At 38.4% G+C, this 67,757-nt stretch overlaps 1 protein-coding gene across 1 annotated transcript; it reads left to right on the plus strand.

Moving 5' to 3' along the window:
• The first annotated feature begins 23,410 nt into the window (after positions 1-23,410).
• Positions 23,411-31,738, plus strand: LOC106169830 (galanin receptor type 3). The gene has a single exon (XM_013549456.2). It carries the CDS (start codon positions 28,843-28,845, stop codon positions 29,863-29,865), a length of 1,023 nt encoding a protein of 340 aa, XP_013404910.1. The 5' UTR covers positions 23,411-28,842; the 3' UTR covers positions 29,866-31,738.
• Positions 31,739-67,757: the final 36,019 nt, after the last annotated feature.

Consider the following 67,757-nt stretch of genomic DNA (forward strand, 5'->3'; position numbering starts at 1 on the left):
AAGGAAATCGACCAGGTAAATAACTCATCCTTACTGACACAAGTGGTCAGGCACTGTGAAGTATGATATCTTCGGACAAAGTCTGCCAACTTTTACATAGAAGTCAATGCGATCCGCCATGTTGCCCGATTTGTTTTACCCCAGATGCCGGTTGCTAAGGCGCGTGACGTCAGCCCGACTGTCCCTATGCTCCCTTATTGAACATGTGCATCAAGTAAGGCTGGATGCACCTGCTTTGTCACTTGTAAAGTCTGGACGTACCATACAAGTTTGTATTGTGTATGTGATACCTAATTTCAGTGTGCATCCCAGACAAATATTCAGAACGAATTCCAACCAATCGCATCTTTCCTTGCATGTGACCTAGGCATGTCCTCAGTGAAATTGAAGGCTTCATGTCCTTGTCGTGTTGTTATACCACAGTGCAGTGGATGGGGTTTCAAAGCGAAGCATATTAGACTGATGTTTTTGCTGCACTTGAGGCAAAAGGAAATTAATAAGTTATTTACGTTCATATTGTAATGCTTCTGGTAGGTTATTTTATTTCAATTATGTCAGCTTCAACAACTCTAAAAACCGCCTTGTCTCAATAAAACGTTGACAAAAGAAGTTAACTTCTAGACTGCTTTTTCCGCTGAGAAACCTTCAATACAATTACTTGAAAAACCAGAGTTTAATTCCCGATTGCTCTTTGTTCTTAAGTACGCAAGTTTAACTTTGGCATATCAGCTCCTTGCAATTAAATGTCGTATATTTGTGACCACATCAATGGCAGGGATTCCATCAAATTTGCTCAATACCTAGACCAACCCAAACTGTGTGCATGGAAGCGTTGTTAACAACCCCCCCCCCTTGCTGCCGCTGGAAGACCAAAATAAGCAGAGTTCCCAGCGGCATTTAATCGCACAATTTCTGCGATTCACCGCGTGCAGCTTTCCTCGCAATTTTAATTGTCATCTTTCCGAGATAATACTATAATAGGTACCAGTTTCCCCCTTTAGGAAATTAAAGGCATATTGGAAATGACATTTTTTGTTGGTTCTTTGATAGGACATCCAACTTACAATAGCGGAAGAAGGGTAACAATCTTTACAGACAGGAAAGTCACCTTATGGGATAATCCACGAAGGAAATTAAGTGCCTTCGTAAAAAAAAGGCGCATCCAGCACCAGCACCTTAACCTTATTTAATGACACAGCTGGGTATTTTCCGCTGCGTTCTTTTTTAACTGCTTACATTATGACATTAACGGTACGGAGCCAGCGGGGAGTTCCTGTTGTTAGAATGAGCTTAATGTTGGTCTTTGATGCACTATACAATTAAACGTTCGCCCTTTCCGTGGAGTTTTGATTTCTTTGTTTGTGGCAATAACGTGTACCGGTATTTCATGATCGAGAGTAGAATTAGTAGGATTGTTATTCCCAATTGGCATTTAAACCTAACGCATTCTGGTGTTAACTTTTTTTTCAAACTTGCTTAAGGCCATTTGCGTTGCTCATGTAAATATCAATTTGTGATTTATTATATTATTTGAATAAATCCCGATGTGACGACCCGATATGTCCGACAGGCCAGATATGTCCTACGACCAGAGAAGGCCAGATATGTTGTCGGACATATCTGGCCTGTCGGACACATCTGTCTCTTTTTTTTTTGGTCGGACATATCTGGCCTGCCGGACACATCTGGCTCTTTTCTGTCAGACATATCTGGCCTTCTCTGGTCGTAGGACATATCTGGCCTGTCGGACATATCGGGTCGTCACATCCCGGTCAAGCTCTCCCCTCTTTCAGTGATGGTCTGCTTACAGAGCATTGACTACTCTGATGAGACTAAATGTTCCCTTAATAAATGCAACTTTGCGCTTGGATAATTTTTTAATGATCTGATACGAAATTCGCTGATTCTAGATGTTGGTGAAGTTGGTTTTTATGATAAGCTTATAGCATTAGGGAAATCAGTACTGCACTTAGACTCCATCACCCTTGTTTTAAAAGAGTAAATTGTTTAGAACTTACAAAGTAGGATGCGTTTAAAAAGTAAATTTACCGACAGGAAATTGCCTACTAGCTAGTATTGTACGTGCTAAAGTGCAAGTATTTTGCGTGTTTGTTCAAAGATCTAGTTTACTGGGGTGACTTCAAAGTTAAGGGTTAAATCGTTTTTGTGCACCCGATGGGAAATTAACACCAATAGATGTGTCAGCTCTGTGTTATGCGGTAAGTGTGGGAAGCAACTGCATTATTGAGCTTGTTGCAGAGAATTACTAGCAGTGTCTCAAGCGTGCAGAATCTAACCGTTAGCAAAATCGAAATTTGTGTCGGTTAATTTAATTCTAAGGTATCTTCTTAAATTGAACTATTGCATTACGTATGTCTTTTAAATATAGATGAATGCAAACGAATACTCAGTGTGGTGTTAGTGTATTTTATTTTAAAATTTTATCCTGTTTAGTATGTTTGTCAATTTGAGTAAAGTGGGTTGCGTTATTTACACGTTAATGATAACATTTGGCCATACACTTAAACTAACAACATGATAACTTCATCAGGCAAGGAAGCTTTACTGGTTTTAAAGACATTGCTGATGTGTAAATTCAGCAGTTTATCTGTCTTAATGTCGACTCCAACTCCGGATTAAGGAACGACCCCAGATAATGGAACGAACACAGTGTTTCACCCTTTTTCCTAGCATGCAGTGTATAATCCCACCTTGCCATTGGATACGGTGAAGCAGATGCTTCACACGTCCATTGCAATGGTCAATGGGATAATAACTCTTCGTTTCGGTCAAAAAATGAATTTTCCTGGAGTAAACAACAATTTTCCCATACTTACCAATGGTTAATGAATCCATTTTTACATTCAAAGTTAGTCCCTGGTTTTTTTCTAAAAAGTTTGTTTTTTTGTTAAAATCTCTTAAAGGGATAATAACTCTTCGTATGAGATCTATATTTCACAATAAAAACCTTGTGAATAACTCATAGAAATATCATATATTCTGTTTTACCACAAAAACAGCAGTTATAGCTATTATTCTGATATCTGAGCTTGTCTTTAGACCACGTGACCTCCATTCATTCAATAACTGGAGTAGGAGTGTACGTTATGTAATGCCTCCCCCCAAAAAAAAAAAATAAAATAAATAAATAAATAAATAAATAAATAAATAAATTAATAAATAAATAAATAAATAAATAAATAAAATGAAAAAAATGATTGTGGTCAACGCTGGCATCTTACGAAACTTGTCATATCAGAACCCTAGACATTTTCACGTGCACGAGTTCCGCACGTGCACCAGCACCGTACAGAATATTCCACGCTATAAAACGAACTGCGTCTAAGGCGGAAGGAAGTCCCAAACGGAAACCAACCAGGGGTTTCTATCTCGTCCACATTGTCTTGAATTATTAAGACATGTTAATAGCTGACACTGCCAGCATCTTAAGTAAAAGATAGACAAGATAATGGATGATAATGGGTTTTTTTGTCATGAATTACACCCAAGCATAGGAGAATCTTCAAAAGAAACGGATGTCCTTTCCAGTTGCACCCTGCGGCAGTTGCTGACGTTCTTTACTTAGTACAAGAGGAAGGACGGCATGGCCTAAAACAACACACGCCGGTGATGAGGAATACTATCTTGTCCACATGAAAGTCTACGAATTGTTAAAACCTTGGGTTTTGTATCGGATAAAGTTAAGAGAGAGATTCAAATGTGAATGGGCCACATCTTTTCATTTATATCGCACGCACACTTTTAATTAGAACTGGATACATACATATGGCCCGGTGCTAAAGTTTTGATTTGTAGTCACGGGTGGCGAACCCTTCTACTGGTACTTACTTTTGTGACCAACCGAGGTAAAATACACGTGACTGTACTGTGACGAACTTATATAATATAATGGTAAAAATTGCATCGTTTTTTTGTGTGTTTTGTAGACTAAACATGATATTTCCCTATTAGACATGGCTTTTGATCTTTTCTCAAAGGGCCCTCATCATGTGACCGACTCGTTGATTCTGGTATCGTCATTACGCAAGAGGAAATGGAAAATCTATTTCACCGTCTGTAAATTAAGCTTTTAGTTTGCTGTGAGTAGAACAATCATAGCCTACTAAAATAGGCCTCCATGTACATATATGTAAATATAGCTGGTTGTTTGCCATGAATAGAAAAAAATAGTCTGCCAAAATTAGACCTACATGTCTGTAAACGCATGTCAAAATCGTTTCCGCAATTTTCCTTTGTCCAGACCGAACAACTCATAATTCCATTACGATCCGCCTCATTTGGAACCCAAATTAACGGTGCTTAAGCGTAATCTCATGAACCGGGATAGTGATTTCTTATTCATTTCATCTCTGAAATAGACACGTTCATCTTTGGGTAATTATGGAAAGCTTCTCAGTCAAAGAATTGTACAAAGACTGGATATCCTTTGTTCTACATGAATTTCACTTTCTAATTTGGCAATTTCCTTGCATCTTAGACTTCCATCACTGACGCAGCATGGTTTCTACTTGTATGTGTTTGGTAAGAAATGAATCTTTGATGTTTCTCTATTAATCGAACGGTATGGTTTCTTCATGTACGTGTTTAATAAAAATGAATCTTTGACGATTCTCATTTTTTGAACGTAGCTCATCATTTACAAACGAATGCGTTTATCAGCTGAGTAAATTCAGGTACATGCGCCGTGTATATGGCTTCCTCCATAACTCGGAGAGTAAGAAATACGCAATTTTGGAACGATCTATGGGGTTATTGAGCTGCATAATGCTCAGCTGCCGCTTGTCATGAACAAAATGTTCAACTGCATTATGATATGGTCATGAGCAAGGGACATTTAAGGAATTACAATTTTGCTTGTGCATGTATAGTGTCCACTCTTGTCACTAGTACATGGTTTGCTATCTCTTGACATTTGATCGGTTTGAGTTTAATCTCAACATTATACCAAACAAACAACTTCCGTTGAGCGTAGTGCTGTATATAATAATAATAATAATAATTTATTGGCACAATAAAGGAATTGCATTTATATACTAAATAAATACAGCATGTTATATAAAATATACTTGTGGAGAACACACATTTTAACACTTATTTGACATTTGTAATTTACTTTTTTGAAATTTGTTAAGAGTTTTGTATATTAATGTTGCCTTATTCACAATTTTTACTGTGGCACTCGCACCGTGCGTAGAGAGCATGGAAAGCTGCCTCCCATTGTCTGTTAGACAATGCAAATTTACCTCCAGTAAACAGTAATTCTCTCTCGACTTCATGCCCGCTGCACTGACGAAAGTAATGCATCTCATCATCCATCCTGTCACAGTGGGGACATTTCTGTTTGACGCTGGTTTCGCTTTCATGCGATCTGTAAGTCATTTACACTGTTCCTCATTTTTGCCAAAACCATTTGTGGGTTAGTAGGACATTGACTTTTAAATTTATTTCAGACTCACAATACTTTTTCAAAATGATTCTGTATGTTCTTTGAGTTCTGTATGAGTTTGTTATTTCATCTCTGTGCAATTCCTCCCAAAGACCTAGGGCTTGGTTTATTGTTTCTGTACATTGTGTTAATTGTCAATATGACAGCCATTTGTGTTGGAAGTTTTGTTGTCTCCAACAAAAAAGCAAACTTGGATGTTTCCCAAAACCAGTAATTCCCCCTTTCTGTTTTCTTCTCTGGTTTATTGTTGCATGTTTTCTTTACAGTCCTTTAGTCGGGCGATTATTCAACCTTGCACCGTATCTCAACAATAATGTACATGTAACGATGTCTGTGTATAAAGGGAAGTAATCAAGGTCTACATGGCAGGCATTACTGCTGGCTGGCTTTCTGACACCAAGTACACATTTGCACATCTGCACATGTAGGTGCATGTGTCAATAGATCATTTTGTTTATTTTCCTCATATATTCTTTTTCTCTTTAAAATTTTGTTGAGCCCAAATTTGGCATCCGTATAACAGCTGAATCAGAACCAAAACTTTACATGTACGCCAGACATCCGGTGTAAATTGCACTGAGACGCATAAGGAGTATGGTATACAAGAACCAAACCAATCTTCAGTTATATTATATTCTAAAGAAGAAACGGAAATGGGATCTTTGAAAAAAGTCTGGCTCCCGTTTCAACAAGAATCTTAAATCCATAGTTGACTAGGATATGTGCATGTGTTCACGTAACGTTGGTAACTAAGACGTTCGCCACGGAACTGATTTTAGTTTTTTGATCAATCTGGGCCTGCTTTTCAGGCAATTTAAGTCGAACAGCAAAGCATTTTTTATCATTTAAGCTGTATTGGTTTCATTCTTTTATATTTTATATATCTCATTTAATCCCTAGTATACCAGTGTGTAAAACAGGAGTAGAATTATGATTCCTTTTCTTATAGATACATACATTAAGGGGGTTATTTTCAATTTTTTAATCAAGGCAAAAGTACTCTTGTACTCTTATGAACATAACATGTAATACATAGCTTTCCTTTCTGGATCGGACACAAATGAATGAATAGATCGCATAGAAAGTCCTGAGGGCAGAGAAGTATGGTGTGGTGATAACTAACGGCGATATAGATACATAAATCAAAACAATTGTAATCAATATGTTGCCTCGATCACCATGGTTGTTAAGTGGTTTATTGTGCTGTTCATTAATACGATAATTAAAGTACTTTTTCCAATGTATCATTTCGAAGGAAATTAATACACACTCACGTATATCGGTGGTAGTGGAGTTTTATAGGAATGCTTCTTAGTGTCATTTTTACACCACAAAAGACAACGACATTCACATCCTAGATACTGCTATTGGTCACTTGGTAGAGGAAAAAGGTATATGATGATAGAAAAAGCAAAAAAAAAAAAAAAAAAAAAAAACGATGGACTTAACACTGATCAGTGTTCAGATTATCCCTGATAATCACATTTGAGATCAGTCAGTATTTGCATTCGTATAATAACTCACGTGGTGATGTGACCAACAATAGAAAGAAAAAAAAATTTTTCTTTCAGAATAAACTTCAGGGTCTGGAAAAGAGAAGCTTCTGGGTACTATTTTAATCAAGAAAAAATATATGTTCAGGTCCACAAAGCAAACTTGATTGGAAAGGATAATTGACAGTTGTAGTTTTTATCATTTGATAATCGCTGTCTTCAGTCCCATGTTAAGCCGATATGATTAGTCTGCCATTAAGATACCGCGTTCAAGCGGGATATATCATTCTACTTCAGTGAATCGTTTTGCCAATGTTAACTTAGCCCCTCATGGTCGTTTTTTTCCTTGTTCACGAACGCAGTGAAACGCGAGAGATAGTACGGTTCCTCAGTGAATCAACACTTCATTTCGTGCGTATATAATCGATTACTGTGAGTGGAATACCAACTGTAGAAAAAAGGGTGATCTTCCCGAGTAGTCATCGTTTTCTTTTATTGCCACAAGAATAAAAAAGCCTTTTTTGTGTGTAGAAAGGTTGTCTAAAGGGATGAAGTAATTGCACTTAGCATTTATTCAAATGATTCAAATCCACCGATAGTTAGGTCGGGAGAGGTCCTCATCCACAGAATCAGAACTTTGATCGAAATTTTATGCTTATGCCATTTTTCACGATGGAACAACTAAGAGGTCAAAAAGATGTATCTTTCTGCTGAAAAAAATGAGTCTCTCAAATCTGAACTCACCGTTTCCATGCCAGAACAACATGGGCGTTTTGCACACGGCACAGTCAATTCTTTCAAGCAGGTCCTCCGTGATAATAACGGCCTTTTAAAGATGTCTTATAAGTACGGATGGAAATAATGATTAAGAACAATACAAAATATTTGTATACCACACATGCACATCACACAAGCACCCTTTTCTTCCGCGATAGAAAGGGAATTCTAGTTAAGTTTCAAATTAGTATAACGGTTTTGATCTACAATAAAATTCCATCTTCTAATAAAGGCTAAGAAAAAAGTACGTGGAATTGCTTCAAACTGGACTCTCTCAGCCTGGCTTCATATTTGAACTTAAGCCCAAATATTGGTTTAACTGGCATTTTGTATTGTGGCGTACTTAAATGAAATTAAAGATGACTTGAAAGACGTCCACATAAATACAGAATTAGTCTGAAATAACCATGCAGTTTATACTTTGATATAAGGCGGAATATTTCACTTTATTTTGAACAAAGAAAATTAAATTCGGTCAAAAATTTTAGATCAATTTTTTTTTTCAGGCCAAAAGCTTCTGCTGATACCGTTTCTTGATTTTTTAAACGATTCATCGCAAAAAGTGCAAACAAGTGTTGAAGTGCAATTTTATACAGGCGCGACAGGAACAGAAGTCCTAGAAAGTGAAGATTGGACTCCCATATGATTAGTAGAGGCTAGGGTTAGTTGGAGTATAAGGGTTGGTAAGGGCCCCTTTACACTGGACGGCGTCCTCTCTGCGTCTCTACTGCGTTCAAAAATGTGGTCAGGACGCTCAACGGTCGTCAAAGCAATTAAATCGTGTCTCAGTGTAAAGGCGTCTGCGTCCCTTGTGCGTCCTTTGAACGGCCGAATCTTGATTTTACCTGTAAAACTGCGAGCAACCCGCCTGCCTCCACTGTACTTCCCCTGTGCAACCCATGCGATGTTTTCAAGAGCGACAACTGAGCATTCTTGCTGCGTTCTCTGTACCTTCATCGGTGATCAGTGGCGTCTATTCTACGATCATTCTGCATCCTGCTTGACCGATGAGCGTTGTTTGGGCGTCCTTCTCTATATTCTAACTCATATTTTTTCATCGGTTCTGACCAGGTCATCCAATAAAGAACATTTCCAGTACACAAAACAAATAAATGGGAATAAACGCTTTAAACTATAGTGATGCAAGATCTGCATGGACTGATAATCAGCCAGATGCTCATTGTTATCCTTATAAGAAGGATGGACAGACGCCGAAAACGAGAAAGTATGACTGACACAACATAGAATGTTGGAATCCGTTTTCAAATGACGCATTCTGTAAAAAGTTCTGACAATTAATGCATCTTGTAAAAAAGGCAAATTGTTCGTTTTATAATAACCTAAAAAATGGATTGTTTCATGAATTTTAGGAGAAAAAAACAATCGGAGGCTGATATGAGACCACTGTTGCCCTTTGATTCCCCGTTTACGAGTGAAAAAAAAAATGTTCTACGTGCCGAACACTGGACGATCTTTGAGTTTTCATTCTGCAACCAAAGCGATGCTTGTGCCTCCTTTCTACGACCGCGGCGTTGCTTGTGCGTCCTCTCTGCGACCACGGCGATGCTTGTGCGTCCTTTCTGCGTCCATTGAGCGACCATCCTCCATCGCGTTCTCTCTGCGATTGTTTTGAACATGCTCAAAACTTCGCGGCGTCCATGGCGTCCTCGGCGATGCTTGAGCGTTCTTTGTGTGACCTCGGCGATCACTGTGCGTTCTTTGAGCGTCCAACGGCGTCCTGGCCAGTTTCATGGTCGCAGAAAGAACGCAGAAAGGACGCCGTCCAGTGTAAAAGGGGTTTAAGGGATGGACGAATGGCACCTGTTCAAAGTAATGGGAAACGGACTTGCGACTTGCCTTCCTGTTACACCAGTTCAATATACTGGCCTAAGCTTACATATTGCTAGCTAGTAGCCTAGGGCTTTGCCGCAAAATTTTCTTTAAACGAAAACATCCGTTCCGTGTCAAACTGATGGAAAGGGTGAGAACGAAAAACAACGCCTTTAGATTACCAGCCTTAGATTACAGTCTTCCAGGAAAGCAAGCATGCGCAGAGTGAGTTTTAATCATCCTATTTTTATAACTATCACGTTCAATTCTTTCAAATGCAAATGCAAGCAGCCGTAAAAGCACTTGCACTTACACAGTTACACAGTTTTGACATGCATTTCATGCACGGGTAATTTGATAGCTTTTCATAAAACGTCTGTCTAGAATTTCGCGTTAGGAGTCGTGTCTTGAAATTCGCCTTGCTTGGGTGAAAATAACAACCGTGTTATAATTCCTTTTCTTAGCAGGTAGGCTATTTTATGTCCTGTCTGCTTTCTGAATAGTTTTTCAGCAATTAGTACTCCACTGAATGACCAAAGTTGCAGGTCACCACAACAATAAGGTCGCGCGTCAAGGTTATTTTCAGTTGCACCCTGGATTACGCACGCTTGCTCCGCAAGGTGTCGCCTGTGGTCGGGGGGCATCACAGCCCATATGGTTACTGTGGTGAAGGTGACAGGTACTTCCAAACATTTTTTCATAACTGTCATTTTTCCTTATTCTATTCATGAATTTGATATTTACGGCAATTGAAAATGTGACACCGGCAAAAGTGAATCTAGGTGCGTTGACAGGCCGCACAGGTGTCCCCAATTAACCGCCGCCAGAGAAGAGACCCCAAGCATTAAACAACACAACCGGTAGATATTGGAAATTTGGAGAAAGTTAAGCAACTGAGGCTTTATTAGATTTGGACAGAAATCGGGGGTAATGCCTAGTGACATGCCAAACCCCTAAGTTCAAGTCTTGGCCCTTGACACCTGTAACGCACCCCTTAGTCAAGAATCTGAACAAATCAATGTTGGGCAGGTACAGGGTATACTCTATTTTCTACAGGTGTTTTGTGATTTTATCAACTTGATTGTCAAGTGCCAGACCTTTTGTTCTCAGGTACTAGTAGCAAACTTTATCAGATAACAATCTGACACTAACCAAGCTGCACTAACAGCGCTGTAAACCCAGTTATCAATGCTGTCATCTTTACCTGTATCTTTACCGGTATTATGCCAGTGGTACGTTTGATACATTTGAGTAAGGAAATATGCTTTTATGCTTACATTCATTTGTAATACGTTAGCATCAACCTGTTAATAAAAACTTGGAAACATTCAATGTTATTACACAATAACAGTATAATGATGGGAGATGTTATGATTAAATGCTTAGAAGAATAATAAAAACAAATTATGTGAAATATAAAATGAATTGATTTTATTTGGGTTATTTGTTTATTTATTTCAAACCAATTAATTATCAAACATGAAGCTTATTTTAAGAAACATTCGCAGATATATGAAATAAAACCCTGCTGGTACACAGATCTACAGTTCTAAAATGCAAATACCAAGTACCTTTCACACACCACTGATGAGATGTAAATAATCATATGTATAAAGTAGTAAAAATATCACAAAATGTGTGTAAGCAAGATATTTCTACAAGTAACCTCATTAATCAGTCAGGAAACTTCATAATGCACCCAATAAATGTAGAAATTTGCCACAAAATAAGTTGATTTGTACTTGGTAGCCTGAGAAATAGTATCAGGTATTAATTTGAGCAGTAAATTGAGTAATAATACCACAGAGTTAACAATGACACAAGCATATGGTGTTGTGTAACAAAATTCATGCATTACATGTACTTGCTGTGGCAGTGTCCTCCCCAACCTATCGTGCACCGCAGGTTTTGATTTTCAATGTCATCAAAAATGTTTATTGTTGTTAGTTTGATTTACGTATCTGCTATTCAAATAATATCGTTTGGAAAATAACTAACTGATTTAATTATGCTTTTGCAACATGAAATCATCATAAACTTTGCCGGTTCACGTGTATACAGTACCTTGCTATCAGTGCTGCTCTTTTCTCCCTAACTCGTCACTGACAGGCTAACCACATCGTTTCAAAACAACGTTGGTATGCTCCTTTACTTTTGGTGTTGGCAGTTTCGCCCCGGGGACATCGTTTTTGGTTAAAAACAACGTATCGTTTTCACCCATCTATACACTGCTCCTGTACAAAATGGCCGCTTGCTGCCCCCCCAAGGGAAAAATCGTAGCACGTGGGTAGTTACGCAAGACCTGTGACGTATAACGCGCGCAAGGTTATTCAATGCAAGGGTCAGATCATTTTAGACAATCTACGAAATGGGCCGCCGCATCCCATCAGATAAAGTAAACCACTTAGCTGCTTCCATTAAAATGCCGGCAGATACAAACCCTTTCAAACAGATCGCCGGATGAAGCTCTCTTTGACAAAGCACTTATATGGAATACATCTAGGACGTACGCGGACATTTCATGAAAAGGCTATTGTTAGTTTAGACTAGGCCGTCGTCGCTTTTTGCTCAGAAATACTTATCTGCGAATCCGTAAATACCACAAGCGATCGCATGTTCATATGGCATAAAGCTGCGGTATGGGCCTACGCCGCGTTTTCAAATTCTTTCATCTCGATCTTTTTGTCTCACTTGCGCGTGCGTTAATCGTGGTTTTCTTTTCTCGGCCACTAAAAGGATGACGCTGAAAAGGGCAGGCTGTATCCAGAAAGGATGAAAATGTCACTGACCCAATAAAGAACTGAACAAGCATATAAATGTCGCACAATCCGGCGCATTTTGAAACCTTTATTAAGTAAGTGATCAGTACGGCTTTAATTTTTTTTCTTCAATCGACATCAATATACACGCCAATTTCTTCCGAAAAAAAGACAATGCTTTAAGTCTGGAACTACTAGGAATAAAACCGGAAATGACCTCGGTTTACAACATGTAAGAATACGATGTTCAGTAAGATTTATTCCACGACATACATACCAAGACTCCGGTGTAACGAAACTGAGGGTCCATGTAACAGAAAGTCCGCCCTCCATATAGTTATAATGGAAAGGGTTAGTCTAACCTAAGTGGGTCAAAATCTAGAGCAAGCTCACCTGTACAAATGGATTCTCTATCATGGACTCTCTATCATGGGGGACTCACTGTCACGTTACACCGGCAATCACAGAACGATTTCAAACGTTACCATCACGTTATCATAACATTTTCTGGTTATATAAACGTTATGGTAGCGTTCTAATGTTCTGATTTCATGTTTGCTGGGACTAGTTGATCGGCGCAGTAGTTGTTATAAAGTGCGCTTCTTAAGGGTTTTGAAACAAGATTTTATCATGAAAATTGGCAGAGTTGACCACAAGTGTATGGACTACAATATCGTGCCGTCATTTTGGTTTATATTTTTTGTTATGGAGTAATGGGCCACTAATTATATATTTTCATTAAACAATGGTATTATTTTGCTTTATCAACGCCAAAATCTGAACTAAGAATTTTCAGAAAATTCGCTGGCGGGGTTTTGCAGTTCTAAAAATTATAAATTTAAAAATCAGTGTTGAAACGGTGATCATGGGTGCTTAGGTAAAAGAGAAATTTGAGAAACCGATATTTCAGTTTTAACCCCATAATGGCAATAATGACGTCACCCGTAAGATGACATATGTGTTCATGTTAATTAATTTAGTCACTGAAGACTGAATATTTATCTATTACCCCAAAATATATATATATAAGGCAGTGAATAGGGAGTTTTGGGCAATGGTGGCAATATCCGACCCTAGGTTCTAGATTTCAGTTTAGCCAGCTCGATCTTGATTTCATATATAACCAATATCAGCAAAAATGACTCTAGCGACTACCGTCAACTTGGAGGCGTTCTTCGGCAAAATTCTGCCTGGGGCACTTCCATATTTGGAAGTCACAAGTTTCGTACGTCACAGCTGTGTCCGCCTGGAGCTTCCATAATTGGAAGTCACAAGTTTTGTACGTCACAGCTCTGTGCCACCTGAAGCTGCCTTTCTCGCCTTGCGCTGACGTTATCTCGTGCAGACAAGACAAGAAGTAAAGTGGCTGACGAGGAGTTTGAAGTTTAAACTAAGAATATCTTGCAGTCGAAGTTCAGTACCACAGCACAAGCAACATTCTCCTTTAAAAACTGATTTTGGTCTAGCCATAGCGCAGCCCTTATAGTGGTATCGGGCTACAGTGTAGCTGTCAAAGGCACACGACAAGCACGTGTATTGTGTTTATATATTCAGGAGCATATGTTCTTTGATAAGCAAAAAATACAAAAACATTGGATATATCTTTTTCTTTTAGAAACAAATTATTTATTTTTCCACTTTACATCTTAAATTCAGTAAATAAGATTAAATAAAGCAGAATTAAATCTTTTTTACATTTCATTTTGGTCTAATGACATTCAACTGCAGATTCACTGCGGAGCAGTTCTTTTTTATTGACGGAAATTGTACACTGTCGCTGTTCCTCAGGGTCACTGTTGAAAACCGATTCACAGTGACCCTGACACTCAGGGCACAGTATCCTTAAAGAGCTGTAGAACACGGATGCAAACGTACTTTTATATGTGTTCACATCAACTCAGTGGTGTTTTGGAAAGTTGCACCATTCGAAGCATATGTTTTTGTCTGTCTCGAGGTTAAAGTATTTTGACTGGTTTGTCTCAACAAATGTAATTTCCTCGGAAATTAAAAAAGCAACCTTACCCAACTCACGATCATTGCTTATCGTTTTTATCTTCTCTAATTACATAAGTTACTTCAAGACACATCGTGATTCAGTTATGCAGCCACGGTTTCCTGACATTTCAAACGGAAATACCGTCGTCAGGCAGTTTTGTTTGAGGGTTTTCATCGCTTTTAAGGTTCTGACCTGGGAAAGATAAGCAGCGCGTTTAAATGGAGTTTAGACACAAAGATATGACTTTGGGGCATTATCAGGCACGTGTAGTATACCTTTAAAATCTAAAAGCACTTAGATGAATGCGAGCTCGAATATGTTATTTGACCACGAAATAACTTAAACCAGGCATGTTCGTGTCATCTCTTAGCATGTAATAAGATACCAAAATGTTTTCATCCAAGGGCGTTTTTGTAAATGTCGTGTCAATTAATTAATGCGTTTTTGGAAAGATCGGCTCTCGTTTCTAAAACGTGCAATTTTTCTCTGAGTGCTTTGCGTTTAGTAAGGCACACTCAAGGGTGCAGGGTGTCTGAAGCTTTTATTTTAAGCCTATGTCAGGTTCTCAAAAGTCCATTAAACGTCTGAGCTCATTGATATCCCCACACTTTGATCAAAACCGGTGTACTTTTTTCCACGGCACAAGTAGTACAGTACGATTAATCGGAGCAAGAGGTCGCGTTTTCAGAACCCCCGTCCGTACAATCTGTCATAACAGTTAAGTTTCTTTCAGATGAAGGCCGTCAAAAGTCCATTAGGTGACTTAGTTTATTGGGATATCCATTCTGTATATCACAAGTTGTGTGTTCTCTTAAATGTTCACAACGACGCTCGTATCCTAAGCGAAAGGGTGAGTCCACTCCCCCCCCTTCCGTCAATGCCGAAGGTCATTAAAACTCATGCGGTAAAAACCCATGCGGTAAAAAAAAGGAAGAGAGTAAAGCGGGTAAGCAGAGCATATTCATTAGGAAGAGAGTTTATTGCAACCGCAAATACACCATGGTGTGATAATTACCTCTAGTACATACATACATATATCAACTAGACATCTCGACATATGATAAAATCCACTTATCTAAAACAGTGAAACCATTCCAATTCCGCTTTAAAAACACTTACAGCATTTTTTTTTCTTTTTTTTCTTTCTTTTTTTTTTTTTTTTTAATAAATATATCATAAAATGTATCCTCGACGGTACATTGCTTGAGTATAGAGAGATACGTGCGAAATGATGTACGAAATCATTGCTCTTTACAAGAAGGGCGAGTCGGTTTCTTATGGGAAATTGTGGAGGGAACATTATTTCATTTAAATTTTGTCGTAATGAACAATGTGTCAAGGTTCTCTAGGAGTTTACACAGTACGAAGTCATCAAGTTGTGCCCATTTCAAGCTTCTCAAACTGCGCCAAGGTTTCCTCTTCTTTGTGACTTTTGTTTCCAGACTATATAAATTACTATAAATATCTTTATCAATGGTAATGCTTTCTTCATATCTTTTAAAGGTCGTTTTTATTACAGCATCTACGCTGTAAACGACTTGAGATGTGATACACACTATGAAGATACTCTGTCTTGTAGGTCTTATTAGGGCTCTGCAGGTTTGAAAAATATTTGGAAATGGGGATCCTTTCCTTTCTCCCAGTCTATCAGAAGTCTCCTAGGGCTCATTACCAATGGTACTATCGTTCTACGAGGGGACTCGAGAGGAGTCGCTGAATGCAACCAGATTAACAATTATCGTACTCATTTAATCACCAGGTTTTCCGTATTCAACTCAACGTTGTTTATCTGATTGTATTCCGCCAGAGTCCCCGAGGAGTTGGATCGATCTAAGTAGTACGATATTTTCATTGGGAACGAGCCCTCACTTTCCTTCCACGTCGGCTTCCAGATCAGAACCGGAGGCGGTGCAACTTGCCTGTATGCCTGTATGAACTTGTAAGTCTTCAACAACTAACCCCCCCCCCCTCCCAGCAACAAGTGCCCCTGTATTGACCACTGCTACATCTTCTGGTTTTGAATCTCCAATTTGCCATCTGGTTCCGGAATAAGATCGAGTGAAAAAAAGTTTTAACCTTTGGAACTGTCATTGGAGCTCCCCCGGGGTCCGCAGGCATCTCCGGCTACACGTGTTTGCCTCAGGTTAAAAGTCATTATTTGACTAATGGATGGCTGACTTCCGTGACAGGGAGTGACAGGGAGTTAACCAACGTGTACACGACCATATCCTTGGAATTAATTTGATTACTGGGGAATGTTTATTAGAGGTAACAGGAACAAAAGAACCCTTGACAGCGGATGCCGGACTTGATGTAATTGGCTTTGTTAAAGAGACATTGTCCCTACGGTTTCTTAAGCAAAGTTGCAAATTGATTATTGGGAAATAAAAAAGACAAAATCCCAAGGGAATAAAGAAAAAAGGGGCACTTGTTTAATTTCCCCTTAACTCTCTCTCTCTCTCTCTCTCTCTCTCTCTCTCTCTCTCTCTGAGCTTTCAATCGAACTGATACTCACTATAAAAGACATTAGCTAAGCTAATGGGTCATTACCATATCCTAATCGCCCATATATTAGAAAGTAAACGAAAAACCTATAATACATTGCTGAGAACCGACAACATTGATCCTCTACAGCTGTGATTAAGGCATCATTGCCATTATTACATGCTGTAATTCCAGCAAATCGGCCTTATTAGCTCTTGGTGTTTTGCGTAATATTTCTTCTTACGGCACTTGTTTAAAGATGCGACCCAATATCAATCATTGTGATGGGCATTTGAATGAGAGCATCAAAAGGAGAGCTTTCATTGGGATTTCTTTGAGTTGAAATCGTGTATTAATTTTGAAAGGCACGGAATCTGAAAGACATTTCGCAATTCAAATTTTGTGAACGTTTCCATACGTCTTGCGATCAAAGCTCTTTCAGTAGTTCTCAAATATCATGCTAATTTACCAAGGCGGGATTACATCCAAGACATAACTAAAACAGATGAAAACCAAGCAATGTACAAAACAAGCCGTATGTCAGGATAACTTTCTAGATTCATTAGCCTTCCTTCGCGTACTTGTGATACCACCGCCTTACGTAACTCTGCCCCTTACTTGTCCCAATTTACGAATGCAATGGAAAGCGGACTATCTGCCACACGGAACTAAAAATAAAAATTAAAAAAAAAAACACGTTTAATGCCGCGAGGTAGACTTATATGGCTAATGAACCTTCTTCCAAAATAAATAAATAAATAAAAGAAAAGAAAAGAAAATAGAAAAAGGAGACATTATGTACTACGCAGGTAACGCGATTTAAAACCCCGAGGCACCTGGTTCTAAAGAGCTGTCAATGGATGCAAACGGGGTCATAAACTACAATAACATTGTCCTGCCTTTTGGCTAATCACACGTAAGTGGTGATATAACTACCCCTAATGGCATTAATGCAGACAACACGACAGGATGCTCTCCCACCAGAGACCATGTTCTAGCATATTTCAGACCCCCGCACTGATTACGTATTTGTAATTTCTGTACATTACCTGTATTTATAATCCATTAACTGTCGAACATCTTACCTGGTATCGGATTTTATCAACAAATTGTGCAATGCACGCCTGAAACCAACTTGACTGTATACGAGTATAAATTTGATACACATTTTCCAAACACATGAACTGTTACGCAAATATATGTATCAACACACGAGATATATTGAGTTATGGCGTTTTGCTGCATTTCTCTTCTTTGGACTGAGCAGCCAGTAAAGTGTTTCAGGTCCGAAACATCTAGCAAATATCGAAGACAGGCTACCCTGTAAACCTTCAGCAACTTTACAAAATTTTTAGTCACTCCTGTAAACTCTCAACCATTCTGTTAACCACTACTAAACTTTTATCCATGCCTGTAAACTTTCAGCCAGACCAGTTAACTTTCAGCCACACCAGTAAATTTTCAGCGACACCAGTAAACTTTCAGCCACACCAGTAAACTTTCAGCCACACCAGTAAACTTTTATCCATGCCTGTAAACTATCTGCCACCACTGTTAACTTTCAGCCACCCCATTACAATCTTTCAGCCGTGCCTTTAAACTTTCAACCACCCCTGTAAGCTTTCAGTCGCCCTTGTAAATTTCCTGCCACCCCTATAAAATTTCAGCCATGCCTATTACGTATATACTCCCGATAGATCGGTAACAGCCGGTCAGCTATACAATCAGTGTGAACCTATGCACACTTATTATTCCGTGTCAGACAGAGATCAGTTCAATATTCACTTCTTTACTTAACAGCAGAAAAAGCACTTAACAACAAGTTGTTTTAGAATGGACTGGCAGACTCATGTTTCCAATGCCTAGGACCTACCGACGTACTCATTGCCTGTAACACTCAAACTTTATCCACAAGAACAATTATGAAAAAAGGTCGTTTACACAGGGACTGCATTCAGACAATACTAATCGAGGTATAGGTCTGGTTATTTTGGGTGCCTCCGTCACACAACAAACATAAATGTCTGGCCCATCTGGGAGCGATTGTGCTTCATGAAGAGTTGTTTCCAGAGTTGTTTCCAGGTGATCTTGAAACAAAAGCGCCCGAGTTCTCGTTAAGGTACTTCTAAACCGTTATCTTAACATGACAACACTTCATAATCTTCAAAGAACATCTAACTTCATAAGTGGAGCTAAAATCTGCGTGAACATTATGTAATGAGCAAATTGACGTGGTAAATGGCAAGTTTCCCGACAAGTAGACTGGAAAAGCTGTTTGTTTTTCTAGCAGGAGATGTTGCTAATTTCCTAATATCAATAAGTTACTCTTAAGGGCCTCTCCCTGGGTTCCACAGGTCCGGGGAAACACCTCTAATAGAGACAGATTATAATGACAGGCCGTGTTTAATTTGTGTCGTAGTCACTAAGACAGAAAAAAGGAGGCTCATGGTCGCCCAGGCCTATTGGCATGGTGCTTCTTAATGATGATGACTGAAACTGGAAGGTTTTCCCAAATCTTTAAATATAAAGATGAGGGTTCTTCTGAAACTCAAGTTTGGTGCCAAATAGATTTCTGGTGCCAAATTTTGTCTGCACGCTGTTTTTGTGAAAGCAGATGCAAAACGAGAGGATTGGGCACAGCAGTTGATGTTTACTTCCATCAAATCTGGGGTTTTATAAACTTTAGGGTACTGGGGATGAGTTATTGGTTGATATTGCTCCCTTTCTCTTGCCACGGGTTTTCTTTTCTTCTGAAGGAGGGGGGGGGGGGCATCCGATATTTAACAGCTTGCCAGAGCCATTTACTGGGCCTGTCAAAAAATATAGATGACTTCATTACTGACATTAAATGATAACTTGAAACAAAATGAGTTACGAAATTATTGCTGACGTGTTCCTCTCTCCCTGCAAACACAGTTAATTTATAGAAAAATGCTGTTTTAAATAAAAACCTGCCCAAGCCTGCGCTGAGCATATCAAGGCTTCGTATCTGTGCTATTTATTGAGTAAACAAAGTTAGACTCGATTTGCATAATATTCGAGAAAACCGCGTGGAATAACATCCACAGATTATTATAGAGGTAAATCAAGCTCAAATCCCGCTTAGGCAAAATAAATAAAACGTTAATGATGTAATTTTTCTTCAGTCAACAGCTAATACTAATCTCAATATTAGTTGTTGACTGAAGAAAAATTACATCATTCCTATGACATAACACAACTGATGAAATTATTCTCTGACTTAAATAAAACTTGGCCGTATAGCAATCTAGTCCGTGGATTATTGCCTGCGTTTGTGTAAAATATTCAAGTATAAATTTTGACATGAGGGTAAATGTACCGTTTTAAAAGCTAATTGCTGTATTATTATTACTCTTCGCATTGTTGATTGTTTTATGGGAGTCCAATGAAGACTGGATTGTCGTTTTAAGGAAAATCATTTCCGTGAGGCTGCTCGACCATTGAAGAAGGAGCAGGGCATATTTTTTTGTAGATATATCTGCAATAACTGCCAAATGCCTGCTATAATATAAACTATGAGTTGGGATGTTGACAATGTTTAGTAGTCACAATATCTAAAATCTGTGTCCACTTTGAGATATTTTCAAAGATCGCATTTTGCAGGCGGTGGAGTGGGCAGTAGTTCTTTTTTCCAAGCGGTGCACAGGGGACGGCATGTATGGCAATACGTTCGCAGTCTCTTGCATATTCGTACAAAAAAAAAGCATATCGATATCATACACTCTGTAGGCCAGTATCTGTAACAACTGATTTAGCTATCGTTCATCTGGGATATTGCGTTTCACAGATGAACTGCAACTTTGAATCAAATCCAGACAGATAGCGGGTGGCGCACTCGATAACATCATTTTGAGTGATCAAATGAGAGCTAATGTGTCGCCCAAATTGTCGCGAGCGACGGGTCGTCTGAATCAAGCTATTTTTTCATTCCGCGGCAGATTGACCGGGCATTTAATAGAGTTATTTCTAGGAAGAACAAAACATCTATCGCGGTTTAATTATCAGATTAAATCCGACCAGCATCTTGGGATAGGTATGATAAAAGTAACACAGAAGCATTTAATATGGACTTTTTAATGTTTTTTTATAGGTGAAGTTACAGAGTTTTGGAGTCTGCAATGTCTGAATGGACTGAAATAATTGCTACGGATATATGAATAAAATTAAAATAGATGAAGAATAGATACAAATGAAAATGATAAAAGACTACAGATGTTTCTTAATGGATACAATAGAGAGCAAGGTTGGCCTCGTTATCCATAGGGAAATAACGAATGTCACGGATGAACTGTTACGATTATTAAACTCCACATTAATATATTTACAACAATGGAATTGAATTAAACAGGAGTAGATCACTAAGATTAGAAGTGAAAATCTGAATAGAGATTATATTACTTGGTTATGACAGCAGTGTTAAAAGGTACCCTGCCCGCTACGAAGAATTTTGAGCAAAATCCGAAATTTCCTCAGGAATATTTTTCTCCATTCCTACAATTGAATTGTTCTAATAAGGTTACTCAGTTCCAAATAGCTGACTGTAGACAATTATGCCATCATATCGTCCCTTACATTTGAGAAAGAAAAGTGTATGCAGGTTCCTTTATTTCAGTGTTTTTTTATTGTTTTTGGACCTAAAAGCGGAAAGATTATTCGTAATACAGAATATAAGGGTATAGAAAATATTACTTTGAGATATTTTCAAAATTAATAAAGCTCCCCAAAATACTGTATATTTTTCTTAAAACTCTGGGATGAGGCAGCTGCCCCCAGCACTTTGATGCCCTGGACATGGCAATTTTGCAGGAAAACTATACATGTACTATTAAACATGTAATAGTGCGTTGTTTTCATCTGCCATACACTGTAGTTTTCCAATATTCAGACAGCATACCAGCAGGTTTGATGAATTATGAAACGGATTACTTTCTCAGCAATGACCTTTGTGAACACTGATAATTTAATACTGCAGAGATATGTATCGTCAGTCCAAGAAAACTGCACGAGCTGTGCATGCACTACAGATACAGAACGCATGCACACACGTGCACGCACACGAGGGCTGATTATTAATTAGGTTCATCCCTTGGCATGTCGACTTTATTCGAGGGGTCTAAAAACATAGTAGTAGAAGTGGTTTATATGCGTTACTTGGAATCCACTCTCGGTTTAAATGTATCTTCAACGTTAAGGACATTTTTGGTTCAGGGTCATCGTATCGTATCGCAATCTCATTTCACGGAGATGCTCTACAGGTTAAAGAATAACGCTTTTTTTTCGCGATGACATTTCCAGGAGCTTTGGCACGGCGATTCCCGGAGATTACAAGATAACAAAGAACACCAAATGCCATGTGACCCCATCGATATTATCAATTTCCTACCATAACTTTCACCCTATACACAATGCACTGAATTTATGCCGTTTTCATTTCGAATTGTAAACTACAGAGGGCTGAAGAAAATTGATTTAAACAAAAAATAAAATAATAATAATATAAAGAATAAAAAATAGATATTAAATAAGATATCCACAAGATTTGCAAAAATATCATGGTAAAGTAAAAGAAACCTCAGTTCTTTTTATATCTACATTGCAATACATGTAGGCTACGTTCAGGCAAATGGAATACATAAAATTCAATATAAATACGGTACCTGTTTCGACATACCGCCATGTGTATTTTTATGCACACTTCATGTATTTTGCATGTCTGTTGTCTGAATTTAAATCATTTGCTCTAGCTAATCACCAGGCATACCTCGGGGACAAATGAAACAAAAAATGATGTCGAGGAGATGGGGTTTGAATTCAGTCGCGTTCTTGCACAATGAGACAAAACGAACCCAGATCAATTTGACAGCTAGAAGAGCCATCCGAGCACTGGAGCTCCAGATGGTCGTGGTGACATCTTTGAAATTAACCTGCAGCGGTTCTCGCCGATCATTTACAGTGTACCTTGTACCACCAGGTTGGTTTTAAGTTAGTTTCGAGGTTTTCCCCTTCAAAAATTTGTCTCATTTCACGCTCACTTATGGTTCCCAATTTGTCTTAAAACATGATGCTTTTATTTTTTTAATGAAAAATGTTCTAGGACATTCTGAAGCAATTCCCAAAAACAGTTAACGGACTGTTACATTCATTACAGAACAACATTAAAACTGTAAAAAGATACAGTAAATGTTCTAGAATAGATTGAGAACCGTAAGTGAACGTTAAATGAGACATTTTTGCATTTTTGCAGTCAAATTCAGACCATTGCTCAAAATGTTGGCGACCCACTTTGCTTGGCAACTGACTGACACGTATGGTGTTATCTACCAGTAGATTAAACGCCATTGAAGAAATAAAAAGGGCATGCTTAACTTCTCTGTGTTCTCAAATTGTAGCTTTACTGGATCGGACAGAGAACAAGAGAAACGCATTTTACTAAGTCAAATGGGGACGTGTACCTAATGGGAAAGTGAGCTTGTTCTCAGAAACTGTCGGAAGATTGTCGATGGCTCAGAGATATCCTCATGTTTTCCTGGAGTTGTACATCAAAATTTTTAATCGAACAATGCTGTCATCATATGGTGCACTGGTGCACTTAGGAAGGGAGTTTGAACTGATAGTTTGGGCTCGCTCTTAAATATTTAGAGCAATACGGAATGTCCAAAATGTCATTTATTTTATCCAAGTTATAGATTGGTTCCCTTCTTTCTTAACTGCACGTGTTTATCAAGCAATCGCACCGGAGACAAACATTTATTATGAAAGCTAGAGTTTTTACTTATTAAAAAATTCGCTTATTTTGTCTTTTCGAAAACCGATTGGCAGAAGGCACTGAGTTTGCACAGAACCAACCACATCAATACCATGTTGAACGTGAGAATTAAAAGCACTTACGGACTCATATGACTATGATTACCACTTGCCATGCGTTTCTGTCATATATGTCATAAATGCACTTTATAACTAGTCATATATTATTCAGGACCTTCACCTCGTCATAACACACAGCTCCAATTCACTACGCTTTTATGAGACTGCTTTGGCTCAGCGGATTGTTCTAAAGATAATACGTGCTTTCAAAATCCCTGTAGTCCCGAAACACCCTGGATTCAAAACGCCCACGCTTCATACATAATAAGTTAGACAAGTCAGGTTATATTATAGATGCGTTTGCTCTTAAGGCGTCAATACAATAGCACACGAGGCTGTGTTGCTGGGGTTGGCCGACTGTTTTGTGATTGCGCACATCCGTGACATTGTTGCTGTTATGAGAGCAATTGGCTTTTTCTGTTATCGGTGTTTCCCTGGCGGTGATACAAAATTGAAACAAGCTATTAAGAAGAAAAGACCCAAAGGAATATACACCTTGGAATACAAGGGTGATTTGTATCTGAGGATTGCAGTGCTCGGCGCACAGTCGGAAAGGCACTCGGTGTGTGTTGAGTTTTCTTTCTTTTTTTAAAACCAAAGTCACTGAGAAACTGCAGAACGAAGAGCACATTGATACAACCCACGCACGTCATTCTGCTGGTAAATAACATAGCACAAGTCAGACAAAGCGGATTAATGTTATGAATAGAGGACAGAATGATGCATTAGTGAATTTACGATTTTAAATTGAACAGGAGAACGGCAGGAGTCAAAGCACGAGGTGCATATACCTACAGAGATTCTCCAAGGGAAGTATGGAACAGTGCTCCGGGAGATGGACATCCTTCCATTGCGGACTACGTAACAGCCATTAACGAAGACTAAATTTTCTATTTAAAGGAAATGGGGCAGCAAGATCATGGTATACGAATATACACAATCTATTTTTGGGTTTTTTAACAGGCTTAAAAGAATCATATGAAGAAAAAACATCGTATTTCCGCCTTCATACCGGTGCAAGGATGAATTCTGACCGGTGTAGCGAAAGTTAGAGGACTGAAGATATAAGTGAAGAGAAGATTGGAGGAAAATGCCAACGTATGTGCATTTACGCCACGAGACACATACCGGAATATGGTATATGTATGTGACATATACGCAGTCAATGTGAAACCCTTAATGGCATTTCTCTGTAGGCAGACATACTGTCAGGAAAAATAGGACAGTACTTGCTGCAGATTTATGCCCAATTCAAGGGAAATATAACAATTGGCGATGAGACGCAGCATGGCAGAATGCTGACCAAGGAGTAACAAGGTGTATTAGCCGAGTGAACTTGAATCAGAGTGTGAATTTTTCCGTTGTCAATTGATTCTATAATGCAATGTGCATGACTGCTTCAAGTCGTTAACATACAATGTATTCATTCTGAAAGCTCATGCACACTTACAACGACACAGCTGCTGTATAAAACTGGGACTCCATACACACGGACATGTGAGAAGAGTTTATTCTTGTTTCAAAAACACGGCGCCTCTCCTGTTCCCGGAACCTTTCTGGGATAGGCAATAATTTAAATGGATGTGTCATCGTTGGTAAAGAATGTTATTATTAATTCAAAAAGTGAAACTGTGTTACAGGGATGCTGGTTGCGTGATATCGCCAAAGAACGTTAAAATAGCTGCGGGCGTATAATATAAGCCTGTATTCTTCAGCAAGAAGAAGGCACGTTGGCTACGTATATATCCATTGGCCAATTAATTCGGAAAGACTGAGCGACTTAAAACCCTTCCCATTAATGCGATATGGACTGGAATAGATTTGGTATCAGTGTACATATTCTCTATTATTTGTAACCTCAAGGAAAAAAAAAACATCGATACTGAAAGTTGAAACGCCATTTGCTGAGTCCTCGGGCGTTGTTCGTTTACATCCGCGTTGGCAATTTACGCTTATTAACACCACTTTACAATCGCAATTATCAGGTAGTTCCAATACGCAAATGCGGTGGTCTAATTAGGAAGGATGGTATGGTAATGTACACGAGTGATTAGCTGTCCTTGTCTCCTGGTCAGTAAGACGAAGGTGGCAGGACATAGTTTATTTGAAGGGCATTCTATCAACCCATCAATCTAAACAAATAAATCAATATTCATATATTTGTATTCATATAAACATTGGAATATTCCGATTGGCTAAAATGTACTACGAAAGAACCAGCAGTTGCCGCCAGCAACTCTACGCAGAGATCAGTTGAACAGGAATCAGAACTGCTACGTGAAAAATTGGACAAAAACATGGCTTGCCAACGGGGATATTACAGTAAAGAAACAACTCTTTATTGAACTGTAAGCAGTGAAAAAGGAGACGACGAAAAGTTTTTGACAACAGCAAGCAGACAAAGTAAAGAAATTAGATTATAAAGAATCAGAACTCTGCAGTGGCAAATTGGACAAATATTGCTGATATTACCAACGCGTGGAATAATGTCTAGAACAGGCAAGAATCAATCACGCAATACGCAGTGTAAAGAATAAGCAGGAGAAAAGTAGGAGTGGAGTGTGTTTGTGTCATTGCATTGCACACTATGTTGGTTCCCTGGCATTTTGGCAGTAAGTCCAATGCCCACTGAGACGTAAAATAGATTCAGCAAAGTGCAGTGATCTTGCTACAGACATCGATGTAGACGTGAATATCGGCGAGCCAACACACCGTGGGATTAGCCTAACATTGAACAACACTAATTAAGGCTCAGAGGCTCTCGAACACGTTTTTTCGAACCAGGGGAAATCCGACACGACAGTAATGACTACGGGGATTTCTTGCCGAGAACGATACGTTAAATGCTTGGGGTAGAGTGAGAACAATGGCCTGAAGTTTCGTGATTACCACAGCCAGGGTAGTCTTCTAGGTGGAAAACTGCACCTGGGTCAAGTGAGTAATATCAAGATTTAAGGCACAGTTAGCGCCATGAATTACTCTATCCCGCACATTTTGTGTGTTCTTTCAGTACGTTTAGTTGATATGTAAAATAGCCCGTTGCGTTCACATACGAAGTGCCGGTCCACGATAATATAGGATACGGAAAACTGCTCACTGACATGCATATGAATATCGGTTATAGAGTTTAGTCAATTCAGACTATACTTTTATGTTCCTTAACCAAGCAGAAGAAAACATCTTGTTAGAACCATTTGACATATGGACATAGATACGTTTAACGTCACATAAATCAACCCACTGCCGGGGAGTATGGATAATAAACCCGGACAATTAAGATACATGTGCTGTTATGTATACGCCGGGTAAAATATGCGAATGAAATTAACGACTTATTCCCAAACTCGATAAAATTGCGCATAAAGCATACCTTTTAAGAAGATAAGATTCCGTCGTGTTTCATGACAGCTTCACGTGATAAATCTGTTATAGTGCACAGTATTCCGCCAAGGAAAAAAGGACAACTGCTGGAGAAACAGGAATGCATTTAAGAAAATATGTTTTATGAAGCACGGAGTTAGCATAAACTGTATACACTTTTTTTCCTATTAATCAATTGTCTTTTCTGATAATTTCGTTCGTTAGACTTTGTGAATAACTTTTGATCTTGTCGATAATCAACTAGACCAACGCCGGCGAAGACGTAACCGTCTTAAGGTTTAAGGACGTACGTGTACAGTTATTACACGCGAATAAGACTTTTCAAGTCACCAATGCACTGGATTTGAAGAGGCGATAGATCAATTATAAACTATACCTAAGTGCAAGGCAGCAGCGCTTATCAATCGTGCAGTTGGAAAGTGTGGAAGGTATTCAACACGGAGCCGCAGTGGGAATTTCACAAACCGATAACCATAGTTAAACTGCTCTTGGAGAACAATTATTACACACTCTGATATATTCACGCTGAAAGAGGAATCCGAGCAGCAACTGGAATGTACGGCTTGACAGCTGTAACGAAGGGAATAACGGAGTTAACATCAACGAAATCAAGAAACAAAAAATGTGAGCTGGTTCACGAAGCATAAATTAAGTCACTAAACCTCAACTTAAAGATTGTAGTTAACGAGCCCTCGTGCTCATTGGTGCCTGTAGCGACGCACGCGCGATAGACTACCAGCAGCCAATGCGTACATTCCATAAGTTCGCGAACATGAAACTGATGTGCCAATCCGTGATACGACGTTAAGTGGAAGGAGCCTGACGCTGTCTGTCAACGTGATTGGTATAAATAGAGCATTCTCCACACAGTTCTTTGTAGCTGTCGTGAAGGACAACGCTGTCGTAGGCTCCAACTTCGTGTTAACGGGAGCCAATTAGATTGCATAGCGTGGGCATCTTGGAATCACCAGCAACAAATCGTAGCATCAAGGCGTGCTCTACCTTCCCCTTAATGAGTCCTTAGACATTATTGGATAGAGACAATTCTTCGCTGATGATCGAGGAGAAACCAGCCACCGACCTTGGAAGATATATAGGAATTTTATAAGCCGCCTTCCTTTTTATATTGTAAGAAGGGCAACGTGAAATGAGATTGCGGGCAAAGCGAAAAGACAAAGACAGTTAAGATTAAAGCACAGGACTGTCGATAAACGCCAAAGGAGTTTGGTGAAGGTCTGTTCGTGCCTTTTTGTGCTGATAAACCGATAGCTACTGTCGTTAACATGTGATTAGACGTTGAACATTGTCGTCTTCGTGGCATTCATGGTTTAGAAACTGCGCTAAGGAATCAATTCAGAACTGAAAGGATAGTTACTCAGGGGCTCTGCGTTTGCCAAGTAGATTCAAGTGAGTGATTCGTGGCAAAGATAGGAATAAAGAGATCAGATTTTAGAGTCAGTCTGTCTTTGAATATATAAATACGTATTAACTGAAATACACCATTACGTTCTAAAGCACGTGGTAGGAGTTACATTTCACAAAGACGTCAGGACAGCTTCCAAAGCAATCTGCGGCATAGAATTGGAAGCTGGATCTTAAAAGCACTGATGGAGTGTAAACTAATATTTTGAATAATGAACATTTTTTTTTTAAATCTACACACAACTGGGAAGAATAATTTACAGGGTTTGAACGAAAATCAGTGACGTGTTATCATTTATGTTTTCCGTGACAGACAGGTGTTAAAATTGCAATAAACAAAAGCCAACGATGGAGGGTATAAATTCAACTGAAATTTCCCTCTCGGATGACGTTTTAGTAAACACGACAGTAGACCTTATTTACCAGCGTTGTGGAAACCGAACCCATTTTCGAGACACCGACGCCTCCAAAATCGGAATCCCGGTACTTCTGGGCATCGTGTTTGTCGTCGGGTTGCTCGGGAATATGTTGGTTCTATACGTCGTTTGCAAAAGCAAGAGGATCAGCTACCTTTTCTTCAACCTCGCTCTCTCTCACCTGTTGCTGGTGTTGGTATGCGTGCCTCTCCAAGCAGCGCGGTTCGCATCAGGGTACACCGTGTACATTTCGAACCCCATGTGTAAACTGGGCTATTTCCTCATGTACACCACCACCGGGGTCAGCGTGAACTGCATGGTGGCCGTACTGGTGCTCAAATACATCGCTATCACGTGGCCCATCTCGTGCGAGATCTCACGGAGACACACCGCAATCACAGCAGTGGGATTATGGATAGTCCTGGGGATCATCAACGCCCCTCTGTTGGTTTACTACAAAGAAACCGGTGAAAAACAATGTGAGCTGCAACCCAGCAGTGACGCTCAGTATTACTCATTCATCGTCTTGACTTTTGGTCTTGACTTTGCCTTGCCTGTGTTAGTGTTCATGTGCATAACGATGTCCGTCATGGGGAAGCTTAAAATGACCGCCATTCAGGTGGAAAATCGACTGGCCATGGCGGCCAATAAAAGACTGGTCATCCTTGTCCTCATTATCTTTGTGCTCTTCGTGGTCACCTGGGGGCCGTTTCACTTTAGCTATCTTTTTGCAATATTCGCCAGCCATATCTACAATCCTTTCTGCCCCTCACCGGAAACGGTCGGCCTAAATTTCATGATCGTGTTGGCGTTTTCAAACTCGTGTTTAAATCCAGTGGTCTACAGTCTAGCGTCCATTGAATTTAGGCGTGCGTTTCAGGCTACCGTCAATAGATGGCGCTCCGTCACCCACACTGCCGAGGAGACTGAACTGACTAGGGTAGCAGAGAAGTAGCCAGCGTAGCAGTAGTAATAACGTACTGGCGTAATTTTGAAATGCAAAAACGGCGTTCTCCATGAATCGACCGAAAACGATTAGCACGAGTACTTTGAGCCAAGCTTGAATCGTCGAGATACGACCGCAGTTCAGTCGCTTCAATTTCATATCTACCGGCACCATCTTGAATTGCTTCTCCACAGTGGAGATATGAAGAAAGAAATACCAACGAACAACAATGCCCATCGTTTGGAAACCCAATGACTTCAATCATGTTGTCATTTTCGCTCAATAACTGAACGATTTCCAAACAAAAAATGCATAACTTACGTATTGTGCATCGTCTAACAATTATCTCCGTTCAAGATATGCTTCCGCGTTAATTCCATGCAATCGATGGAGTTTACGCCTGGATAAAGCAAACTTTGAGCATTGTCTTTAGCATGCAATATACCTTCAAGTAGCTATACTCAATTTATAGGCAATTCCATGCAATGTTGTTGGCCTTAAGACAAACCTATATATACAGACCTAATCATAAATGCCAGGTAATCCACAGGTAACGTTAATATTTATACCTTATGTATTTTTATTGATATATTGGTTATTGGTTACTAAATATATACCTATATACATATATTTATCCTATAGCTGTAAACTTATACAATGATGTACAGGAATTCGGGATTTTGAGTTTAGTAACGTATGTCTTATTCATTTACTTGAATGGGGAAAGTGTAATTCCAACAGCCAACTGATAGTTTTACTGTCGTGTTGCTTGCACCACATGTTTTGAAGTAGCCTTTTGACCATGTAGGGGCACATTCATACATGCCACAACTTACATTTGCAATCAATAACGTTACAATTATTAATTAATGCTAAGCACGATCAAAATGTAGCCAAAATATCATTCTTATTTCCTTATATGTTTATTTAAGATAAATAGCGTACTGGAGATTTTTTTGGTACACTTCCTTACCTGCGCATGCGTATGAAAAGTATGACAGTTCTTGTGAAAAATCTTGTGATCAAGTTTTTTTTTTCTTTTATTAATTTCATTATTCTTTATTATGGACCGTGATATTTTACTAGGTTATAAGGCTTACATAGGGTCGTCTTTTATCTGTGAAGTATTCCTTGCACATGCGTTCAGTGTATGGTACATGCATTATTATATATATCTTTAGTGCTAAGCTGGAGCATATGGCAATCCAGTAATACGGCTGTGTTATTAAAATGACTTAGTACAGAACAAGGTGATTTACACGGAAAATGTTCGTGTTAAAATCCAACAGATGTTCCGCACAACATGTCAACACGAATAGATCAGATACGGATGAATATGGGAATGAAAAAAAAAAAAAAAGCGATGAACAATATGCCACTTGCAAAGATTATGTAAAGTTCGGTTCACTTTCGGTTGAGAAAGGGATTGCACATGTATTTTTCTTTTGTCTCGAAAATAAACACGATCTGGTGTTACATTGTATGTAGGCACATAATTCACGTAATTTGTGTCGTTTACAAAAAATCGAAAATCTTCAGTCGTCTTAACTAGGACAAATTTAACTCCGGAATCGGTTTCCTAAAACGACTGTTCAAAGTCCGTTTATTAGATTAGCATTTGACAGCACTTAGATTTAGCCCAATATAGTTGCTTTTCCTAAAATACCACAAAAGGTCACATATCTTGTTTTAAAAACAAAACCATGTTATTAGCTGTGCAATAAACAGACATCGCCATGTTGGTATATTTTTATTCATGTTCCGTTCCAAAACCAAGTAGATTCTCGAATAGATAAAACACGACAAAATCACGTGAAAAGTGCATTGCAAGTCCATAGCTGCTGTTTTGATGTCAATACATGTAGTAGCTCATGCGGTGTCATTTCTGTGTTTCTTGTTTTTTCTTGGCAAATATGATTTAACTGGATTCTCGTTATTCTAAGAGGACAATTGCCTATACAGTACGCGCGATCTTTCGGTGAATTATCAATTCTACTAAGGTTTTATGATGGAGAGTCTGCTGTTAAAGAAAAGAAGCGGATATGTATGATTCAAAATGGCCGTACTTGATGGGCATAATTTGATAAATGGCCTATTTAAAGCGAAGTAAAAATCGATTATTTTTTCAAACACTAAGGGTTCAGATCAAGTCTTTGATACGGTAGGCTTCAAGTGACAATATACATCAAGATTGAATCTGAGATTACATTTTGCGAGGACATTCACTCTAAAAGCCATACATTATACACAAGACCAACGGCACCACCGATTTCCTTGTTCTTAAACCTTACAGATATATGTCAAGACCGTTCTTTATCGGGCTGGCAGACACAGTTTGTTTATTCTTTTTTTTTTTTTTAAGTTTTGCTCCCGATGGGTGCCACTGTGAACAATCATTGTAAACTTTAAACTCTCACACCAGGACCAGCTGAATCTGATCATGAAGATGTTCAGACAACGATAAAATGAATGCACAGTAACTTTTACAACTGACAGTTAATGGGCAAACACGAGTTCCGGCCATTGTTCTCTGATGTTTGACGATTGCCGTTGTCGCCACTGGAATTCAGCCATATGATTCATGTATTCATGTATTACTTCAAGCGACAGGCCTGGGTATAAATATTCCACAAATCTTCTTCCGGCGAATCGAATCAGCTGCCTATACTACCCTTAGCAAAATGAAAAGTTTGAAACAATATTGCAGCAACGAATTTGCAAGATTTTGCAAGAAAAGATATAGCTGCTACCTTGCAGCCCTATTCCAGCAAATATGCTGCAAATTTGCCAAAAAGGAATTGCAGTTTGCAGAAATATTGCAGCAATACTGTAGCAAATTCGTTGCAAATTTGCAGCAGGTCTAATATTTTAATAAGGGTAGCGCTGTTCCCATGGTGTTTTGCTCTCCCGTTTGGATATTGTGGTACAGAACAGTATTTGTGACTGCTCCCTTTATGTCACAATCACATACAACGTGATATCAATAATAAAGAAATTGGTGAAATTTAAGATCTTTTGCCATTGATATTTCACCAGGATGGTGCTGTCTTGATGAAAGCCTGCGTTCTGCGAGTGTTTTTCAGGTGGTGTATATGCAGCAAGTATCTGAAGGACTCACTGTGTATCTCATAGTCGTCTCTATCTGGAGGGGTGGGTTCGATTCCCACGCTCAAGTTTAGAGAAAGGATCGGAACTGTCTGTGTATACGCCCCAGGCTTTGATACAGGAGCCCGGGTAAAAGGGTGAGGCTTCCTTAACAACATACAATATTATTTCACCGCTGTTAGGTGAATCACTGTGATGATGAGTATGTAAACTGTTTTATTGAAATATGGAAAGTATTAAATTAAAAGCATCGCATTGATGGTATGAACAAACCGTATAATTTCTGCATAAAGAATTCGTTTCATATTTACTAACAGTCATTTCACATCTCATATTTAACATTAATCGAAACTTTCGTCAGTATTAAACCGGTATTTAATTATTTACACGGGATGCGGGATGTTTAATTTGCACACATGTAGAACTACTTTTTCTCCGATATATCACGGTATCAGGTGCGCCATGATCGAGCGTGAGATCTTTGACACCTTGTTTGTCATCAGTGATCTTCTTTCAGCTGAGCTGGATCGATTGCTGTCTTAACACTCGCGTATATCCGGCTATTGACTGAAACACAACAGATCACGATCACAGCGGAGTTTATAGGGTGTCTCTCTCTCTGCTCCCAACTAAAGCAGATCAAATTAACAGCACGGTAAAATGGATGCTCAGTCATTCAGCGTCCACCGTGAGGAGTTTTGGTCCATCCTCTGTCTACGATTGTTCTCGCGACGTTGATAGTGTTTCTAGATCGTCCCCCTGATGCAGTTATTAAGCAATTCTTGTCTTTTCTCTAACTGCTGCCTTTTCCTTGAATTCCACAGGCGATACCTTAAGTGATGTATTAAGTTAGTGTGTTCTTGCGTCTTGCTTACGTGCCTACGACAATCTGTGTTTAACTCGGAAAGCCGTGGAAAAATTTGGCTTGTAATCATGACTAGTAAATCTTGCCTTCTATGCTTTCAAACCACAGGGCCCCCCAGATTCACAAAATCAATTAATCTTTTTCACTTTTGTACATTTTAGTAGAGACCAATCTGAAAGTATTGTCTGACATGACGCCGACTAGACAATTACTTCCAATTACTACCAATTTTATATGAAATTTATAAATTGCTAAAGAGATGCATAAATGCAGAACACTCATAAAGTGCATAACTCTTCCTTAATATGTGCATAAACGAAAAAAAAAACACTCAAACTTTCGCCAAGACAAACAATTAACTAACAATAAACCATTAATTAATAAACAGATCATCCCCAAAATCTTAACATTTTAATTTGCCAATTTGTGTCTGATTAGCACCCTTCGTGGAAATTTAATGATATATATGGAAGGATAAATATTCACGATTATATTTAATTATATGGTTGGATGAAGGGATACGTAGGAGGTCAATTCAGGAATAAAACATCACATGTAAACATCCGCAAACCCATCTGACGATGATTAATGCTTCTTTCCAGAAAGAGATATACTGACTCTAAAATTTATCGGTTTCAGATAAAAGAACAAATTACAAGCACTGGTATATAATCTAGGATTATTTGAAATGGGGGGGGGGGGTGAACGACAGGCCTCAGATGCCAAGCCGATCGTCACACTCTTGGTGTGGGGTTCGGGGCCTGCTCAACCCCCCCCCCCTCTAAACCCACCACTGTATTCTGTCTCACATAAATCATGGGCTTTTTTACTGTAGATATCTACAAAGTACATCTATGAACTCAAAAGTTCATCTGCTGCAGGTTCAAAAAACTAACCAAAAAACAACAAACGCATAGCCGTACTCCCGGACTTTTCAATCTCCACTTAAACATTACAATGAGACGATGCAGATTTTTTTATTGCACCACTCATAGCAAACTGGCTTGGGAAGCTGGCGTTAACTTGCAATCCATCATTCCAAACCATAATTTTGCATTATCCTTAAGGATTTGTTTAAGTCAAAGATATATAATCACCAATCACGCTTCTTTGACACAAGTTTTTCGTCTTCATCACCCTAGAGTTCAAATAAGGAAGTTTTCAGACAAGCTGTCAATAACTAATAGCGTAGTGTATGGCCTGGGGATTACGTAGTGCCAGTCAAAAGCCTTACTTTCTTGTCATTCTTAACGTTTCTTATATTGTTGATGTGAAGGCTTTTTTATTTCAATTGAACTCTCAGCTAAACTTGGTGCCCACATTAATGTGAACAGTATACAGTCCCTTGCTTAATTTGTGTGGTCTGTATCTTAATTTACATGCCTGTACTTAGTTCAAAAGATATTGTGATGTCTTTGTGTGAGAGTGGTCTATCAGCGAATTTGTTGTTTTAATGTGTTTAATGTATACTGCCCTTATATGTTTGTATGTTAGTTTGGTGTCTAAGATAATAATAAAAAGTTAAAAATAAAACAATGATAAAAACGGGTTCCCATGTGTATTTTAAAAGCAAAGTCAAATAGTTTTCAGCTCAAGCCCGAGGGTCGCAAATTTTAACTAAGTGTGGACACTCTAGACCGGCGGTAAGCTGGGCAGTGACACAAATTTCTTGCGAAAAAAAAATTCTGGGCCAAACAATAAACCACGCACACACCTCTGATGTAAAGCCTGAGATTTATTTGTGAACATCTAGTTTAAAAAAAGTATCATTCATGGTAAGGAGTTACTTTCAGAAAATTAGGATAAAAGTCGCCCACTGATTTCATCCCGATCCGGTCTTGAATGCAGTGTGTCAGTCAGACAGACGTTAAGGTTAGGTGGCGAGTTTACTTGGTCACTTCAGTCTTCCCTTGACAGAGCATTCCCTCTACTGTCTAATTTTGCTTAGTATGGATAGCATCATGTCACCGTTATCAGTCGTTATCGCTGCACCACGCAGTGTTATTGCTTACATTTCCTCGACCCCCAATGACCTGTTCCGTGATTCATTAGCTTCAAAACGTTGTATTGCTTTTGATGTCGTAACCACGCCGGCGCTACTCTTGTTAAAAATCTGCACGGAATTTTACGTTGGAAGTGTTGATTTATGGCAGTACCGGTAAGTGGACTGTACTTGGGAGACCAAAGGCGTGTTCCTACTAGGGCGGATGTGGATCGATTTTAAGGTCGAAGACTCCGTTTTCATTATGATGATTGAAACGGTGAATATTCAGGCACGTGAGAAAAAGATTTTATGAGTTCAGACTAACCATTCAGAAAAGAATCGGCTAATACGCGAGCACGTGTGTGTGTGAATGTGTGTGTGTGGGGGGGTCCCAATGGCGCCCCCAGCTCCACCTGCTCGAATGATTGACTTGGCTGCAAAAGTAAGAAGTTGGTGCTGACATCGCTAGCCCCCCCCCCCACCCCCACCCCCCCCCACCCCCCCCCCCCCCCCCACCGCCACTTTCCCCGCCAAAGTCATTAGGGATATGTTATTAACTTTGTGTTTTCCCATGTACGAGCATGCAAGTCAGTATATCCATAATTCACACACCCATTGTTAATGCATTCCATGCGCGAGATAATGCTGTTAGACCACGCATGAGACATTCCCTGCTCGTACACGTTTCTGGGGCTATGTTAAATACATGGTAGATCTTATTTTTAGAAAGTGTTCGTACATTTAGTATTTTATTCCAACACGAGACAAATTGAAACTGAAGCTAGATAGAAATACCTTGTTCTCGCAACCTGTGACTTTATGCGTTGCTCTTCACGTTGGAAAAGCCTTTTCGTCATGCGTGAGAAGCTCCATGCAAAATGGTAATTTATATCACATTACGACTATTACATGTATATTTGATCAAACAATACACTGCATGGAGTCAAATGCACCACTTTTTTTCATAAATAAATCAGATTTAATCCTGTAGTACGCTTTTGTAACGGAAGGCATGTCGGTATGAGGCTTTTACGTAAACGAGGACCGCAGTCGCGTCTCCCGGTCACATTAATGGCCGCCTCAGGCGGGTGGCCTAACTGAAACAGATGGTATCCGTACAGGGTTCTTTCATTCTATGGCACAAATCATTGAACAGCAAATGTTCCTGTGTTTATTGCGTGTAGAATGAATCACGCTCATGCTTGTCTGTGATCATGTTTCATCGAAATGTTATTTCCACCGGCAAATCCAAGGTTTTTTGGAATTTTGGAATGGCAAAGTTATAAATACTAAATGTCAAATATCCTCAACCCAGAATGTGTTGCAAGCGCGTTGGCTGCTGCAAAGCTCATCTATACAACTATGCCAAGGTAGAAAATGAGCCTAACATAAGTCACTGTCATTAAGCAGCACATGTGCTCCTACTCTATCACATTAAGTAAGGTTACAATTAAATAAGACATGCTGATTGGTATTTATTTGTCATGTTATGTTCTCATTATTATGGATGTATACTACTCTTCGTAAGTTAGTTAGCCAGCAAATGTCAAGCCATGCACACATTCAGCGCTCAATAACCATTATAACAATACTGAAATAATCCACTGTTACACCCCCCTTGCCATCCCTTGAATGAAGGAACCTGTGCCCACCCTTACCTCTTCAGAGTTTTATTTGTCAATATTTGGTAGTCAACATCATGTCCATAAATCAGTATTATTTAAATATTTAGATGAATATCTCGTCTACTTCCTTTCGACCCATGGCCATTGGTTTTAAAAATAAGTCGTGTCTAGCATTATGTCGATTTAATTTGTGCCAGAGTTAGCAAAGAGTTTAAGAATTTTTTTTTTGACGCGGCTTATTCCTGAAACAGGTCCCTGGTAATACAAAAAGGGTTTTGACCGTAAAATGAGGACCAGTTTTGAGGGCGCGGATATGTCTTGAAACAGATACATGGTATGTTGCTGTATTTGTTCTAGGGACAAACCATCCTGGTAATTCAGTGTAAGTTATTTGTCTGTCTGCTAAAATAGAAACACACGTTTTTATCTTTTTGTCCAGTAGTACTCCCTGGAAAAAAATCTCAATAGAGATGCCTGGGTTAGTGATTGTTTGATGTCTCAAAGAACACTATGTGTTTTGTTAGCACAACGTCCTATGTCTAGTCTAAGTGTTCCGTCTGTTTGAAGTGACACACGTTTAGAACAGTTGAAGCAAATTCGCAAGAAAAATAACTATTGTGAACATCTAAATTCCATTTGAGTGCATGAAACCCCATAAAGAAAAAAAAAACATTCATCGCGTGTTTAATAACCATTGGGGCTGTTTTACAACAACTCGTAACAGTATTGATTGCAATTATTTTTTGTATTTCGAAAACAAATACGAATATGTAGATAAAGGAAATGTGTTTGTTTTCTCAAATTGTTGAATAGGAAGGTACTAATGCATTACTGTTTATTCTCTGGCTTTCGTGCGTTTAATTTCCCCAAAGTAATCGCTATCAAAGAGCCTTTGGTTATGTTTATAAAGTATTTTTTTTGCTCGTAATTTAAATTAAAGATTAGATGTCCATTTGCCATGAAAATTTGCTTTCGATCTAGAATAAAAATGGAAGAGACTTTGCACCATTATTCCCACGGATGTAGATAGTTTTCTTTTTTAATTCATTTTCCATTATTATTATTATTATTATTATTATTATTATTATTATTTTTTTTTTTTTTTTTGCTTTTCAAGAATCAAACATAGAAAACAAGTGGGTAGATAATGTTTGGAATAAAAATAACTCTGACCTGGCCCTGATTTTCTTGTTTGCCTTAAAGTGATGTAAGAAAATTACACCACAGAAGAATACTAATAAATTGGTTTGTACGGCATGAGATGGATGTTATGTTGAAGTAGAGGAAATATTCGGAGTTTGTTTCAAGTGTTTTCTTTTTAAGATTTAATTGCCCTCCTTCAACCGTGTGATTCCTCAACTCGTACAAGAACGTGGGACTTTGTAACCAGAATTAACACTTATTCTTGCTTAAAAATCTTGGAGACCGTTCAAATGCTTTTTCCACTCCATAATTCGAATGCAATACAAAACCATTACATGTTTTATCTTCGAGCGGATAACTCTGTTGACAGATAAAACCCAAGTGAAGAAAACATTAAGGAATTAGCGTGGGGGGAAAGTTTGCTGGAAAAACGGAATTTTGGTTCTATAGGGTCTGTTACACCTAGCGTGAAGAGGCGACAGAGATTATACGAAGTATGAAATCACCGTGTTTCCAGCGTAACGAAATGAAGATATAAGCGGCATATGAAGTTGTTTTTAACATGCACAAAACATTAAATCTCTCTCCGGGTATGCCTAAGTACGTCAACAACCTGTGCTCGAGACGTGCACATGTATACGTCTTACGAACCATTTGCCTTTGTCCGCATATGGGCAATTTTTTGTACCTTAGTGCTATACGCTATGTGTTACAGTGCCTTTACTTGCCCCGAGGGTAGATGACATTGCACTTTCAATGATTTGATAATGGTATCGATGACAATTTTTGTCCAAAAATAATTCTGTTTGTTACAAGGCCCCTATTACTGAGTCCCACGGACGTTTCAGACACGTCCAGGATTGATGCGTTTAGGGGCGAGGGGAATTAGATTTCATAACTCCGTGCAGAGAATAAAGAACTGAATTTACTATGAGCCAAGACATCCTGATCCATCCAGGACCTGTGTCATCCGTGTGAAGAATGTTCTTGGTGATTATAAGAAGGCGCCGATATATTTTCACGTCTCTATAAACCTGTTAGTGAATCCTTCATGACCTGTTAACGAAAGAGTTGGCGTTTTCATCAACGTCGCTATGAAGACATGATGCTACAAATGTTCTTCGCAAATTTAAATTAAATAGGGGCCTAACAAGGATAGTTAGATATCCAGATTGGAAAAAAAAAGCGATTAAATGATTATAATTATAAATTCAGCAAAATCAACTCAATTTTTATTTTATTTTACGTCATTGTTTTAAATTTAGCTTTGGCGGAGTTGGTGGAGAAATCTCTAAATGTAATTATATAATTCAAACATGAAAAGAAAGGAAAAAAAACTACATGTACACTGACCATACAAGCACTTTGTAATTATACATGAGAACACATGGTGTAGTTGTCACGTGTTCCCCAGTGCTGGATTTCTACGCCTTACGAAGGCTGGTTATTCCTTACATGCATAGGTACATGTACGTACCTCAAGTCTGGTTCGCTTTCCAGAGACCAGCATACCTAGCTCACAAATCACTACGTTTATTTATCTGGCTGAGATCGAGTTCGCAGAAGACAGTCCGGAAAATCTACCTACAGGAGCGACTGACTATAGGCCTATAGGCTTCTCAGACAGTAAAAAATATACTACCTATATATACCCTACACTACATGGAAGACGAAGCACATATAAGATGTCGGTATTGACTGCAGTAGAAATTATATTAAGTCATTTAATATGCATTTGGCCTACTAGAGACATTTGACACAGTTAACCTTAAGTTTACAATGTAGCTAGAAGATGAAACCATGTTTGACAAGAAAGAAATTACTTCTTTCTACAATTGAAAACACATTTAAAAACACGATGGCAATTCCTTCCAAAAACAGCATATATACTGGTACGCGTCCGTTTTGCGCTTCCGGTACTGGCAGATCGTACATGTAGCCTACAATGTAAATGTAGCCTACATGTAGGCCTACATGAACTCTGTTGATGCCATTTTATCTAAGATAAATAATTTACCAAATGTCGATATATAACAGAGCGAAAATTTCTTAAGTGCAATAGGACCATGAAATCAACACAATGATACCAATTATTCCCTAATTGACAAAACTTTGTGCTATTCCAACAAAATGACAGTCGAGCAGAAGTGGAAAAAAAGGGAAAAAACTTAGATCGATGCAAATAGCTTACACAAGACACCCCAAGAGGATTTTCTTAACGATAACATCAAGAATGCGACTTGCCTCAACAGCTATCAATTTGTTCTTCTTAATTGTAATATCTCTGAGGAGCGAAGATTGATAAGCCTGAAGTGTATTTTAACAGTGGTATTGATTTTTTTTCACTCACTGTAGGTAACCAGACTCAATCCGACCTAACAGCAGGACACTTTAGACATACGCTGTACACGTTTATAAATCCTCCAAAGTCACATTGTTCTATGTCTACACATCATGCAAATGTCTTATGTTTCCCAATTAAGTCTTTGAAACCCCACAATTAAAAGTACCTGATATCGTTGTCCGTCTTGAAATGTACAGACAGACACCTCGTTAAAAATGAATGACCAGTCATTCAGAACAGCATGTAAATCACGAAATTGAAGATGTAATAAAACATCGCACCCAAGTGCGGGTTGAGCAAGGATTCGTGAATATGGGATAAAAATTGCTTTTCCCCAGCATAGTACATTGTGGAAAATGCTCTGAGACTTAAACACGGGGTGAAGAAATAACTCGAAACTCCCCCAGGCCACCAAAGCATAAAACTGGATGAAAAGACGATAAAAATTGATAACAAAATAAAGAAAATCAAACAGCGTAACGACCAAATAACCAAATAGAAAGCCCCAAGCCGATGGTTACATGCTGACAACTGTGAAATCACTGCAAACTTACCCTCGGTTTTCGAAATTAAAAAAAAAAAGGACAGGAAAATTAGATATAAAATAATTATCAGAAAAAGCATTGACTTACATTACAATCACTATTATTGACAAACTTGAGCGACATTAACGATTTTGCAATCTAATTTGGCGTGTTTGTCCTATTTGAAGCAAACCACTGATCATGCAAGATAGCAGTATTTTTATTGCACGTACATGTGTGTTATCGCACGTGTATCACACACTCACACTCACACACACACACACACACACATACGGATTATTTCATGGAACTTATATTACCAAACAATAGATCGGTATTACTCTTTTGTATAGAGTAATACCGCAAAGATCTGATTAAATCCATCGCACATTCAGACAATGTAGAAATGGTAGGAGCTACATGTATTATTTAACAGGTCCACAAGCTAGAGATTTGGTTTTAAAATAGGGTCTTTCCGTTATGTATACATATATTTGCTAAGTCCAGGCATTTAAGCAGGAAACGCACAAACAAACAAGGAAAGGAAAGCATGAAGAAATCAAGAAAAAAAGAAAGAAAGAAAGAAAGAGGAAAAGGGAAGGAGAATAAAACGGTAGAGGCACTTAAAAGAACCCAGGAAAAACTCATTACGGACGCTCAGTCCTTATCATAATAAAGTATGACACAGATCGAGTTCGGTCAGCTTAAATGTCTGTAGATACAAACCAAATATGCGTCTTCTCCATCAACATGACAAGTACGATCATCTGAACCCATATCAATCTTAAATCAAATTATTACATTTGCATATTGCACGAGCTACATGTATGCCTGAGATAGATTGGGACTTAACGAAGAAACCAACAACGTAATTCTCAAATTACGAGTAATCCATTCGGATTGATCCTACGACCTTGCCCTGTAATTATTCCCTGGGAGTTTTCATCAGACTTCGTTACAAAGAGTCTCGGAGAACACGTAGCCACTAATTACACGTATCAATCCATTCTGTAAAACCATGCTAATTACACTGCAGTACCTATAAGCTCATCAGATAAGGAGAAAACAGGCGAAAGAAATACGCGGTCTTTCAAGCTGTTGAGGTCATGGGCTCCGCCGTATACATAAATATTTCCTGATCGTGAAGGCGGTGGGAGTAGATCAACTGACATTTTGGCATGTTGGCATGATGTGGCACTGGTAATTCAACAAGGTCAAGCGAAAGGTCATAATGGCTTGCGATCCACAGAGAATACACATTAAATCATTTAACAGTGTTTTTATCAAGATATATGGCAAAGTATTTTTAAAGATTTTCTTATGAAAGACGACAGAAATTGTTTATCTTTGGATGAACCAACGCTCACGATTGGAAAAATTTTTAAAATTGTTTTCACACATGAAATGATCGTTACTTGTTTTTCAGGTACATGTACTTCTAAATGCACGAGTAGTCGTCTATACTTTGGAAGTTTTATAGTCTGCACCTATACAATGCAGCATATACATTAAGATAATGGATTCAAGCGATATTGTAACCTTACATCATTGTGTATAAGAACAACCAAATTCAATAAAGCAAATTTATTTAACTTTGTTTGTTATCAGTGCTGAAATCATTGGATTATAAATCGCATCCAACATAATTTGAAAAGCATTATTTCCCAAAAATTAACGTGTATTTTCCCTTCCAACCGTCTCTCTTTCCCACACTGCCCGCACTTTTGTTCGCCTTCCTATCCGTGCACCTTTTGGTCCGTCTGACTGACTGTCTTTCTTTTTGTCTGCCCGCGTATCCATTTAACATTTCCCTCTCTCTTCCTCTCTCTCTCTCTCTCTCTCTCTCTCTCTCTCTCTCTCTCTCCCAGTCAAGTTTTTTATTATTATTGATTCAGTCGACTTTAAAGGGAAACTCCAATCCGATTCACACAGACACACCACGCGCAAAACAAATAGAAATCGACTTCACTCTGAGGAAATTAATCACACAGTAAGAAACTCGCCTCGTACAAATTAGAAACTGTATGAAAGGATACACAAAGTCACGGGTTATCAGTCAGCCGTCGGCGAGATTAAAGGAAATCCATCAGTTTACCGTGATCCACCTGCAGCCAGTGTCCAGAATACCAATAAACCATAGTACCAACACACAGACTGCTTTGGTTTTTCCTTTAAGCGTCCAAACTCAAAATTTAATGAACCTTGGAGAAAATAAATGTACATAAAAATGGAGAAAACACAGATATTAAGAAATACATATACTAGTACTGACTGTCGAAATAACAAAACGGCGAGGAGTGCTTCTGAAATGCATTGTACAGATGACATTTTCTAAAAGAAAAAGACGCGTACTTATCTTTGTTTTTCAATCCTATCAAACCTCAAAGCAAAAACCGTTCCTGCACCACTCTCTCGTCGGATGTTGGCATTTATCAACTATTACACTAAAACTGTCTATTTGATTCAAATATGAATCATTCCACTAATGCAACATTGTGCCTTTTGCATTTTATCCAGACCTGATACAAGCATATGTAAGTTATAGAATGGCGATAATACACGGTTGAAGAGATGATGAGATAAAAAAAAAAAAAAAAAAAAAAAAACAATACAAAAAATAAATAAAGAAGGAATGGAGGAAAGGAGCAAGGACTCACTAAATGACTGACGAAATGGCTGACAAAATGAAGGAAGGACGGAACAACGGAAGAAAAATACAAGAAAAATAATAACAGAAACTAAGGTAAATAGATCGGCGAAATCGACAGCGGGAAAGCAAACGTGTCATTTCCCTGCTTCGCCTTAATCACCAACACCCAATTAAATTGCAATTATACAAGCAATCACCCATGGAACAAACACATTTGACTAATTAGCTGTCGACGTTTCGCAGTTGGGCAGCCACAGTGCTTTTAAAACTCTGCATGTCAAGACGAATGAACACTTCAAAAGAAACTCATTTCCATCGATTTTTGCCGTCTTTTTTTTTCTTTTTCTTTTTCTCTTCATTGTTCACATAGCACTTACTCCTAGCCAGTTATGTTTCAGAGAGGATAAGAAGTACATCCATCATTTCTGTGCACAGCTCCACGAATACGAGAGTGAAATACAAACCCAGACTCTGGCAAGATGTACTTTAGCTTGAATGCCTCAGTGTGCGGCTTTCTCCTCTTGTGAAATAGGGCAAAAAAAGTCGTTTGTTAAAAAAATAAACACAACCTTTTTGCCAAGCTGCAAACAGGCATACATGTACATGTATTGGGAATTACCCTTATCATCTGTCATCAGATTGGGGGGAAACGAAGAATAATAATGGCATAAATATAGCTACAACTGGGTCATAATTGCATTTCGACAATGTACAGTGTAATTTGTAAGAAGAAACCCTCTTTAGCACCAACGAACAAAGCGTTATTTCATAAGGGTGGTGTCGTAGAGCAGCTGGTTTTAGTTTATACGGGTTATTTCTTCACACGCAAATGCCAAAGGTACCTGTAGTGTGAAGATGATACCGGTAAGTCGAGAATGTCCATGGTCAAAGGCAAAGAGGGAATTTTAGAAACAACAACATTTGAGGCAACTGTAGGCGGCTCGAGAAAAATGGTTTGCAGGAAGCTTAAGATATAAATATACGCAAGCAGGGTATGTGTACCGCCTGTGGTACTCACCAAGACGGTGAATGAAGGGGAATAAGAAACGTGTTATGGACTGGAAGAAGGACAGAAGTTAAATACTTTACAAAGACGCCACCCACCCCACACCTGTTTCCCCACGGCCCTGAATAATGTCTAGGCACAAACGTGCTTTCTGATATTTCTTGTTTAACTTTTTTTTTTAATTTCCGAATCAATCAATATGTCCTTTGCATTTGCAAAAACTGTAGTTGTAGCTATGTCAGTACTTCTACGAGATCATATAAGCAAGGACGAAACACACCCAAGATATCTTTGGATCGTTTTCTCAGAATGATGGTATTCATACCTAGGAATTTTATGTGACCGTGGTGATATACGCTTTATTCGGTTTCGGGTTTAATCTGTGAAGTGTGACCACATGTGTTATCTCACTTTTACGTTACCATACGCTCCGCGTTCCCTAGGTTTTGTAATTTGTCAGAAGAAACCCTCTTTAGCACCAATGAACAAAACGCAGTTTCACAAGGGCGCACGGTGTCAGTTGGTTTTATTTGATACAGGTTATTTCTGCACACGCAAATGCCAGAGGGAGAATATTGAGGACATGATGACATCATTGTTGTTAGTGAAACAGGTAACTATTTCAGGAACCTTATATAGCAAAAATAACAAGGATAATAACAATAATATTAATTAATAAAGAGAGGAATACCATAATTTTTATACCTACTTTATATAATGGGAAATGTGTTCTCATGTTTTTCTAGCATGCCAACGTCTTAAATATATCTGATACTTTTAAACCAGGTTGTAACAATGATCGGTGGCAATTTACACCTACTTTATATAATGGGAAATGTGTTCTCGTGTTTTTCTAGCATGCAAAAGCCTTAATGTGTCTGATATTCTTAAACCACGATGTAACCAATACATCTTACCGCGTTGTGCTTAGAATCAAAATCAACGAATCCATTCTTTGTTAAACCATACGACTCATTAAATCCATTCAGCATACAAAGCGTACAGCAGTCATCCAAACATTATTTGATGTCGGAATTTAAAAAGCTAGTTTAAAAGCATTCCTGACCCATATTCACCCGGTTCATTAACGTTATCACTGTGTAGCACTACACTAAGTACAATATACTAGTGGCAAAAAGCTATTAGGCGGCAGTAAAGTCATTGTGTCATGCTAGAAAATAACACAGACTGAATTAACACTAAAGATTTGGATACGGAAGTTTGGTTTACTGGATATATTTTAAGCACGTATTTTACTGTCTGTGTGTTTATATAAGCTATCATTAGTCTTGGATATTGTTATCTTATACTGTGTACATTGCATGTTTTGGTAATATGTTATAACGAAGACTGAAAGGAAATAAGACCAGAATTTGATCTTATGACTTTACCCTTTATCTTTCTTCGTGCTTTCCCTCTTTTTTTTTTTTTTTTTTTTTTTTTGGGTTTCATGAAGTTTTGTAAGACGATTCTTCTGAAGCGTAATCTGAGGACGTGAATGTCACGATCATGCAACAAGCTTTCATAAGTTCTATTTATTTATTTATTTATTATTTTTTGGTCGTAAACCTGTATGTCAAAGCACGTATTGTACCATATGTGGTCAGTCAGTGTTTAAACGTGTAAATTAAATCTAATTTCAGTTTTGCCCTGGAACAACGGTATGTCTGATATATGCGAATTAAATAGGAATCATGGGAATTAAATAGCTAGCAAACAGTGGATATCGAAAAAGAGGGGAAAGGTGCTCGTGGACTTCTGAAGAGTTGCCGTACACGTCGGCCGGCTTTGGAGGAGGTGAACTGTACATTTCCAACACCGCAGAATTTGTAACGGATTGCACCTTCTTTACCAAAATTCAATATACATGTAGTGCTTAATGAAGACACTTTTTGTAGTTTAAATTATATATATTGTCAGATTCCCGTTGGCTTTTGTTAAATGTCGTGAATACAAACGTCTGCATGGTTCTGCAACACAATACCATGGAAAAAAGATTTTTGTGCTCTTTAGATAAAAAAAGGCGTATCGAAGCAGTAATGTCAAACCTTTGCCATTTAGTATTTAAACAAGCATAACAGTATAGTTTTTGCTGAAACAGGTTTGTTGTTGCCGTAAAATCGTTCTTCCATTAGCACCAAAGGTTCCAACCTCTCTCCATGTTGTTCATTTTATTATTATTCTTTCTTCTCTGCATATTTTCCATGCATATTCTACAGTATCTACATGTAAAACCTTTTATTTCTGCAAATAATATCTATTTAGATTCCGTGGCCTATGTGTTCAAGATAAATTTGAAATTTCCAGATTGATGACATAAAAATCTCATCATCTTGGGAGTAATTGTACTATCATTATTATACGAACCAAATCTTCTTATGATAAACACAATCTAACTCTCTCCCTCAAGGTATGTAATTTGGCATAATATCTTAATTACTCCGCCAAGAATCCTCAATTACAGAACATGTGTAATAGATATCGAAATACCTATAAATGACTGTGTATTAGATAAAGTGAGAGCCGCGGAGCTTTAATGGGAATAGAAGAGATAATTAGCAAAGTTGAGGTAATTACCTTGGCTATTTCGCGCAAAACTCTGCGAGGAGTGGTTTATATTGCATAAACTTTTGAGTATAGAAAACAAAAAGTTGTTCCATACTTTAAATCGTGTGTTCGTGTATTTGAGCGTGCTGTTAGTGCACGAGGGAAAGAGCACGACGCGTCCTGTTGTTTAAATAGGACCTATGGTATAAATACTGATACAGAATTAAAGAACTGTGGTAATTATATATGTGTGCATGGTTTCTGTCCGTTTGCGTCCATTAAAATTGTGCGATGTTTATTCAAATTTATGGTATAACGATTCAGAAAAGAATGGATTATTAAGGCTCAGGTTGTGACTCATAATGAGATCTACTATATCTGATGACAGAATCTAAAAGGAAAAGTTTGTGCTGATTAGGATGTAAGTTTTAGTTTTTTTTCCACTTTAAATGGAAACCAGTAGCTGTACGAATCGTAGCACAAGCTCCGAATCTGTTCAATAAAATATCTGATGTGTGTAAGGGGTGTCGTTAGCTAGACCCAAAATATATGTGGGAGGAATGCATATTCTTTATATTATTTAGTTCAAAAGGATCATAACTATCAGAAAAACGACGAGTTAAGTGGTTACCCGAAGCCAAAGAATGATACCAGTGTACAGGTTGCAAACTGAGAAAACAGTCAGTGACAACAGCTGATCAAGGCCTACTATGTACTATACTTGCAAGCAGGGTATCTAGGATGCCTATAATGCAGATCTAGACGCTGATTAAAGGAAACCTAAGAGACTTAATTTGAAGAAGAAGTACAGAAATACACAACGTCTATGATTACCTTGTTACGTAATCACGAATTTAGTCTAGATGCAGTATAATAAAACATGAAGTTACGTAAATGTTACACACAACCACTATAAACGCATTCCACACATGTTTATTTAGGGGCTTAATGAACCCCCAGTGGCCAGGAATGTGAATGATGGGCATGGGCAAGATTGAGTCATATCTCTGAAAGAGCAGGATCGTGATTTAGGGAGCGTATCGTAAAACACATTGAAAATTCATGGGAACTGAAGCGCGAAAATTACGGAAGCAATGAATCAAACTATCTCATTATACACCACTGGATCCGACCGATATGAATGCTTCAGGTACTGATTGATGACAAGTCCTTTTTTTAAAGTAGTTTGTGACGCAACTTGATGACATAACAATGGATTACCATCTGTTTATAAGGCACGGTGAAGAGTTACGACGCGCGATTCTATGGGGCCATTCAGAATAGATGGTCCGAGTACTAACTGATCCGCTGACTAATTATGGCCGGCCCCACTTCCAAAGCGTTGTCGCTGATTTCATGATGGTCTCCCCCACTCCACAATGTTTGCATGTTTTAGAGATCTGGCAACCTCGTTGGAATTTCCCGTTTAGAAGCATGACTTATTCATTAATATACAAGACAACCAAAAGGTTATTTTAATTTGATGCGCATTCCACATAAATCATTTAAAAGTGTGAAATGACATTAACACCTTGTAATTGGCGCTATCCTGTTGCGAAAATGACTAACGACGCGTGCTATTTTTTTCTCACGAGGACATGTAAAATCTAATCAAAACCTATTCAAATCATCCGTTCCGATGCGGTCATGATAAATGCTATTAATCTTTGTTATCACGAATAATCATCGTTTGATGCTAGTGGGTGTTTTCTACAAATAAAAAAGATTAGGTGGTGCCGGGCCTGCTGAGAATAGTCTCCACTGGGGGTTCTTCTCTTGCTTCGTTAGTCAACACGTGCAAGATAATTGCGTCTGTCGTTTTGTAAATATGATTTCCGTTCTTTGCATTGAGCAGTAAAAGCGCTTAGCATGCACCGTGTCAGCTGGAATAAGATTACGGGTTATAGAGCTACTAAGGTCCTTGCAGAAAATTTGGTGGCAACGCAGAGAATGGATAGCAAAAAGAAAGAGAGGAAGAAAGAGATAATACATGACAGCTTCAAAAGAATGAACACACCATAAGGCTTATATTGTTATTAAAATCGACTGCTTATAGAGACGAATAGAGTGGCATAATGTCCTATACTGGTCGACTGAACAATTGATGCTGACGATAATTAAAAAAAAAAAAAACTAGAAAAGCACTCCGAGAGAGCAGACCTCCGCCAAGGCAGCGATTTTTTTATTATTATTGATTGATTATTGATCCGGATCACCACCAAAAACTAATATTCTCTTCCTTGGCCCACTTCCGACAGTTCCTGAAAATTTCATCAAAATCAGTCCATAACTTTTTGAGTTATGTTGATGACAGACAGACAGACAGACAAACAGACAAAAAGGGGTAAAAACATAACCTCCTTGGCGGAGGTAAAAAAAAAAAAACTATGGTTGTAATTCAGTAAAATGTTGAAGTGTTTTTTGTGCGAAGAGACCGTACTGTATTGGTATGATTTGAGATATTGGATACTTGAGGGTTGAATCAATCAATCAAATCTCGTCAACAGCAGAAAGCAAAACTTTTTTATCCACCAGTAGTGTACAAGTGCACTGTTACAGGTGTTTCTCATAGATATAACACTTGATGTTAAGACAACGTCTGTCCTTAACACGATTTGTCTAGTACCTTAAAACAATTCAAAACCTTCGAGATATCTTTAATCAAATACGATGACATTATCCAAGGTGCAAGGCTTTTCGATATACACGTTGTCCAATCGGATGTAAATTTTTGCCCATTTTATTTCCAATTCGCCAATTTGCCAATAATATGAAATTGCCAATTTTATTCCATTTTTCGGGTTTTGATAGAAATAGAACATCATTTGAAAATCATCCACAGAAATGGTATGATCAGCCAAAGGAAAAAAAAGTTTTGTACAGTAATCTACCTGTCGACAAAAGCTTTGAAACGATGCAGGTGAAACCTAGAGCAGAAGGCTTATTTCAATAACTTTCACCAAAAGTTACAAATTACTCACTTGGAAAAGAAATCCAACGTTTTCTTGTCTTTCTTTCCTCGTTCATAAGTTAAGGAAATATAGATGAATCACGTCTGTACTGAAAACGCCCTGTACGTCCCAAAAACAAACAAATCCAAAAACGCTTACCCCAGGCGGCAACTTACCAGAACATGTTTGTTTTCGAAACTTAGTGTAAACTGATGATGAAAGACATGGGATCTTTGCGAACTACATTCCAATACGCTAATAGCTTACTCTTTGATAAAATAGCACGATGGTTGACATCAACCATTGGACATTTTGGGACTAAAAGCAACCAAATTGGAAGCATAAATGTAGTATATGCATGGATTTTGATTTGTATGTCGTAAATCCTTTAATTGTTATTTTCAAATCTTTCTCACACACATGTTGTTTACAAACGACCCGAATGGTAATACATGCAGGCTTCCACTTATTTCAGATTCCATACAGTACCAAATCTGTACACTTTAGCCAATCTTAAAACCACGGGGATCCATAACGTATATTGAGAGATTCAATGGACCTTGCATACCCAGTAGTATTAGAGAAAATGATGCGTCCAGACGCCGTGAATGGTTTGTACAGCATCTCCAGCCATGTGCTCACAGGGCAGAAACACAATGTATCCATGAACCAGCCAATTGAACTCGTCACATGGAAGCCATTATCATTGGTGATAAGTTATACGTAGCATCAAACAAGCTAAGGGACGGCTCTAAGGGACGGTTACATAAAAGTACTTAAGACCAAAAGTTAGTTGTCCATAAATGTAGACTATTTTTTGGCTTACTAAGGTCTAATATATGACAAAACAGTGGCCTACTCTTTGATATCAGGTGCCAATAAAATAGTATACAAAAATGATTATGATACAATAATTGTGTAACAGATTACTTTGCTGGCGACCCCTGTAGTCAGAAGGTTGCAGTACCCTATGTATATAAAATGTTGCGTATATTTCATAAAAGGAAAGAATTTACCAATACTTCAGACCAGTTGTTATTTTGTAAAAGTAGATCAGTCATTGCTGATATATGTAGACGACCAAAATTGTTGATCTTTCAGTTTCAGTCTTATTTCAGGTGTAAGTTCAGTGGCTAATGTCTAGGTTCCGAGACGAGGCCCTCCTAACGTGCGTTCATTCATTCAATAACAGGTGCTGTTTAGAAGCGTGTTTCCAGACCCCTGATTCTTGGAGACCTGACCGCGCGCCACATGTGCCTTTGTCTTGGATAAAAACCATCTTTATGGATAATCTCTGCGTGTATCTCAAAGGCATATTACTAAGATCATGTTTTTGAAATGTAATCCATTTACCCTACTCTAAATTGCTCTTCACGTCTTGTGTAAATGCTGCGTATGCATGTCACCACCGTCTACTTGCCCGTGGGCCGAGTGTAAAAACATGTAAATTGGAGAATTGTATTCATTCAAAGTCGTAGGTCGAGAACACTGCTGCAGGAGACAGCTAGTAAAGGTCCACAGCTCATGCAAACAGGTTATTTGTAACGCTTGTGACGCTGACTGAAGGCAATGTAAGAGACCGCTGGCATTAAGGGAGACAGGAGGGAGAAAGGCTTACACTTTTTAAAGATCGAAATAAAGATGAAAAATACCTAGAGGCTGTTGAGCATTCTCTTTCTTGTGAAGACCACTTTTGCGGTCTCCGAAGCTAAAGTTGAAGAAGCATGAACGAGTGTTATACCGTCTGAGAGCAGATTTTTTGTTGAGCATATCAGAAAAAGATGAAGGTATTGACCGAAGGACTGTTTGTAAAACAAAAAGACTGCAAACAATTACCTTCTCAATATTACCCATATCAGAGAGGAGGATGGGTGGGGTGGGGGGTGGGGGAGGGGCTCGCAACAGTTGATACCTCCAGTTTCTCTCGGATCTTTTAAACTTTTAAGTTATAAGTGATTCTATTGAACAAGTCGGGTATCATATCTACTCCAAGAGGTGTTCTCATGGAAAAACAACTCCATGGACGAGGCCAGATTTATGTACTAATCAAACTAAACACGTGCGTATAGGACACTGCGGTTTAGGGGGTGCCCAGAATATGAAAATATATATAGGGAGGAAAGTTTAATAAAAATTACTGAAATGATTTAAATTGGACGACAAAGAATAAAAAAAAATTAAAAAATAGAAGAGAATTAGGGGTATGTGACAAGTATACGTATAGCAATGAGGTGTTTTCTGTACAAAGTATGCTTGAAGTACCCCGGGTACAGTGTATATTACCTGTCCAGGTGAGGCAGGAATGGTAGTCATAAGAATGGAAGTCCGGGGTCCCATATGATTAGTACAGGCTAGGGTTAGTCGGAGTATATGGGGTTAGCATATAGGACGATATCACCTGTACAAAGTAATGGGAAACGGACAACGGTTTTGAAGGGACAATCATTCCTGTCACACCAGTATGGCGGCACCACGATATTGGGTGTGTTAATTGAGAGCTCCATGAGACCATAACCATGTACTGTCTGGGGGGAGGGGGTATGGGATCCTAGCTAGGCTACATCTTGTACGTGATAAATCAACCCGATAAGACACTTTGTCAAAATATTTCAAATATTACTTTTTCTTTCTGTTTAATTATATATTTAAAAAACAATGCCTTTAATGCATGGCACATATTTTCAACCAGACTGTGAAGCAGTGCTTTATAAATTCCTATTTTGTACATGAGATAATACCAGTATCTTTGAGTCCTACCGTATCTCATTATTTTCACGTGGTCTTCACAGTCAAGATGTCCGTAAACACTAGAATTAAAAACTCATTTGTCATTGCTATCTGAGCCAAGCAACGACACGAAATGTATCATGTGACTTGTTGGGACGGATTTCGCAAAACAACCATCTTTCCAAAATCGATTTCAACTTTTAGAAACAAAATAAAATCTTCTTCAAATCGAATTAGGTATATAAATCCACACTTATCTACTTTAATGAAATAAGTATTAGTCGAAAACAGAGATGGGGGGAGGCACCAATTGTCACACATGTGGGACAACACAATCACCAAAGCACTGGTGAGCAGTGATCGTCCCATATGACATCACACTGAAGAAGATCACGGATGTGATCGAAAGCTCTGTCAGGTATAGCTCTATTTTTAGTGTAGGAATTGAAAAGTTTAATACTTGAATCATTAGTTGTAACCCTCCTGTTGAAAAAAATGCAGAGATTCACTACATTTGACTCCCACCAATTTATATTGTGGACAAAGATTCGGTCTCAAAGTTAAAACCAGGTTGCAGGCCATAGCTCTTTTATGAATCAGACCCCCGGTTAACTAAGGTTATTTAGTAAGGACATAAAGAATGACCGGGGGTCAAAAACTAATCACGTATGCCATAAAGCCCAATCTCTAACATGGTAGTGCTGGCATGCTGTTATTTTTGAGTCAATCTGGCTTGAACATATCCCCCAAGGGATAAGGCAAAGATTTATTTTCAAAACCAGTTCATTCAAACGCGAATCATTTTTACTGGTGGTGCGTTATCTTTAACGATAATGCTGCCCTTTCATATCGACTGGATGTCATCCGAGCAATGCATTACTGTACACTTTCTAACTAGAAAGTACAGAACGTTTAGCAAACCTGATTTACATATATATTCATTTTTCTCTGTTTTACTGTGAACGATTTCACAAATATCTCCACACAAATATAAAAACGTCCGTTATACAATGATCAAGTTAACAAAATGCTTAGAGTAAAATACTTAAATGAGTTCTGCACATAAGGAGGTTGATCAGAATACAAGGTCGAATGTGTGTTTTAATGCATCGCAATGCAATGAGGCGTGCAGTGGCAATCTACATTCTGTTCAGCACATTTGAAGGGTGATAATACCTCCTCTTAAGCTGTGGTCAGATTAAAAGTTATCAATCCAGCAGGATTGATCTATTGATAACTTAATTAGCTGGGATTCTCGCTAAGGCACATTTAATGTACTCAGCTTAGTTGTCTGGCAACCCCCTCGCGAAGTAACATGAACAACATCATGGACCACAAAGTTCTTCCGAATTTATCCATGTACGTGTCACACTTTAAACGTGTGCTGACTTATTTTCGTGTTGTAGGTCCACTCCTGCTTACTAATCTTATGTGTCCTCATCTTTATCTTTAGATTTGCTCTCTGACTCTTTACTAATTTATGAATTTCACGTTGCATTGAACACATCTCTACAATATATGTTTATTAGAACATCTTATTTAGCTTTTAATTATGAATATTTTGAAACAAGAACCTGCCTCTACATCCCTCTCTCTCTTCGTTTCTGGTAAGAACACATTGACCTGAGAACTTATTATATAGACAGACAGACAGACAGATATAATTTTAGATCAGGACAGACAAACAGACAGATAAATTTTTATCAGGGGAGTTCCAAATGGCGTGTGCCTCAGACCAGCAGGTTGTTTAGTTGAGAGGACTGGCAGCATTCAGATCCACATTGGTTGGTATGACGAACTTAATTGGAACTGGAGTAAAGAAAACAGTTTGGTCCCGGTGCTACGGATTTGTGAGAAGATCAGATGGTCTAGCTTGCAATGGCCATGCTGCAAGGCATACTTGTAGGTGGAAGAGGTAAAGGCAGACAAAAGAAGCTATGGGAAGACAATATAAAAGAAAGGACAAATATGAGTTTCAAAGTTGGAACTCCTTGATTGAATTAAGAGAGAGAGAGAGAGAGAGAGAGAGAGAGAAAGAGAGAGATAAAGACAACATGATTTTTTAACTGAAGTAGACTAAGCTTTTTGGTCTTCAAGATAAGAGGTACTCTCAGTTAACATGTTCCAAAGTAACTGGATTATCAGTTGTGTTTTGCACTCAAGTTATCATTATAGTTCCTTAATTCAAACAACAACTAAACTAGCTTAGACTCATTACCAAAACAATATTATTTCTTTGTCAAACAATATTACTCACTATACTAAGTTTAGCTTTTTAGATGCTCTTTGAGAAAGCCTTTTCTTGTAACTCTCAACTGTACATTCTCTTTTTGAAACATCCCCTGAAAAAAATTCCCATGAGTCAGATCAAGATAAAGTGTTGAAATATTCCCTACCAGGTCGGGTCCCGGGGCGTTGATTTCACACATAATCCCTCCATCGTGTGACCTCCCTTTATTCACCCTAACCTAATGGATAGCGCGGTCTGATTTATGAGAACGACTTCTGTCCTCACACATTAGTGCCGTCACTTGATACGTATTCCCGGCTGTACTGATAACGACTCGGTTCAGGCTGCGCACGGTTGGATTGTCACGCAACTTTTACATCGTGTTATAAATGTGTTATAAAATGATTCACAGTGACAGTGTGGGCGGCGTGATTTGTTAAGGCTGTAATTGCCAGACTGTCACGTAAGATATATCCGGTTGATCTAGTGTTAATTATTCATTTATTTATTTATTTATTTATTTATTTATTATTATTATTTGTGTGTGTGTGTGTGTGTGTGTGTGTGTGTGTGTGTAGGGGACAAGGGAAGAGATGTTGACCCTGTATGCCACGTCCTCATCCAAACAAAAATAAGACTCCTCAAGTAGTGCAGTGAGCACCTCTTTACCCATACACACCTTGTAGATGTTATGTGAACGTGACTATTTAAGCTAGCGTTTTTCGGTTTTAGGGGTGGTTTTCGGTGAAATTCGGGTAATTTCTCTAGTTATGTATGTATGTCAAATAATACACTGCAGGCCTCTCCCGCTATTCTGGTATGCTCTGGTCACCACTCTAAAGCTGGAAGTGTTCTGGCAAATATTGCTTGGGTGACAGTGCATGTTATGTCATATCTCACACATAACACGCACACGCACACATGCACAAACACACACACACGTGGATGCGCACGTATTTATAAACACATACGCACAAACACATACAGCAGCCCGATACGCTAACACGTGCAGATACAAACACACACATACATACAGGAACGCACAGCACACGCGTGAGTGCGTGTCACGCTCTACACTTCCCGGATTCCATTTTGCACAGAGTACAGATATGTGTGTGTGTGTGTTTAGGTCAAGGTCGGTTTTAACAATTCGCTTTGAGCCAGTAGATATGACATCAGGAAGAAAAAAATGAACTTGACATCTTCAACTCTTGCAGTAAATCGATCTGTTACCACCTCTAACGTTATTATGAGCGTTTCTTTTGGATTTCTCTCCTGGGCATTAGTTTCTTCAGCCACGAAATTAGCTTCATTCTCGCTTGAACGGTGATAATGTAATATTGTCTAACTGGTGGCTTAGTCAGCTATAGGATATTGTCACTCTTCGCCCAAAACGCCTTATGTACTGACTTACATACTTTCTTTTGGGTAATAAATAAATCTTCACTGTTCAGTGACTAAGTTAATTAGCATTTGCACATATATCATCTTACTGGTGACGTGATAATTGCGATTTGGGGAAAAAACTGAAAAGTCGGTTTCTCAAATTTTTCTTTTACCTGAGCACCCACGATCAGCGTTTCAACGCCGATTTAATGACACCATTTAGTACTGCAAATCCACGCCAGCGATTTTTCTTAAAAGTCTTAGTTCAGATTTTATCGTTGATGAAGCAAAACAATGATTTTGTTTGATGAAAATTTGTAATTAGGCTTTTATAACTCCATGACAAAATTGTTTAAACCAAAAAGACAGCACGGGATTGTAGCCTAAGCACTCCTGGTCAACTCTGCCAATTTTCCTGATATTTAATGGATTAAATCTCAGCTTCGAGGTTTAATTGCAAGGCCCCCTGCAGCGAGGGGGCGTGTGGAGGCGAGGAGGCCATCATAGAATAAGTCGGCGCTGCTTTGAAACTCGGTCGGCCATATTTTGTCGGCGGATCAGTTAGTCCGCGGATCATCTGTTTTGAATGGCTTCTATGGCCTCATTCACAATATGGGACTAACTAGTCCGAGGGTCAAATATGGCCGCCCACTTCCCCACGGGATATCTATTCAGTGTCTGTTAGCGGATTAGTCGGCAAGCTTTCGCAACAGCGCATTCGGAACAGTAGACTAACATATCATCGGATTAAATATGAACGATCCACTTTAATGCTTGTTGCGTAATCCCCGCGGGGAATCTATTCAGTGTCTAATCGGAAATTAAGCTGCAAGCTTTTCACTGTGTCGCCATATTTGATCCGCGGATCTGTAAGTCGGCTGTTCTGAATACGCTCCTTCTCATTCTGCTGTCAACATTTAGAACAATTGCGCTCTCCGGCAATCTAGTACGATGGTGGTAAATTATTATAAACTTAATCGTCAAGTGACGATTTTTGGACCTTAACCAATTCAAGCCACGTATTTATGTCTTATTACCCGGTAAGGGACTCGTTACGTTCGGAAAATTATTTTGTAACTTGAAATGTTCCTCCGATACTTTATTCTCACGATAATCCTATAACTTAATTTGACAAGACCTTAAGACAAATCACCGACCTCAAAACATCGCTGCAAGATTAGAAATTGCCTTTCTCTATTTCTCCCATTTATTTTTATTTTCTTGACTTAGATAAGCTTATTGATTTCGTCTCATGTCTGGTATTAGGTTCACAATACACAATATTTTCTCCTGTACTATATGATTACTAAAGAAACATTTGATGATTCAGTCTTGATAAAGACACGATGCAATACTTAATTATGATCAAATTGAAAAGTGTGGATAAAAGATTGGCCGAGTGCCAGTGGTAATGCCGGTATCTAATCAATACAGAAAAAATATTAAAAAAGAAAAGAAAAAAAAAAAAAAAGAAAAAAGAGAGAAATTTGGCTTATCTTAGAGCTAGGAAAGGCTAACTGGTGGATAGATGGCCCGGTCACACTTCCGGTCTAATTTAATTACTCCTGCTTAAAGCGAGATGCAAGAAAAAACATACTGAATTCACTAAGTAGAATAACTCTCGGTAATCCGTTGACTTAATTGTCGTGAAGTCGGTCTTAGACAATAATGAACAACATTATTCTGTTAAGTCGATTAAGACTAGAGGCTCAGTGTTTTAGATTTTATCTTTGGGGTTTAATCTGTCAGACTGATCAAATCGATCATTACATTTTTTAAACTCGGCTGCTTTTTTCTGTTGTTATGGGAACTGAAAAAATAAAGGCCCGTTGGTTATTGTGCGCGCCGGCATCACAGGAAACCTGTTTAATGAGTTAATTTTGGCCTATAGACATGGAACTGCTGACTCACACATCTACACAGAAGGTGGCCGACAATATAATGACCGTTTTGATTATCTGGCGGGTATGTCGTCCGTAGAGAGCAACCCGTGCTGTCTCCGGACAATACTTTCCCGCGAAAAATCTATTTTGGATAACACGTACAATGGACAAGGCCTTGATGATAATCTGCATTACTTCCTTTTTTCAATAGTTAATCTTGCGTTGGTATCTAAGTACTTTGTGACATAGGAAATAAGCAACGCGCCGATTTAAAATGGTGTTAAGGGTAGAGGCAAAACCAATTTGTATAGGCTATCTCTGGCCGGTGGAATTAAAGCAATTCTAGCATGGAATCATTATGCACCTGTATCCAATTTACAGAGAGGAAAGAGGATAATTTGCTTCAAGATACATGTAGGGAGAACTGATATGCGTTTGCTTCTTTAGGGACATTAAAGATAAAATCAAACGAACCCAGTTGAATGTTCATGTACTATTGGTTGCCACGTGGTCAGCGTGCCCGGGAGGAAGCGGGTTCGACCAGTCATTTATAAACGGTACTTGCATGTTGTCTCCGTTCTTGGCTCTCAGCACTTTGGGGTTGAAGCAGGGTTCCTGGTCAGGCAGGGAACGGTATTGTAGCATTGTTAGCACTCAGCACCAGATTCAGATTTAGAGGGGGGGTCCGGGGGGTCCTGACCCCCTCTTCGATTTCTGGTCCCCTCTTGAAATTAGAATTAGCTAAATCATAGTTCTAAACCGTGCCAAATGGCACCGTTCGCCCTCTAAAATAACAAATTTTTCGGGGGGGGGGGGGGGGGGGATCGGCTTCTTCAAGTTGGGGGGGGGGGAGGTCGGCTTCGCATCCGCGGATCCCCCTTCAAATAATCCTGGATCCGCCCCTGCTCAGCACCTTATACGGTAGATGGGCGCCAGGAGGAGAGATCGTCATCACATCGTACTTATTATAAGGTTCACTGAACAGATTAGGAATTGAGACATTAATATATATATATATATATATATATATATATATATATATATATATATATATATATATATATACTCATGTACGTGTATGTGTGAGAGTCTAAATGTATGCTCCTGCTTCTCGACTCTCACAGACATCTTAGTCAGTCACACACTTATTAGTTCAGATATAATCACAATTCTTACACACATATCCCCCCCTCCCTTGCAGGTTCGAACCTAGGAAATATCTAAATAAAACAGAACTATGAATCATTACAAAAGAAGGCATTAACGATATATTCCCTTTAGAACATATCAGTCATACATGAGGCGTAACGAACGCGGGGTAGGTACTAATTACAGTATGTAATGAAGTCAATTAAGACTTAATTGAGTATTAAGAACCTCTGACCTTTAGTCATGATGAAAAGCACGACTTCGTTCCGATAGATTATTTTTATGACTATGGATAACTCGAGTCGCAACGCAGTTTACTCCACAGGGGCAATTTGGCATCTAGTTTCATAGTTTTTAATTCTATAGCTAGACAGAGTATCTACGTCTTATCCCCGATCAAAAGGGATATAAAGTGATTTTAATATGTTTTTGTTTCGGTTCATAAGCAAACCATTATCTAGAAACGAACGTCTCTCTCTCTCTCTCTCTCTCTCTCTCTCTCTCTCTCTCTCTCTCTCTCTCTCCAAAAAAGCCTTTCATATCTCAAAGAGTAGAGAAAGAATAAGAACAATACAGAGACTGAAGAACCACAGAGCAACGTTTCAGGTCGACTCAACCATCATTGTTATTGCTGAGTGGGGTTATTGTACAATGAATTTATTAACCTAGTATATATATATATATATATATATATATATATATATATATATATATATATATATATATATATATATGGCTGAAATCGGTATCCTAGCCACGCCTAAATGAAATCCACATGCAGTGCCTGTTATTTGTTAAGGTGTAGACACTGCTTTGTCCAGCGACATGGTATTCAATTTTTTATATATATTGCGGAAAGTACACAGAATGAAAAAATGCATACCATGGCGCTTACTTTTTTAAAACACCGCTTTTTTTCACATAGATTTATTTCCGTAATCTGATGGATTGCTGGAGGTGCTTAATCATTGCCGCGGTGTTATTTCAGATTGTCGTAAAGATTGTCGTGATTTAGGCCGTACTTAATGGCATTTTAATGCTCTGCTCCCGTGCTCTCTTTGATTCAAAGATTTCTCGGGTTACGTTTCCTGCCATTACTCTCTGAACAGTCGTTTTAGTCTTTCCTAAAATAAATCAAGCGTAAAATACCGAGAGTAAGTATACATATAATAATAGCACCTTTAAAACGCAGATATCGCGCTATTGAATAGCATTATTACTTTACATGCAATCCTCGCTGTCCAGTATCGTGTCTTTCAGTAAAAAAAAAAAATAAAAAAAAAAAACAGTGAGCCCAGGGCTGGCAATAGAGGGTCACATGGGGGGGGGGGGGGGGGAGGCCTACCCAACTACCAGACTCTGCACCGAATGATCCTGCATTCACCGGTAGATCGAACAACACTATCCGTTTTCGTTTACATGCATGAATCTCGGGAAATAAATAAAAGTGTCTTTCACGGGTAAATAATAAACCCAACGGCTACTGCACTCGCAATAGAAATAGGAAGATATGAAAAAGTAAAGAAAGACTTTATAATTAAAACCCAAAAAAACAATTTTAGATGTAGATAACATATTGGCTGCATTTATAGATCATGCATCGGAAGCTAGATAAAAAAAAAAAAAAAATATATATATATATATATATATATATATATATATATATATATATATATATATATATAAAAACTGTTATATGTAGTAAGAATGATGTGATTTTTCTTCAGTCAACAGCTAATATTGAGATAGTTTGTTACCTCCAATATTTCGATGACTATCAGGACATCTCCCTTTCCTAAGACATCTCCCTTTCCCTATCCCAATATTAGCTGTTGACTGAAGAAAAAATCACATCATTCTTATAACTTAACACAGCTGATGAAATTCCTCTCTCTTATATGCGGTGATTGTAACTGATTGTTTAATATTTAAAAGCCGTTTGAATACATAAACTTTGAAGTTCTAAATGTAATGATCCTTGACACGACGGATAGAAGTATAGGTTTCGCTATAATTATGGCATTTGAACTTTAATTCTGGAATATCTTTCTTGGAATAAACCAATCCTGAGTAATCAGTGAAGCAGTGACCTGTGACATGGTGCAATCATATATCTTCGTGCAAACTGATACACGCAAAATGGGTTTTCTGTCCTACCAAATTCCTGTTAGCCTTTTAATATTTTCTATTTGCTTCGGTGATCTTGTTTGGAAAGCGATTTTGATCTGGTGATTATGAAAAGTACTGAACCGTTGAAACATGGGTCGCCCTACATGGGAACGTTAAGTGTTGATTCATTGAGAGAGAGAGAGAGAGAGAGAGAGAGAAAGGGAGATAGAAAGAGAGAATTAAAGGGCCAGACAATAATGTCGGCATGATCTCCTATAGCCAAAAATATGAGCATGACGATAATTATGTGTTGGATCTCAGTCAAAGTGACAGACATTTCATCAGAAAGTATTGAGAAAATGTGATTGCAAGAGCTGTACATTAGACAGCAAGGAGACAGAACAATATTCCATGTGCATATTACCTCCAATAACAACAGCAAAATATAATAATAAATCATTCAAAATGATGATAGTGGATGAAATAGATTGTGACGTCTTTTTTCTGCAGTTCCATTACAGAACATTAAACGCTTCTCAATCATCATTATTGGGTTTTCCCAAAGACGTGATACTTAAGAATTGATCCTTGGTGATAAAAAGAGGCAGATAAAATAATGACCATACCTTATATTTCATCTCAAAAGGCAAAAAAACAATAACCTGTCTTTGTGTTGGAGATTGCATAGGGCAAAACGCTTTCAATCAACCTAAGAGCATTTTGCCAAAGACCTTATTCTTAACGGCACTTAACTGTCTAAGGACGTGACATTTAGAAGGTGCAATGACAGCGTGAAGGATGATAAAATTAGTGAAATATAAATATTGGACTGGAAAAGTTAATTTAGCAGTCAACGACCTGGTACATCGGATCAAGCTTTAAGAGTTCTAGCATCACTGCAATTTATTGCCACGTTGCGCCCAGCAGGCCTTTGTGTTCTGATACGTGTTTTTTTGCCACTCATTTGAAATTGATCAACAGAATCGTACCAAATCACGCCATCTGTTATTGCAAAGGATGATAGCGTTGACAAGAACTCGTGAAATATTGAGACATTCTGTTGCCTTGCAGTTGTTTTTGATTGCAAAATTGCGTTTTCAGAAAATTGCAGGTGGAGAGGACTGATTGAATTGGACGCAGGCTCTAATATACGCGTTCTAATGTAATTTTCCCTTTGGCCGTTTTGTCAAACTATCCTCTGTCCTGTTCCGCGAAATCAATGAAGCGATCGAGATTGTTAAAATTCCACGCTATTTTTTATTTGTACGGCAATGAAAACACTATTGGAGAGCGGGTCCGCGGGCGGAGGTAGAGTATGGGGTTAGGATCAACAAAATTCTCTTTTGAGCCCGAATAGGTCCACTTTTAATCACAATTTGATCTAGACTCTGTGCCATTTTTCAAAATAGGTCAAATAAGGAGTTTAAAATACCCATTTTTTTTCAGAAATACGACCCCCCCTCCCATTGAAATAACCGGCTACAATATATTGATTTAAAAAGACACTTGATCTATCACGTTATGGATAGATTACGATACCCTTTTTGCGTTCGGTCTAACCGGTACACGACAATCCACTCCATCAATATTACAAAATGCTACGCAACTAATGAAATTTCACTGATCATGCTGCTGCTAAAGCAGAATCCACATAGGCAAAATATACACTGTACCACATGTTACAATGTTCAGGAGAGGCGGTTAAAGCGAACGCAACTACGGGCTTTCGGGACAGATACGATCAAAGGTCATGTTAATAGATTGATTTTCGTCTATGATCCCCTTTGCATCATTAATGGAAAAGCCGTCCTAAACAGCGGTAGTTACAGATGTCTATTACTCATCACTTAAGAGTAAAGAAAGATAATTACTGAAGGCACTATGTAAGTAAGAAACAAGAATTATTTTTTAATGAGAGTTATTTACTGATGATGTAGAACGCGCATCCCCTCAAATCTGCTGTTAAACAATGATTTCCACAGAGGCAAAATTATCCAAAAGAGTGAAAAGACATCGCCGAATATCACACAATTTATACACAATAAACAGCAGAATGCAGTCTTTAAAAAATTACGAGCTTGATTCTCTTTTGCACTCTAAATTACCCCTCAGATGCTCAATAAGTTTAGAATCAGGGCTCAGATATGATTGCTCCATCTTTAAAACGCTGCCTCCCTGCAGACAATAAAAGAGAGCAACTGTGGGTCACAGGGAAATCTGTATTTGGCAGGCTTCCCGCTGCTATTGGACTGGTATTTCAACAATAGTTAGACGTTTTCATTTAATGTTCTTTAACACTATTCACATCTATACATTTTACATACATTTACAATAATTCAGTTTCCGAGGTTTCCCTATTCAGATTTTACTTACCAACTCCTGAATTCCTATTGTGATATTACTCATATGTAAGTTATAATTTGTACAAAGTGACGTAAAACAAAGGAAGCGTGCTTTTCAGATATTTTAAGCTATTGTCGCGACTGTGGATATGATGGCAGTTACCTAATATGGAGCCCATAACACTGCCAGACACCATCAACTTGATTTGCCTCTTAACACAAGGAATCTTAACGTACACAAAGGATGTTATCATCCAATGGTTTCCGTACTTTACAAAGGGCTTTGCATCTGTTGAATTTGCATGAAGTCTAAAGGGGAGTAGAACGTTTGAACGCACACATCAAAGTAGTCTGAAGAATTCTTGATCTTGGACACTTATGAACTAACTACCGGCTCACGTAAATGACCAGCGTTCATGCACAGTTCAGTGGGCGCTTTATAGAGGAGAGGAATAAAGTACCATGGACCATTCAAACGTTATACAGAAATTGCATGTAATACATCATAACCAAAGGCTATTAACAACTAAAAAGCGCAGTGTCAGATGTCTTATCTAAAATTGTCCTTAAAATCACTGAAACGCATCTTTTCCACGTGGCACTTTACGAGTACGGTTTGTTTCCACTTCAACTTCTTTCAACAATCAACGTCCCGTAACCATGTCCGAGCCTAACGGCGATTTCTAATGAAATAAAAAGATTAAGTCCAGAGTAATTTATAAAAAAATCTTTTTTATGGCATCAACAGACATTGACAATGGTACATTCAATGGACCAGGTTGATAAAAGAGCTACACAGTTCAATTGGACTTTAATCGAGTCTTAACGACCATCCGGCACGGGCTTTAATTTCCAAGGACACTAATGGTCAAATGAAAGCCATCAATCATTGATGAACAACTAGCACATGCACTGCATGAGTCCAGGTGTAACGAAACTGAGGTCCGTGTAACAGAAACTCCGTCCTCCATTCTTGAATGGTTAGGGTTAGCCTGACATAATCGGGTCAAAAACTGGGGCGAAACTAAGCAGTAAAAATGAATGGGAAAATGAAGTGTCGGTTAGAATAAATAAATAAATAAATAAATAAATAAGTTAAATATAAAAAAAAAGCATTTTCCATTTTTCATGACGAAAACTTAAGGGCGAAGAGGTAAAACTCAAACAATTTCATCCAAGACACTGCTTTCCCATTACCCTAACTATAATGTCATCAGCCAGGGCTTGAGGTGGACCCACAAACTTAAGGTTGCCAGCAAAGTGCGGCCATCTTGCCAGATTATCAAAGTAATAAATCATTTTGTGTGAAGTAAACGGTGATGGATCAACGTATTTCCAACTTGACAACTCTTTAATTTCGGGCTGCTAAGCACGGGTTTACGTGCACACGAAAAGCGATTGCTATGCGTGCAAGTAAACTAATAAAATAAGGTTATTATCCGCCACCAAATTCAATTTAAAGATCATGGAGTGATAGAGCTCATTCCCATTGAAACTGTCGGTGTACTTAGATCGATCCAAGTCCGTGGGAACTCATGTTGACTGCAATTAGATCAGCAGATTGACACGTCTCCTTCTGTTGTTGAGTAGAATACAGACAAACAGGTGATTATACGAGGACGTCGGAAACAAGAGGAGGCATGTTTATCTGTTAAACTGCTTGCATTCAGCGATAGTTCGCGCGGAGGTGGATTGATCTTACGTAGACCTAACGTTACATTGGGAATTAGCCCATAAAATAATAACTGTACTCTGACAGATTGTCCTTGATTTAGGGCATATGATGGGAATGGGCCATATTTCAATTTTTAAAAGGACTCAAGGTGATTGGCTTCCAGCATTTAATATCTCTGTTTTATTCTGGAAAACTCTCACGTGATTTCTCGTGATTTCATTTTTTAAATGGTTCAATCCACCATAAAGAAAAATAAAAAAAGCATTTCGGTCACATCATTGGCGTAGACATTTTGTGTAAATTTTGCATTTATAAAACTTCAAATATACTGGTATACTTTCCATATTGAAGGGCAGCATAGTTTAAAACGGCTTACACGGTATATAATGGGGCAAGTGAAAATTATGCAAATATTACACAAAATGTGCGCGTCACTTACATGACACACACGTTCACTTTTTGTGGAGCGATCCTGACAGACAACTTTCCGAGTTCAACAATGGTTAACCGCCCAACTGTCACATTTGCTATCAGCGCATATACAACAATGGACTCTTATAACATTCAACATATAACATATGCATATGTACCACCGTGGCAATGTTATATTTGTCCTGTCCGATCTAAATAAGAGTCATCTGTACCAAAGTGGTATCATACGCGTTCACGATTTATCAAGGGGTATTCCATAGCAATTATAAACTAAAATCACAAAATAGTGTAGGCAAGTCATCTGTATTTTAAATTACAGATATAAAGTTTTCGAAGATAAAAAAGACAGTCCATTGATCAATTTAAAAAAAAATGTGTACAGTTTTTTAAAGTAAATGAAAATGCTAATTTTTGTTATCGGCTGACGATCTTGCTATTTTTCAGAACGTTGGAATTCCTTCGGTAGTACAGGGGACAGTAACGAACTTTAGATATACACCGTAAATCCAGTAAAAAAATAAAAAATAAAAAAACTGATTATTTATTATCCGTCTCAAGTTGCGATTTAACGCATCCAGTCGCGTAACTCCAACCTTTAAAAGACGCCAATCGGTCGTGTTTAAACCTCTTTCTCTTTGGCGCTTCACTCCACAAATACGTGAACATTTTGGTCATTTTGGTCATACGTTTGAATACAATATTTGAATAACAGCGTTATACCACATTTTCTCTGGTACAATGTTGCACATGGAAGAGTGCGTTGCAGTGCAACTATCACATTTCTCAACACTTGCAATAATTGAAGATAAAATAACTAAACCCTTTTTTCATAGGTATGGCATTGAAACAGTTTTAAAGGTTACCTGTTAAAGGCCTGGGCCTGATAACAAACACTTAGTATGATCAAAAGAAAAATAATAATAACTACAGATTTACAATTCATTTGTGACCAGTATTTTTAGATCGCGCGAATTCTTAGCGATAGTTTCATGTCCTACACATCTTGTATTGCAAGCAAGTTTTACAATATACATGTATGTCCACGCAGACGTAGACCTAAGTTTCTTTTAAAATGGGTACCACCATCACAACTACATGTCTTACTGTAGGTACCAGTATAGCATACAAATAGCCTTACTGTACCGTATGTAGCTTGATAATAACGCGATTACTACGGTTTATATCAACCTCGCTGTTGTGAGCAGTTGACTCGGTGGTGAGATT

The sequence above is a fragment of the Lingula anatina genome, chromosome 8 (genome assembly GCF_051362555.1).
Source record: "Lingula anatina isolate TDL-2025a chromosome 8, LinAna3.0, whole genome shotgun sequence".
In the NCBI taxonomy this organism is placed as follows: domain Eukaryota; kingdom Metazoa; phylum Brachiopoda; class Lingulata; order Lingulida; family Lingulidae; genus Lingula; species Lingula anatina.

Excerpts from the sequence above, each read along its gene's own strand:
- LOC106169830 (XM_013549456.2), top strand. The coding sequence starts at position 28,843 with ATGGAGGGTATAAATTCAACTGAAATTTCCCTCTCGGATGACGTTTTA.